Source organism: Dermacentor variabilis, chromosome 3 (genome assembly GCF_050947875.1).
Source record: "Dermacentor variabilis isolate Ectoservices chromosome 3, ASM5094787v1, whole genome shotgun sequence".
Lineage (NCBI taxonomy): Eukaryota > Metazoa > Arthropoda > Arachnida > Ixodida > Ixodidae > Dermacentor > Dermacentor variabilis.
Window position 1 is genome coordinate 94049670 of NC_134570.1, and position 72089 is coordinate 94121758.

A 72089-nucleotide genomic window follows, 5' to 3' on the forward strand; every position below is an offset into this window, starting at 1 on the left:
ACACAGAAAAAAACACAACACTCAACGCTCGACGAAAATATCTCATAGACCAGCGACTCTAAGAAAACACACGAGCTAAAATTGCAGTATATCACTTCGCTAGCACGAAATAACTGACGGCAGTTAGTGAAAACAGAATGGCATATTTTCGGCCAAAAGTCCAAACATTGATAGTGATAGCAAAGTAAGAGACAACTAATCAAAATAAGGGTCGCAGTTTTATGAACTGCATAAGTTGCTGTAGGCATTTCCCTATTAATTACACGAAGAAGCAATGTTTCATGCACTCACAGGATAACATGAACAGATTTCCCTCTATGACCGGCAGCAGTCGCTGTCAAGCACTGACGTGATGAAGAGTGCCGGCCTCGGGGAGGGAACGCTTCGCGGTGTCTCTCGCTTGCACTGGTCTGCGAAACTTGATATTACGCGAACTAAAACACAAGGAGCGCGGGAAGACAGCGCCCCTGAAGCGACCAACCATCTCGACTCGCCAATATTTTGCACCTACCGCAGATTGCCTCCAAGTTAGGTCATGCGTGTCGTACATGTGTTGAGCCGGGCGTCCAGCCATTCGCAAACACGTCCGTACTGGGGAGGAGAGGTGCTCTCACCTCACACCCTAGCGCACGCTTAATCCGGCTAACACGCGCTTGTACCACATTTTACGGGCACTTTGTTACGTGATCTGCAGCGTTGGGCCACCGTCCTTCTCGGTTAACCCTGGACGCTTTTCCTTGCACGCGGACAACGCCATAGAGAATAAATTCTAGCAGCCCGGTGACCGCGCCTCCTTGACTTGACAGGAGAGGGGCCACCTGCAGCGTCTTAGCTGCGAGTGGCCGCTTCCTTATTTGCCAATAGTGTAATATTGGCCTTCTTTTACGGTAGCTGCTCGTATGATCCGGGCAATGAGATTGAGTATATGCAAGGACACAATGTTAAAGAAATTTAACCCTAGAGATTTCTCGAGCCCACCGTGGTTCTGATTTATTGCCACAGTGAAATTGTCACAGTGGTAATATTATCACGCGTAAAAAAATTATTTTACATCCCTGCAGAGAAGAGATGTGTCGATGCCTAAAAAAGAAAGAATATCTCAGGCACGTCTTTTTCTAATTCCTATCTGGCAAATTGGAGCTCTCAGTTAACTTTTTCGAAGTGTCTAAAGCTACGTTAAGGTACGCAAGAGCAATCTAAGTTGTCACGCTAAAGATATTTCGAAATGGCCTACCCTACCAGGACATTGACACTCTTCCGCCACCGTAGTCCTCGAAGCCTCGCACTTACTTCAGAATACAGCGGTTAAATAACGTACAGAGGAGCTGATCCTACATGCTTATCATACACGCTAGGAACGTGCACAAACGAAAGGGAGGAATACCTGCCGTAGCGCATTTTGACGGCAATCCACGCTAGCGCGGCTAAGGGCTCGCTGTTCTAACGAAATGGGCGTCTAGAAGCGGCTCTAGGCGTTAAATACGTTGAAGGATAAGAGCAAGCCCACTGCACCGCAACACGCACAGAATTAGCGCCAGCGCGAGGGAAGCATGTCTTTAGCTGTTCAGCGTGCTTACGTACGACGTATCCTAGCGTGAAACAAGGTAAAAACCACTAGAAACGTCCGACGTGCCTTCATAAAAACACTACCCGATCCGTCTAACCTGCCTGTAAAAAAGTTGGAGGGAGACGTCGGAGGTACCTTTAGCCACAGCCGAAGTTTTTGTCTAGCTTGAAAACCGGTGGAAGTAAAAACAAACAGCGGCAGAAGTCATCTCATCATGACTGTCGACGTTATGCGATTAACAATCGAGCAATATAGCGACGCACCGTGTTCAGGAGGTCGCGTTTGTTAACCCGTGTTGGGGCGTATTTATTAAACCTGGGCCTTTGGGGGCTGAAACCCGCGACATTTTGTGTTAGCTAATGCGAAGTTAATTTAGGCAGAGTCAATTAAGATATAGTTAATTAAGACACTCGAACGCAGGATTCTTGGTGTTAATTGAGGTGGAAGTAAGGTAGAGTTAATTAAGATACGGTTAATTAAGGCACTCGAACCTACATCATTTCATGGGAGTCGAACCAATAACTGTGTGTCCCAAAAAGTAGTTACTCAACCACTAAAACAGCGTCGGCATCGCGCGGGATCTCGCTTGGAAAACTGAGCTTCCCTTTGGGTTATCATAAATCGTTTGTTTCCCGAGTTCGTTGGTTCGTCTTAGGTAGTGACCCACAGTGGGTTTCTTTTCCATTGCGGCCACTCATGAGATTGTCTCGGCCTCTCTGACATTACATCTGACGCTCGTTGTTGCCGTGCTGCTTACTATACTTACTATACTTCCAGGTAAGCTTCCTAGTTCTGTTAGTCCACTGTATAGTGCTGCAAGTGCTACTTTGTTGTGCGGTCACGGTATGCGGTAACAGTGACCGACTGTAATTGTATGTCTATGCCATTTCCTTTTTTTATTTCAGCTTTGCTATCACTTTACCTCCCTCTCCCCTCTCCCCAGTAGCAAACTGAATCTTCCCATCTGGTTAACCTCCCTACCTTTCCTCTTTCTCCTGTATCTCTCCCTCTCTTTTTCTCCGCTGTAAGTCAATGATTTTTCTGTGTTAATACCAGTAGGGCGTGATGCACGAAGGGCCACACTGTCTGCTGACGCTACTAGGTTTGCGTGAAGCCATCGATCACGCCTCTCTCATTGTTGGAAGCTCACATGGCGTCGCGTACTCTTTTGCCAATGAAAGCAGCCTCTGCCGCCACTCTCGCCTCTCTCTCTCGCCTCTTGTACCTCTCTCGCGCTCCTGTCACGCTGCGCATAGCGCCAACGGCGCGAAACTGAAGAACTAAGAAAAGGTAGCACCTTAAATCATTTCAATTGAGACGTCATTTAGTGGGGTGAGTCGAACAGGAGCCCGTTGTGCCTGATGAATAGCACAGACTGTCATGTCCGGGGGGCGACAGGAGTCTTGAAGAAAGCCGTCACAGAGAGCACAGAGCAGGCTTTGAAAACATAGCATGTGGGAAGGCAAGCCACTACAGTCACGAGCTGCGCCATATCGGACGAAGCTTAGCGGTTTAACCGCGTTTCTTTCGGCCTTTACAAAACTCTTGCTACCTTTGAAAAATTTACGGGCCATCTTGCCGAGCATTTATAACGGTATGTTGCAGTAGTCCCCTCAATGACATTATTGTTCGCACTGAAACGCTTTCGCAACACCAGAAAAGGCTGGAACTAGTGTTGCGAGCTCTCCAAAATAGCCACTTCTGTGTCAAGTCCTCCAAGTGTTCGTTTGCTTCCTCTAACCTAGCTTACTTGAGTCTTGCCTTCAGTGTGCAAGACCTCAACCAAAACCTTCTACGCAATTGCTTATAAGTTTACCAGCCACTGCGGTTTGTATTATCGAAAGTGGTTAACCTAATAGCACAGACATCGCGGATTATACCTGTGAATCCTCTTCTGCTAGGTAAAGCTAATTTCATTGCGGCAATGCGGATAGATATTCTTTGCAAAGTCATTGCGTGAAATAAACACCGGCATTCGCAGATATTGAACTTGAGTGCAACTTTGCTTGTTATTGCAAGTCTCAGTCAGTTTTTATTGCAAGTCTCATTTACTAGGTCACATTGTCACGTCCTGATAAAAAATATTTGTTGAGTTAGACAAAAAAATTGGCGCAATGCTATGGCCCTATGCGAAAGATGTAATAAAGTATATTCAATAGGTCATTTTTTTATCCTGTCAGCAGTATTGAAGCCAAAAAAAGAACGTCAAGCTCTATTTTGTGAGTCCAGAATAAGAGTAAGTCTTGCCGTTATAGTGATTTTTCCACAACCATAGATTAGGTTTAACCCATGTATATTTGTTGCCCTGTATTTAAACTATTACGGGGACAGAAACTGTCATTTTATTCTTATTGTTCGGTTTTCAGTATATTTTTCTATTAGCGTTTCCGTATTCTTATTTAGTTATATTGTTATTCTATATAATTTCATTCAAATGGAACTTTTATATTCCCCTTACTATATTTGATAATTTTATCCCATTTGTTCATACAGTTCACTTTTGTACTAGTTTGACATTCTACTTTGTTTGTCTGTGAATATATTTCTTGTCCACTACTGTCTCGCATTGCCTTGCTTCTGAAGACCAGTTCTTCGTCATTCTCCTTTGCGGGTACGTGCTATAGATGAACATCATTATCATCGTGCTAAGAGGTGTCGTCGGTGGCAGCGGTCAGAACCACCTTCGTTCGTCGCCATTCCTTTCCGGTGGAGTGGACCTCCTCACGACATCAGCTTCGAGACCGGATGTGGTCTATCTTCCGGGAGCAGCTCTGGCTACTAACGCCTGCAAGCGTCCGTCTTCCCCTTCTTGACGGCTTGACTCCGAGCCCGGCTCCACAAAGTCCCTTACCCATCTCCACGAAGGCATGCAACATCCGAAGGGCAAGTCGGGAAGGAATGCTGACTGGAGTCCTAGGCCATGGGATCGAGCCAAGCATAACATTGTGAAGACAGGGAAGGACAAATGAGCCGTAAAGGAAGCCGGCCTGCCTTAAACCAGACGTGCCAAGAGGCAGCCGCCTGCTGCCGATGTAAAGACCGGACCTTCGCAAGAGGCCCCCATTTACATTAAAATGTGTAGAACAGCCTTTAAGGTCGCGCCTTAACCAACAACGACGAAGAGGTCGGCGAAGACCACAACGGCTAAGGCTTTCGGCACAGCAGCTGCAGGAACTACGAGAAAGCCCTCAAACGCACCACCATCCGAAAACGATGTGATTGCCCCATCAACGAGCAAGCGAATTGCACATGAAGGAAGCGATGAGAGCGAGCGGCAAGACGCCATCACGGAGCTCCTCCCCGAGCCCTTCACACCCTGCCTTCGCCAAGAGTCCGAAGTGTCGGCGGCACTCGCGGAGTCGGCCCGACGACGCGCAGTAGTCGCCATTCCAAGAGAAGGAGGCGACGAGCATCGAGGCACTCGTCGCGCAGCGGCCACGGTGCGTGCAAGCGCAAAGGCAGTCACAACGGAAGGTCAACCAAGATGTAGGAAGGCAGCCGAATAAAAAAGAGGGGCCAACGCAAATGTCACCACCACTGGTCGAAGACAACCTCCGCGACCACCAACGCAACTTAGAAGCGTGGTGGGAAACGGAGCAGCTACTTCCATAGCAATGCGTCTTCGAGCCGTAGGGGAAAGCGGATCAAATCGAGGGCGGCTTCACGGCCGCTCGTCGTCTGCGACTCGGAGAGGCCAATCTAACTCAGACCAGCAATACTTCTAAAGTTGTTCAAGCGAATTACAAACGATAGATTGCAAATTTCTACCATCCGACGACGAATAAAGCTTTGTTTACTAAGTGATGCAAGTCTTACACATATGCTATTCCCGGCAAAGATCGTGTCTTAGAGCCAAACAACGGCTTCCATCGAGGCTTCTATAGAGCAATACGCCTTCGGTCTAAGGAGAATCGTAAACTATAGCCTCAAAAGTTTCCATGTCAGCTCCGACGTAAATCACGTTAAGCAAACGTCCAGTTATGCAAAATATCTCGCATTCAAGCCATAACGAAACTTCGAAAATATTTTGGGGTTATGTAAGTTCATGACGCGTCTACTCATGCTATTTCGGCTAAACTTGTAAACGGAACAGCCAGAACTCGAACTCAAAAAGGAGTTGCTAAACGCGCACTAAGAAACGAGAACATAACTTGTCACTATACTGTATAACCATTTGACTACATTATATAACTATATCGCTATAACATATACCTATACTATATCACTTGAAACCATAGGGACTATACCATACCATACCATCGACACTCATCGTGAGGTGACTGTGGATGTTATTGTGACTGCCATTCGCGCAATGTAACGGCACACCCCATATGTCAACACACGTTTAACATCTGTAGTGGGAACTCCGCGAATTCCGTTGCTTAGGTACACACGACGTAATCTCGTTTCGTCTCATTTTGCTATGGCACTCGATTTCCCATGAGCATGGCGGCATGACGACAACTGTAATATATCTACGAAGTGACAGCGATGTAATGAGGAAGAAGGAAGGAATAGCGCCAATGGAACGACAAAGGCGGTATGACTTATTTGATCTTGCCGTTGAGTGCGGGAGTTGACCGACGTTGAGCATGATTTTGAGATGAAACGGAAGGTTTATTTACATTATTTACAGTAATAAGACAAAGTAATTAACAGTCATAAAGTCATTGATGGTCTCTGGTTTTTAAACCATTCGGTGTCTCGGGGTCACTTGATTTTCGGCCAGTCGTAGAGCCCGCTCAGGTGTCGTCATTTTCCTCCAATGGCAGGCGACCGTGCAAGTGCAGTCACATTCGGCGGATGGGGATTGCTCCAAGGGCACCACTTTCGGACGGCTGACCTGTCCGCGGCGTTGCCTCATGGCCTGCAAGTGCCGTCACAATCGGCGGATGGGGATTGCTCCAAGGGTTCCACTGTAGGACGGGTGACTTACCATGGCGTTGCCTCCGCGTTTGCAAGCACTCAGCGGGGGGAGACGGGTTGTTTTCGAGCGACCTTTCAGAGCTGTGAAACTACTTCGCTCGGGACCCAGATTACCTGGAACCATGCCAGGCTCCCGTTGCACTTTCAGGCAGAACCAAGCAGTGGGACAATAGCTCCACATGCGGCGGCCGAGGTGGGGGTGTCTGGCCGCGCGGCGCCTCAGGTGGGGGTCGCCAACTTGTCTGACAAGTGTGGGAACGTGTTAGAGGCGCTTCTGCGCACCTTAATTGGGTGCGACGGCGATTGGATGTGGTATAGTGAACTTAAGTGATGCCAGGAAAACGGGATGGTGACGAGTGCATTATGACGATGGCAGGACAACGATGGCATGACGACGACGATATCAAAAGCGAATGCATGATGGTAACTGTCTAAAGATGGTGCAATTACGACGATGGCATGACAACGGTGAAATAATCGCGCCCATAGAATGACGTACCTTGTTGCTGTGAAGGATATTTGAAAGGATATTAGCAAAAGACTGGCTACGAGACGAGGATAGTAGAAACCTGCGAAGAACTAGCTACATGCTAAATGCAATGGCTGTGCTTTACGTTGGCTTGGCTTTTGAGTAACTCTTAATCTGTCAATTTTATATTCTTCGCCTGCATTTGAAGGGAGTGGCTCTTGAGTTTTCAAACACGACACCATAGCAGGGTCACAAAAAAGTTCTTCTGCATGACAGTATATTAGTCATTTTCGCACATTCGAATAAATGTAACCATTCTTGTTCATGTCATGGCGCTGCTGTGAACATAAGAAATGTGCCAGTTGGCTCCATCTTTATCCACTACTTCATATATTGACATCGCACGAACCCGAATCATGTAGTGCAACTCACTGTGTGCTGTGTACACAGCATTCAGGGGGACGGTTTGTGAAAAATTAATGTAGAACCGGAATTTTATGGACACCTTATAAAACTTTCAGTAACAGGCAATAACTGCCGAGACGCATGGAACTCCCGATACTACACACGCAGGAGATAGAACACTGCCCTGGTTCTTCTGCGGAGGCGATTGAAGAAGCCATACAGGCATCGTCATGTATTTGCAGCCAAAAGCACTAGCTAACCTACCGCGCGTGGACCACGCATGCGCACTGCATACAGTGAAAGCATGGCGGTGGCGGCACCGACGGCGCGAAAGCACCTTGGGGGCCCCTATAATTGCTGTCACAAGAAAACAGTTATTGGAATCAGCATGGCGGTCTACGTTGGAGCAAAAATGCAGAGTGCATCTTACGCTCTCTTACGGCAAGAATGTAATGCCAATAAGCCCCGGCGGATGCGCGCGGGGAGAGGAAGGCCAAGCATCCACTGACGTAGGAGACCTTCCAAAAGGCGTTTACATGTAACTGAAGATATACGGTTTTTAAAAATGAATTTGTGTACTTAGGCGCCCGGAAATCAAAATTGAGCTGAAGTTTTCCGTAATGGACGCTCGTTTACAACCCTGCAAATAATATTTTGGCATGCTTTCATCAACAGCAAGAGGGGCTAACCATTCAGTTTATGTGCTTGGCAATGACTTGACAAATGTACGCGGCAATGAGCGGGCGGAACGAGGGGACAAGTCTTCAGTCATGATAACAACTGACGAAACCGTGAAAAGAAGTTTTCCTTGTCGCACGACAAATTCTGCTTGAAAACTGATGGCAACAGGCCTTGCCCAGCCGTTTTGTTATCTTCTTTCTGTTGTCTTCTGCTTGGACTGTTATTCTGTTAACTGTAATTATTTATTTACGCGTAGTGAAATGCACGAGGTTATAGTTGAAATATGTTTCTCAAATCAAGAATTTCAAGAGCGCAGTACACGTTTGTAATAATCCCGTATACTCCAAGCCATATACTCGGTCTTTATTAATAATATTTGGGGTTTTACGTGCCAAAACCACTTTATGATTATGAGGCACGCCGTAGTGGAGGACTCCGGAAATTTTGACCACCTGGGGTTCTTTAACGTGCACCTAAATCTAAGCACACGGGTATTTTCGCATTTCGCCCCCATCGAAATGCGGCCGCCGTGGCCGGGATTCGATCCCGCGACCTCGTGCTCAGCAGCCCAACACCATAGCCACTGAGCAACCACGGCGGGTCTCGGTCTTTAGTGCGGACTGAAGCACAAAAGCACCTTTGATGAATTTTCTATTCTAAACAGCAGGCATGTTTTGGTTGTGTTTTTCCTTGTTATTTTTTTGTGTGTATGTTGGCGTGGCTAATTCTTGCGATCTGCGCGCACTGTAGCAAAATATTTGCTAATTGTCTGTCAATGTAATGGGTACGTTTTATTATTCAAAAATCGGCTGACACTGCGATTTTTCATCAATAATCTCTACGCGATGAGTACCCATTTCGGGGAAATAAAAATAAAATAAAAAAAGAACCATTTTATAGATTATTTTCCAACATCTTCCTTGCTACTTGAGTGGAAAATACTTTGCCTTGTCGCACCACACACGTCGTATTAGCGGCGCTTTACTCTAGGTTGAGATGCAGAGGCTGTGCTAAGTACAACATATTAGTGCGATTAGAATTCTTCGCGAACTTAACGCACTCTCAGAAGAAAAATTTTCTATGTAACCGTCTTTTTCCGCGCACTTTAGGTCACGGGGTAGTCATTAAGTCACTGCAAATAGAACATCAGGCTGCTGTGCTGAAATAACAAAGCTGGAAACTAACCGTCGGATCGACTTAAGTCATTGCAATGTGTCCCTGACCTTGTGCCGTTCTTTAGTGAACCTATCGGTATGTAATATCGGGGATGCGGCGCTGTAACTTCAATGAAAATACACAATTGAAGTTTTCTATGGTGCTGGAGGGAATATAACGCTCGGCCCAAGTAGACAGAAAATCTCGTCTGAATATCTCATTACAATATATTATACGACACACAATATCACTGAATGAGCCAAACCCTTACAGAAATGATATTGAAATAAGTTTCAGTCAACCGTCATTATTGGGATGTTGCCCTACTTTACATCATCTTTGCTCACAACTCTTTCCGTCTCGAAACTGCTCGCTATTCCCCGTCCTACCTCTTGTATGACCGAGAGCTGGGGCTGCATGTAGACACCGGGCTTCCGTCCATCACTGCTTAAACAAGCGAGTATGCCCGCGATGCCATAGCCCGTGCTGACCACTCTCGCTGACTTGCACGCACTCATCCCCAAGTGTCTGAAGAGAACCGGAAGCACCATTACGACCTGCGTTGCCATGATGTCCATTTTTAGTCCGGCCCCCTCGTGTTCATTTGATCCCCATCATTTAAAGTTAGCCTTTGTGAAAATGTACTCTCCTGTGGCCCAGGCAAATATGGCGTACTCCGCCAAATGACCGATGTTGCCTACGAAATCATTCTGACAACGGCCACTACGCTCTCTGCTGTGAAAACCAGTGACATTGTCCGCGTCACCAGGCTCAAGCCCTTCAAATTTTCACGCATCTTAGATATTTAGCAGCACCGGGCCCATGATTTCGCCACCGGGAATAGTATTACGAGAGACCTCGATAGGAAATCGACAGGTTTCGAAACGACGAGCTGCGGTGAGGCAGACGATGAAGTCTCTGAGCTCTTGGCGCGAGCGACGGTCGCCGACCGATTCACGGGCGATTGAATTAAATTACGAGGTTTTACGTGCCAAAACGACAATCCTCTGTTATGAGGCGCACCGTAGTGGGGGCCTGCGGAAGTATTCAAACCACCTCCGCAGTGGGTTGAGCCATACTCATAGGCAGCAAAGCAAACGAAACCAAATCAACCTTGCGCTCTGGCGGCAGTATAAATACAGTGTACATAGTCTTTTTGTCTGTGTTCTTTCACACAACAATATATTTTCACGCGCAACACGTGTGAAGTTCACAGTGCCACCGCTAGATGACGCAGTGTGTTCAGTGGGAAGCGCTACTGAAATCTGGCTACGTACACGTTTCATACGTAACGACCATCTGTGGCAGTAAATATGGTGTGTTGCTGCATCGTTTCAACGATAATCGCCTTAACGCAGGCGTTCACAGAAATATGAGTATTACCTGAATTACTTCCAAATTTGTCATTTGGCACAACATATTTAGCGCTTAAGAAACCCCAGGTGAAATTTATATTCTCGTCTACTTAATGTTTAATGCCGTGCTTAAAGTTAGGGGCAGACGGGGAGAGGGCGGAGGGCCCGGCTTCCCCTCTATTCTCTAAGGAGGGGCTCTGCCCCCCTTCTACACGTCAACTGCAGCACTGTGGCATCCATTCGTCCAGAGTTGGAGGTTATTTTACTACGAGTAATGTCATGTGCAGGGTAATTGTAACTCTTCAATTCTTCGAATAATGATATGTTCGTAAATAATATGTTGATATGGCATCAGCAAGAGCAGGAAAGCATGTATTGTCGTATCGCTTCATACATTTCCCCGAGGCACTGCGTATGATGGTCACAACCCTTGTTCGACTGATTCTCGGCACAGCAATAGCATACTGGTTCTTGAGCAAGATGACCATGAAGCTACCTACTCGTGAATTATTGAAGTTCACGTTGGTTTCTTTAGGTAACCAGCTAATTTTCATTCGTTTAGCTGTGCGTTATGAGTGACGTGTTTTACCAATGACGCATACATTTTGACCACTTTTGTAGGGAAGTAGGTGTGAAACCACAGACATATGGTAGTAGTACAATGAGGTTGCCCGAGTTTATTTCTACATATCAAGTCGAACCCAGCAGCTGATACTATTTATGTTTTCATTGTTGTCAAGCTTGTTGGCATTTTGTGGTCATGATTAACGATATATATATATATATATATATATATATATATATATATATATATATGTATGTATGTATATATTTATATCTTTATATATATATACTTGGTGCCATAGTTTGATACCCTCCCCCCGTCTACTAAAGAACGACTTTACGCCCTAGTGTAATAATAGTCAGAAAGAACATAAGCGTCTACGAAGCATTACCTTACCGAAAACACCTTTATTCTGCACTGTAGAGTAGAAATATACGATCTACGATCAATAACTTATAATCCCTTCACAACGTATAATGTACTATTGTAGCCTTGCCAGCAGTCGTCTTCATGGCCCTCTGATGATTTCGACGAGGATCTGCTTGCCGCCTTCTCCTTAACACGTGATCCTCTGCAGTTCGACGACGCTTGGCTGCGGGCGTAGCGGTGCCGTTTCCGGCCGTGCTTGATGCTCTCACTCGCAGCAGAGGAGCTGTTCTTGAATCGGCAGGCGCCACGACGCTTGCGCCTGCCGTGGCCCCTGCGGGACTACCGCCTGGACCTTACACGGTTCCTTCCCCTCTTGGCATGGCGACTGCTGCTGCCATGGAAGTGACTCCGCAAGCAGTGTCGACGCTTCGGGGACTTGGCAGCGGTAGGGTGGGCAGAACTCGGGGAGGAGCTCCTTGATCGCATCTTCCGGCTCACCCTGTGTACGTGGTGCGAAAAACCCTTGCGTATTCGATGGACCATTCACATCGACGTCCGGTGGTAGTGCCTCTGAAGCTTCCGTTCTCTTTGCAGAAGCCCTCGGTTTTAGTGTGAACGGGCCATTACTGGCTCCAGCAGGTAACCGTATGGAAGTTATCGCCTTTAGTGAAGGTCCAGTAGAGTTGCCGCTAGCAGCCGGCTGCCTGTTGGCCCATCTGGTGTTGCGCGGGGCAGCTTCCTTCTCGGCAGGCTTCACCTTCCCCTTCTTGATGGGGGCCACGCTTGGCACGATACCGTGGCCTCGGGTGCGTTTCCGAATTTGTTCTCGACTTGTACTGTCGTCGTCGTACGCCTTCACGGAGACTGGTAACATGGTCGATTGGACTGGACCTGGATGCGAGCCTTGATGAGCTGGAGGATGGTCGCCTACCAGGGAAGAAAGCCGTAGCCGCACTGGCCAATGGAGCCGCATTTGATATGTTTGCCGATAATGCGATCAGGCTTGATGTACATGGACAGCAACAGCAAACCAAGGAAAGTTGGTTGCTCTGTCGTTGGCTGTACTTCTGAGCAACGTCACAACCCTGTCTAGGAGATCAGCCAGGAGATCAGGCGTTGGCAGGGTTAGAGAATATAGAGATGGCGGCTCACCGCTATCAGCTATGACACGTCTTATTACCATGACGGTGATGATGATCGTCAAGTACGGTAGCTAACCAGTTTTCGAGCTATTTCAACACGTTTGAGGAAAAAGCTCTAAAGTACCCCAATTGACTTTAAAATTATAAAATGCAAAGAAACTGTGACAAGATCTAGAATATTTGGTTGAATAAAAGCAAGCTTCGCTTTCACTCTGGACTTCTTCGTCTTCTTTTCGTCTAAATAAATGGCGCCAATTCACTAAATGGAACTGGTAAGTGAGTAGGTAAAGTTATTTTAGTACTTTTAGCGGTTTCACTTAAACGCGTAAATGCTAAGACACGTGCCTAAGTAGACTTTTTTATTCCTCTCGCTGGCGCGTCTGCGTCAGCAGGCGTTTGGTGCGTTGCAAAACCACGTACCCGAGCACACGAGGGTTGGACCCTTCCGAGTGTAACCGATCGCGGCTTAGCTGTGTCCGGGGAAAAGGGTATTCTGGGGGTTGAGCCAATGGCGGGTGTTCGAACCTTTAAGGCCCCTTGATGGCGACAACACGCCTCTTTGGTTTCCGCTTCATGTAGACGGCACCCCCAGACTGACCCACCCTGGGGAAATCTGTAGCAGCTTCTTCGTGTCCCCCTCTCCAATCTTCGTCTGTCTCTCTCACTTTCAATTTTTCCTGTCTTCTACTCTCTTCATTTTAGTCCTCGTTTTCCGGGCAGCAGGGGTTAACGGTGTGTATCTACCCAGCCTTGGGTACACATATTAGGTTATAGCGGCGTTGTGTAGCTGGCGACTACAGGGATTTCCCTAACCTCGTAGCGTCCCCTTGTGCTCGGTGGTGGGTGGTTACAATCGCCGATGAAAATTCCAAGAATGCCATGGCAAATGCACCACCCCTTCCATATCGCCGTTAGAAAAGAGAGCGCACCGAAGCAATTTTTTATTTCACTTTAACAAGCAACTTCGAAACATTCCCACACTATCATGTGATGCACAATGAAGGATCCACACCAATGATAAAACTATCTCCATTACTAGTGGCGAAATGCCTCGCAGAAAAAATTGGAAAGCAATACAAGGCCTCAAAGATGTCAAGTGGAGACATCCTCCTCGAACTAAATACCAGAGACCAAGTAGAAAAGCTGGCTGATCTCACCAGTGTCGGTGACATCAAAGACACAATATCAGCCCCCTGTTCTCTAAACACAAGCAGGAGCGCGAAGATCAGAATTAGATTTCTTGAACTTGAGCGACGAAGAACTCCTGGAAGGTTTCCAAAAACAAAACGTAATCAAAGTTTAAAGAATACCTTTCCGAAGAAATGCTCAACAAATCCTAACCAAACACGTCATGCTTACCTCTGGTATCAGTATTCAGTCTAGTTCACTTGATGCAGGATATGTGAAAATCAACGTAAGAACGTATTTCCCGAACCCGAGGCGGTGTTTCAAGTGCCATAGGTTCGGACATGCATCGCAGTCATGAAGAGGTAAGTCGACATGTCCGAAGTGTAGTGCCAATGATCACCAATCGGACAACTGCAATGCTCCGCCACACTGTACAACCTGCAAAGGACATCATCCAACATATTCACGATCTTGTTCTGGCTGGAAGAAAGAAAAAGAGACAATTGCGCTCACCGTGAAAGAAAAGATCCCCTTTTATGAGCAAGAAAGAAGGTATCACACTTACCTCAAACAACCTATGCCAGTGTGGAGCGGCGAGGGGCAGCGCCACAGTGGTCTCAGGGGTCTACGGGGACCACAGTTAGTCGCCCAGTAGTTACTTTAACCGCCCCCTTGATGGCAGCAGCCAGTGCTGCTCCATTATCATCAAAGACTGACCTGCAGACCCCGGTTTCACAGTGCCCTAGGCTAAACCGAACTCCAAGCCTGAGACGGCCGTTTCAGCGCCTGGTTCTCGATCATCCAGCGCCTCGGAGAAGGCTATGAAGGTTGATGCAAAAACTCTGGCATCATCGATGCCAAAAGATCAGTGCTCTCAGGAGTGCGCTAAGAAAGATAAGCTCGTAGTAACTGCCCCAAGAAAGGGACGGGTAACCTGAACCGTTACCGCTTCTATAACCTTTAACATATGTCCTTTAGCCCACGTCACCTACAGTTGTTGAGTACATACACATAAATTACCATTATCAATTCCGCCACTTTAGTTTTTATCACACACTGGAATTGTAGAGGACTGATTCACAATTTAGGTAACGTTAAAGACTTAAATAAGTTCTCGCCAGTCGCATTTTGCCTACAGGAAACAAACTTAGGCCCTAAACACATTCAATTGCTTATAGGTTTCACCGTTGTCCGAACGGATCGTGTACACTCCTTCCCCTTGTCAGGAGGAGTCGCTATAGTCGTGCAGGACGGCACTCCCACCCGAAATGTGCAATTGAATACATCTTTCGAGGTCATAGTTACCACCATTCTCTCTCACAAAGCCATCACCATTTGCTCACTATATATTCAACCCCACACCCATTTTACTACTAAACACTTAGAAAATTTATCAGATCAGTTACCGGAGCTATTTGTTTTGGTAGGAGATTTTATGCTCATTGTACTTTTTGCGGCAGTGTAAAAACTCACAAAGAGGGTAACTTGTTGAAGATTTTATTATGTCAAATGACATCTGTCTTTTAAACTCAGGCGCACCAACCTACTTTTCACCGACTTCCCCCACGTTTAGTTGTTTAGTTTAAGCTTTTCGCTCGCCCTCTCTTCTTAGTGATCTTAAATGGGAAGCTGTCGACACGTCATATGGTAGCGATCACTTATACGCAGTCATCACACTCCTATCATCACCACAAACCTTAGTAACTAGGCTACGCCGATGGAACTTACAGCTCGCTAACTGGCCGGCTTTTATGGAGAACGCGAAACTGGAAGATGTTTCTTCGCCAGGACTAACCGTTCACGAGCTGAACAGCTCAGCGGCAGAACAGGCGATACCGCAGTCATCTGGTTTGTGCACGAAGAGCTAAACCCCTGGTGGTCAAAGGAATGTACCGAAGCCAAAAAAGAACAAATTAAGGCCTGAGGAATCCTGCGGAGATGTCCACTACACGATGCTTGCGCACCTAGCTCAAGCATTGGTAGAGGCACTTCTTCAAATTCTCAACAAGGTATGGGAGTCTGGGGTAATACTTACAGATTGGAAAAAGTGCCGTAGTAGTACCTTTTCTGAAATCTGGTAAATATGCAACATCCCCACGCAGCTACAGATTGCACTAACAAGTTGTCAAGGCAAATCCTATAAGAGCATCATAAACATAAGACTAACATTCATCCTTTAAACAAGAAGCCTAATAGACATGCACCAGTGCGGATACAAAATAATTGGAGGACGCCTAATTTCGCCTTCAAGAGTGGAACACGATAGCGTTATCGCACCCCGTTCGCACCACCCACTCATTCGCTCGGCATGATCTTGAGTCACACAAAGACGAAACGTGCGCCTGAGCAAGCGGAACGAACCAAAGAACGCGGTGTCTCGGAGGGAGAAACGACCTATGCACGCCAAACGTCATGATCGACACGGACAGCCGGGCCGCGACGCGCCATGAAGGCGGACGTGAACGTGGGGCTGACGCCTCGATGGGATCGTCCTCTAGAAGCGGGCGAGTGGCGCGCCAGCTGTCGGGGCAGCACCGTACTTTGCGAGGAGGGGGTCTTCTGTGCAAGGTGGCTCTGCGTGCGCCCCAAGCTAAGAGGAAATGTAGCGGAAACGTTCTTCGCTACGCGTTTAACTGCGACTGCTGTAATTTACATGCTCATATTTACCGATATACACCGCACTATAACTTTCTACGGCGCGTTTCTAAGGCAACACCACGTTCACTAGAGACGCTTTTGTCCCGATTTGAAGAATCAAGCTCATGTTTGAGTGGTAGCGTCTCCGTCTCACATTCCGGAGACCCTGGTTCGATTCCCACCAAGCCCATCTTGCAAGTTGTGTTGACTTATGAATTGCCTTGCCGCATTTTTCGCTCACGACCAACGCCGCCGACGCCGACGACACCGGCTTTTCTGCGACACGAGCTCCTTAACGCTATCGTGTTAAAATGGCTGCTCCACCACAGAGCATCTGGTGCGTCTAGAACATGAAATACGTGACGCGTTTTTACACAAACATCACCGGCTCGCGGTTTCTTTCAATTTAGAAAAGGCATATGATACCACGTGGAGATATGGAATTTTGAGAGACCTAGCTGACCTGGGAATTCGAGGCAGAATGCTAAATTGTCTATGTGATTTCATGTCAAATAGAAGACGAAGAAGCACTCGTCCCCAGTCACAGATTGGCTCCGTGAGTCCTAACCAATTACGCAGTGCTAATTACCTCGAACCAGCGTTTTCCTAGCACCAACGTATCCGTGAAGGCGAGCGGGTATCGACCGATACCAGCTGACCCCAGAGATGCATTTTTCTTTGCGAAATTTAGTGACTACTACTACCGCCACCGTGCGAAAGATTGCTAGGCCTAGGCGTGTTCCGCGGACGCTAGGCCCAACACCGTCGCACCGGCACCCGCCTGCCTACTCCTCGGTGGCGGCCGCTCGTCAGCTCCGAGATGGAAGCGTCCGCTCGGACAACAAAGATCGTGGACTAACACATGTGCGTTCAAGTTCAAAGAAAAGAGATATCACCCAAGGAATACCACAACGACGCCGGATGGATGCTCGCGGGGCAACGCATGTCGAGGCTGCGCCAGCGGACCCCCGCCAGCGGCAAGCCTGACGGACCCGGCGGGAGTCAAACAAGCATGAAGTCGAAATTGAACAAAAACGTCAGAGCCTCAGAAGGCAGCACGCACGGCAGCCATGCCACTGGAGGAAAGCAAGATAGTCGCCAGACCCACAGGTGGACTGCAGAGCGCCAAGACCGGCAACACCACCGTCGCTGCGGCCAACTCGCAGCGGCCAAGATCACGAGCGAGGAAAGCGCCGCGGACACCATCTGCCCCAACACGCCACAGAACATCATGGTCGTCAGTACACCGAACGAAGACAATGCCAAGGTACGCTAAAATCTAGGAAATCTCTATACAAGGCAAACCCTACGAGGTCAGCGCATATCGCACGGCACCTCACGACACCGTAAAGGGCGTCATCCGAGGCATCCCCATCGACGCAAAGCGCCGACGAGCTAGATAGAAAGATCGTCAACGAGAGGAACCCGCTAGCAGGGGGCAAAAATAGGATTGGCACCACAACCACCGCGATCATGCTGTTCAAGGTACCCAAGGTACCGAACTTCGTCTGATACGGAGTCACCCTGATACCGTGCCGCCTCTACAGGAAACAGATCGACGTTTGCCAGCAGTGCGGCCGAGTGGACGTGTGCAAGGACGTGTGCCCGGCCCCCACAATCAAGACGGGCCTGGCCTGCGGACTCGCGAACACTACAGAAGACCATCGGTGTACCCCAAAACGTAAGTTGTGCGGGGAGAAACACCCGACCGGAGACCGAACGTGCAAGGCGAAATACAAGATCCCCTACGTGGTGCGCAAGCGACAATGGGAGCGCCGACACACCGAACGCCAGCTGCTGTCGGAGAGTGATTTGCCGCCACTCGACAAGGCGCCAGCTACGCGAAAGGCAAGGACCTCATCGGATAACCATGCTCCTAAATGCAGAGACAGCAGGTGCTTCAAGAGAAGCTGCAGCAGGAAAAGGTCACCATCACATGAGCGAGTGAGCCGAAGGGAGAGGCCGGTCAGGAAGGCAATCAGGTTCGTCGTAAACGAGCTGCAAAGGAATATCTAGATCGAGCGCGCACTCACCGAAATCATGCCGGGCAAGAAGAGAAAAGGAAGCATATTTCTGCTCAACGTCTACAGCAACCCATCGCAGAGAAAACAGATTCAAGACATTACTGCACAGAACCAGCACCGCAGAGGGCAACAACGCGCTGATCGCGTGCGGCGCCTTCAACGCGATGAACTGTGTCTGGGGCTACAACAAGTAGACAGCAAAGGCCCGCGACCTGTACCAAGACGCCACAGAGCTCGACTTCACCCTCATCAAGGACCCGGCGCATCCGACGAGAACCGTTAACTCCGTGTCCCGGGACATCACTCCGCACCTCACGTTCGTCAATAACGACGTGCGGGTAACGTTCACCCCTAGAAACACGGGGACCGACCTCGGCAGCGACCATACCATTGTGGAAATCGGCATAACGGGACACAACGGCACCAGCATCTAAATAAACAGATGGACAGACTGGGATGCCTTCCGAGACGCCAGAAGCCAGAGGAGAGACGGTGATGACGAGATCTAAGACATCGACTAGTGGACTGCCGAAATCACCAAGTTACGCGACGAGACCAAAGAAAATTGGTCTCGTCGCGTAGATCGACAAAGCAGACAGCCGGCTGGCACATCTCATGGAAGCCAAACAGTCGATACTCAATAGCTGGAGGAAACAACGGCTCTACCGCAGACTCAGATAGAAGGTGGAGGAGCTGAACCGAGTGATCGAGGAGCACTGCAGCGCGCTCTGCACGTAACAGCGGAACGAGATCTGCAACGTGGCATACAGGCAGATGCACAGCGGGAAGACGTGGAATCTGCTGCGACCCCTGTTCGACGAAACCAAGACCAAGTCGCACCAAAGGGACAGACTCGCCAAGCTCATACATCGGGCGGTCTCGTTACACGGCGCCGACGAAATCAGGCTCATTAACGACAAATACCTGCCGAATACTCCCACCGAACAACGCCCCCCGTACGGCGGCCTACCCAACGCGAAGCGCGATCGTGACATCGACGTCGAGGAGCTACGCGCGGCCCTGCACGGCCTCAACAGCCGGTTGCCAGCCGGCCCGAGACCTCGTCACGAACAAGGCCCTCAAGAACCTCGCGGTTGATTGAGAACCTCGCAAAATACTTCAACAAGGAGAGCGGGTGCACTGCCAAAGCAGTGGAAGACAGCCAAGACCATCCTGATCCCCAAGCCAGGGCCCATCTCCGGCCCATCTCGCTCACGTCCTTCGTGGGCAAGGTGCTGGAGCCCGTCCTGCTCAACAGGTGCCAAGACTACCTGGAACGGGAAGGGCTGTACCCGGCCATGAGGATCGGCTTCAGACAGCACCTAAGCACTCAAGACGCGATGCTGCAGCTCAAAATACCAAATCATCAACGTTGGCGTTAGCAGCCACGACAAAAAGGCAATCCTGGAGCTCGACCTATAAAGCGGCTTCGATAAGGTGAAATACTCGGCAATTCTTTCCCAAGTCTCCAAGCTCAACATGGGCGAAAGATCCTACAACTACATCAAGGACTTCCTCACGGACAGGACCGCCGAGCTACCAGCAGGCGACCAACAGATGCAAGAGAAGAAGCTCGGGAGAACCGGCACACCTCAGGGATTGGTAATTTCGTCGATGGTGTTCAACCTGGTAATGATCGGAGTGGCCAAGAAGCTCGCGGACATCGAGGGCGTCAGGCACACCCTCTACGCGGCCGATATCACGCTTTGGGTGACCGGCGGCAGCGACGCCCACATCGAGGGCGCGCTGCAAGCCGCCGTCGACTCGATAGAAGACCAGCTCGAAGGCACCGGACTGACATGCTCGCCGGACGAAGCGGACCTTCTCATACTCTCAACTACCAACAAGGGCAGAGGCAAGACCATACAACGCGAATACGAAAAAATCAGAATCGTAACCAAATCCGGCAACGTTGTCCTCGAGGTCGGTAAAATCAGGATTTCAGGCATGGTCATTGAAAAGCACGGAAGAAACAGCGAAACTATCGCCTGTCTCACGGCAAAAGCGACCAACGCGATTCAACTCCTCAAACGAGTTGCTTCCCGGAAGGCTGGCATTAAGTGAGGAAAGCCTAATTAAATTTGAAATTGAAAGTGGTTGTTTGCCATCCTGCACATTTACAGATGGAGGGACTCATCTGTAATCATCAGCCACGTCGCGTACGTTGCAGCCTACCACAGATGGCTGCAACAGGAACGCATCAAAATCAACGTAGTCCTCAGAAGAGCGTAGAAGACGGCGCTGACCTGTTCGAGTCCACGAGCATGATCCGCTTCTGACAACTCAGGATACACAACACGCTAGAAGAAATAGCCGAAGCGCAACAGACTTCTCAGGCGGAGCGGCTGTCCGCGACCAAAGCCGCGAGGAGGATACTGGACGACCTGGGAAGAGGACGCTGGAACGAGACGAAGATGAAGCTCCCCGTCCCCGAAGAGGTCCGACGCCAGACCAGAATCGACCCCATACCCAAGAACATGAATCTCGAGTTCAACGAGGGAAGAAGAACGGCGAGGGCCAAGGCTCTCATCGACCTTCACGCCAACGACGGGAACGCGCGGTACGTAGGCGCGGCGAAATACCTGCGGAATGCCTTTGCAGCGGTCGTCATAGAGGGGTCAATCGGCGCCACGAGGACGGCAGGGAGCGTGAGAAGCGCCGGAGCGGTACAAGTGGAGGAGGTAGCCATTGCCCCGGCCATCGCCGACGCAGACTACCACACGATGCTGAGTGACTCGAGACAGGCGGTGCGAAACTTCGCCAAAGGCCAAATCTGCAGGGAGGCCGAGCGCGTACTGCTAGCGGCCAAACTGCAAGACAGAAAAGCAAGAGTCAAGTGGTTCCCGGCGCACGTGAGCGATGCGTCGGAACGCAGTGAGAACCACAATGAGACGGCATACGCAGCGGCGCGAGCGCTAACCAACCGCGCCCCGGCGACAGACCGTCCGACGTGGTTCGGAGCCAAGGACCGCATGACGGACTACAACGACATCACGAAGGCCTACCGCCTGGCTCGCAGAACTCTCCAACCCCCGCACGCGAGGCTGAGTCGAGCGAAGGCGGTACTACCGATAGAGCTCCAGACCGGACCGCTACCGAGCCCGGGACTGATCCATCGCATGTACCCCGAGGCATACCCGATTGATAAGTGCGGGGTCTGCCGGAGGGAGACGGCAGATTACACGCACATCATGTGGGACTGCATCAAAAATCTAGAAGCAAGATCAAGAAAGATCCCGCCGCGGCTCGAGGCAGCCGCGAAGAGCTACGACCAAGAACAACAGCTCTGGGCCGTCCAGCAGGTCATCGGGGTGCTCGAAAGGCAGGAACGCTGCGAGCAGGAAACGGCGAGGGGAGACCCACGCCGAGTAAAGGCAACCTCGTAGATGACGTAAGCCCTCACCAGGGCGGGCGAGCGCCCAACTGCAGGCACAAAGAAAGTTTGCTCCAATTCAATCCAATCAAACAGAACATTTGAAGTACGTCTCGGCGAAATACTTTCACGCACATTTATACAAGAAAATGGCGTTACAAAAGGTTGCACTCTGAGCACGACACTCTTCATAGTCAAAACGAACTCTGTTAATAAAATCATCCTACGCTCTGTTATGTACTCAATACATTTCGACAGTTGGCAAGTGGCTTGCCGCGCCTCAAATCTACCCACCTGTGAAAGACCACTACAAATACCTATAAATAATCTCACATAACGGGCTGACAAAAAGGGTTTCCGATTTTCAACACATAAACCTCTTACAGTTCTCCTTTCCCAGATGCGAGGTTTACACTGAAATGTAGTCCTCACATTGGATGGTACAACGCAGCTGTTCAAAGATGACTACAGAGTTTTAGACGTAACTTTTGACGCAAAACTGAACTTCCTGGCCAACCTTAACAGAACTAAAATTAAAGCAAATAAAGCACTAAATACCCTCAAGGATTTATCGCACAAGCACTGGGGGTTCGACCGAAAATGTTTACTACGTATATACTGGTCCCTTGTACGTAGCATACTCGACTAGGGTAGTGTAGTTTATGGTACAGCTAGGCAGTTGTACATTAAGCTACTTGATCCAGTTCCTAATCTCGGCCTACGACTGGCAAGCGGTGCCTACAGAACGCCGCCTGTCCAAAGTTTATACATTGACTGTAATGAGCCTTCCTTACAGAACCGCAGAGCACTACTTACACTTTCCTACGTAGTGCGAATTCTCTCGTCACTCCAACATATGTGTTACAACATCATAACACAGTGCAAATCACGGATACATTACACAAATAAGCCGAACATGATGCGGCCACTTATATTACGACACGAAGAATACTGTCCGATTTATGATATTCCTCATGAGGTCCTGTAGGTTGCTGAAACACCTCGAAGATTGCACCCGAGGTACAATTTTAGAAAGCTATGTGACTGGGCACTAACACATCTCAAGAAAAAAGACATTACGCACGAACACATAATGCAAGAGTTCCGAGCTATTCAATAAAAATATAAAAATTGCACGGAACCGCTCTAAAACGCAAGAATATGTAGGTGTCATAATTATAACGAAAAATTGGGAAAATAACCATTCTGATAAATAATTTTTCTTGTCTTTACCGCCGAAGTGTATGTGATTAGAATGGCGGTAAAAAAATGACCGCCCACAAGCAGATAAATGCCATCATACATACCGATTCGTTAAGTGCACTCAGAGCTCTAAACCTTAACTCCGCTTCTGAATCCCTGCATGACGATATCCTAAACATGGTGGCCTGTAATAAATACGGATGAACCATACGATTCTGCTGGGTCTCAAGCCATGTTGGGATACCAAGGAATGAAGGAGGAGATAGATGCGCTTTAATGGCAGCGCACAAAGGGCGTAACGCACACAACACTTCCATACAAAAACAGTATCCGACCGATTCATAAGGCACTGCCATGAAAGTGGCCACTGCAATGGGACTCTTGCATAGATATCAAGTTACACACAACAAAACCCCTGCTTCTCGAGTGGAAGTCGTGCCGTCACTAGCAACGCTTCTATGAAGTGATTTTACGTCGACTTTGAATTGGGCATACACGCCTGACACACAATTTTCTGCTCCAAAACGAAAACCCGCTAACTTGTGAAAAGTGCCACGAACCACTTACATTAATGCACGCTCTTATGACATGTTCACATATTGAAACACAGCGAAGGAAGATTTTGCAGAATCTCTATTACTTACACAAACCTTACTCCCCGCCTAAATACTGGTAAGATGATCCGCTAGTGCCTTTCACTGACTTGTTGAGCTTTTAAGAAGAAACCATTTTTTTTGAAGTCTATAAAGTAACGCAGCTTTCGCTGCTTTAAGATTTGACTTCCTTATATCTTGTGGCTGGCACAGCATGGCCTGAGTCGCTTCTGCGCCATTAAACCCGATTTAACTAACTTCTTTTATTCCAGATAACTTAGAGTACTGAATAAGTGCACTATAGAAGGATTTGTTTCCAGAATTTTGAAAATCGACGTGATGTTTTTCTTCAAGCGCTTACACAGTGATGTCGGCTACCAGAATATTGTTAAATAAGCTGCGTTTAACCTTTCTGTGCAGCCAGACTACATCCTAAATCCTTTCATGTAAAGAAGACGTGTGCTACTATCCTTGAAGCTCGAGTGCAAGTTCTTATCCCTCATGATCCACCACTCGACATGTAGTAGCACTGTTTTTAGACTTGCATTTGTTGATGTACATATATTTTGTTTCCTTATAAAAGAATTACTGAAAGAATAATCCAGTCCTGAATTCTGTGTTCTTGCATAGGCACGACATTGTTTATGAACATGATAAATAATTATAACAAAGGCCCCCTAGCAGTTACCTCGCTTGCTGCGTCGCGTCAACATCTCCCGCCTGCGTTCCTGGACGTTCAGTATAACGCTAAAGCCTTTCTTTCTGTCGCTTGCTATAATTCGGCGTTGGGGTGAAACTGCCTCATTTTAGAATGAAACTATGAAGAGTAGTTCCGCAACAATTTTTGTGCGGTGGCGAAGGCCGCCATGCATCGTCGTCTTGATTATCAATGTCAATAAAAGAACAGGTAGCAGCAAAACCTGTGTCACAGTACCCAATTTTTGGTTTAAATATATTTATCAATTATAATCGAACAGTTACAGTGCCTGTACCTTGCTCAAATAGACAACTTCGTTCAGTGTTCTTTCTTTTCTTTCTTTTTGTAAATAATTGGAGACTTGTTTTTCACGTTGAGTTTCACATGTGCCACGTAGCAGAGAAAGATATAGAAAGCGAGAGATCAACTCTAATAAACAAACAGTTCATTTTCCGTGCCGTCGTGGCTAATAATGTATTAAGCAGTTCCTTGAGGTAGGGAAATTTTCTGAATGGGCTCGATGTGCTGCAGAAGGAGTCGCCAGGGCTTGGGGTGAACGGATTCTGATTGAGTGGTCCAGCTCAGTCACGGGTGAGTAGGCGAAGGGGTTAGAAAAAGGAGTCGAAGAAATAAGATGATCATTTAGCACGCGGACATATCTAGAAGGTGTGGAGGACGTTTGGGTATACCACGCCCGCCTGGACGGACAGGTGACCCAGGCGGCTTTCCATATGGCGTGTTATGGCCTTGTTGGCCAGTGTAAGTGTTTGTGTTTGGCGCATCCCCGTTGAAGGTAATCTGTAGGTTGTAAGGCCAAGAAAGATCCCAAACTTGAGCTACGCGCTCTGCGCAGGAGCCGTCAAGCACGCGTATGGCAATGGCGCCGATGATTAATAATCAATAAACAGAACCCTTCTTCTTCCAAAGCTTCTGAGAATTCGATAGTACAGCTTCGCGCGTCTTTGATGTGTCAGTTGCTCATATTGGCACACATGTGCAATTTTATTTTTAAAGTGGGTAGCTCAGTAACTTGTCAGACAACCACCGGCAGTATGACGACTCTTGAAAGTCAATCATACTCCCCATTATGATTTTGGCGATTGAGCTGCTACACATTGTGACGGCCCATTGGAGGAGCTATTTGTGAGGTACTTCGGGCAGCAAGATATTCTGCAATGTTGAGGTATCGTGAATTTTTCTTGTTTTCCTTTATAATTAATGGTGCTGTAATGCATACTTTACTTATTTCTTCCTAAAATTTATATATCCCGGTTGAGAAAGAAGCTTATTTATTATTGCAGTACTGTTACGCTCTTATTATATTCGCCTTATTGAATTTTTTTCCCTCCCTAACAGTGCAGTTATTGGCCCATACTCCTAATTGACGAGTACCGTTGCATTCAGGGCCAACCAACCAATCAACCTACACAGAAACCAACCAACCAGACTTGACTTAACAACTAAGCCAAACCCACACTTTACGTAGCCATTGACAGGGGCTCGGTGAAGCTGCGGAGCACATGACTGCGTATACAAAATTCAATAATATCCCGAATGAGATTCGGCTAATAGAGCACTCGATAAGGTATGATAATGTAGTAATGAAGATGCTAACCCGCGTACATAGATAGGCTGAAATTATCATACATCTAACTGCCTTAGCAAAAAGGGAAGTCCGACGTCTATACTCCCAACTTTAGACAAGTAGGAGGCCAGTGTAGGTTATCTTTTGACGCAGGCATTTCTTTCGCAAGGAGATGGAGCGCTCTCATATTTACTTATTCTTGAATTGAACGTTTCGCAGGAAAGGATTTTAAAATAACTCATCGTAACTTTTGCGCAATTGCTCCTTTACGAGAGATGAAGCCAAAAGCTAGCAAAAGTTAAGGCCCATAGGCATTAAATTAAACTTTGCCCGACTGAACGAGTCGTCTGGTGTATTGTTGGAAGTATACTCTGTATTATTACGTCAGCATGACAACAGGAGACCTTCATTAGACATAAGGATGTTTGCTTTTTTTCTTCAAATAGGAGTATGTTCGAGTCTCTTCAAGTATCATATTTTTAGTACCACCTTCAGTTACGTTATGTTTTTTTATAAATGTTTCTAATTTCTAATAAACTGCAATGTTTCCCGCTTGCAGTTCTAAAGGGAAAATAAATAGTTTTGGGTGCATATTTAAAGGCACCTCCATGCGTTTTAACTGATATTTGCTGTTTCGTTCATAACAACGTTATTTTAGTGTTTCGTTCATAACAACCAGTGGGACTCCAGCGTCCAAGCTGGAGGCCCACTCCAGCGTCCAAAACGTATGAAATTATTTCATCTACGAAAACACAGCACATCAGCTTGACCACATTGTATGTGAGGTCTAAATCTACAATGGATAATTTCAAGCAAAAAGCGGGAGGGCGGTGGAGATTTACAATCTCAACCGCCCTCCCACTTTTATAAATTATTTAATGACCCTTTCTTCCGTTTTCCCCCTGGTATCGCGCGTCATTACTGTGGCATCCAAGCAGACTGAGGAGTTTACAGCACACAATTTAGCCGACAATTATGGCAAGCGAGCGCACCTTTGTTGTAGCTTATAAAACAATAAACCACAACATACCTCTACCGTGTAAATTTGACCTATTGGTCGACATGTGAAGCGCTCTGAGATCATTGTAAAATAGCCCAGGACATTAAATCACTCTTGATTTTCTCATTTCAATTGCCTATAGTTGGGGCGGAGTTCAATATGAAGACTTCGTAGAGGTGCAAAAAGTGTGCCATACGTTTGCATGATGGGAACAATCCAATCAGGCTCCAGAACATGGGCATTAAAGTTGGTAGTTTCGCCTGAAGGGTGAAACATTGACGGCGATATTAAAGGTTAGCGTTTCAGGGCTCCAAAAGAGCGGACAGCTGCGTCCGCACAGAACGCCGTGGTTTGTTTCGCGTCTTACAGGGGAACGTGGGCGGCACGGACATGTCTCTGATAATGACGGGACTGACCCCAGCCCTGTTGGTCGCGTTGTCATAGATTGAAGACATCCCTTCGCGTGGAGCGAACGGCTGCCGATCTGGCCAATCTCTGCTGTGAACACCGAAGGTCTCGCTCCGACCGCTCCAGAAGTATCTTTTTTACCGAATCCGTGGACACTTCACGTTCTTGGAGAGTTCATGCAACAAGAAGAAAAGGAGCCATGATACCCGGGATTGTCTATGATCTACCACTTTATTTTTTAAATGCTTGATTCGGGCAACGTGAAATGCGCGATATGGGAAGATGTAGGCAAATCTATCCGAAGGAAGGAAGAGGCCGTCTGAAATTGAGAGACTCCACATTCTGGGTAAAGTAGTCCAACACTGCATGTATGGACGAAAAAGATGGACAGAAAATTGAGGTGTTCTTTGGTCTATCTGGGGCGCCTTCTTCCTTGAAATACCTACAGGTTCCAATGAGTGAGTGTGAATTATTTTTGACGACTACGCAGAAGAGTTATAAAGTAAGAGTGAAACGTGCAGAAAGTAAACGGCGTGAATGTAGCGCAAAGCAACGTCTTGGGAAAGAATATGTATGTGCTTAGCGCGATGATGTGCAGGCCTAGGCGGTCACGACCAACTGAATATGACTGCTCGAATAGAGTATACATGGAGAACACACGCATTCGTGAGCATTCGCGCCATGAACCTAGACCAATTCGCACCAAATCGCTGTCACCATTCCTTCCAGAGAGCACAATTCTGGAATGAATGATACTATTATACCTAATGCGACCGTTTACATATTTTAGACATTTAGAGGAATTTAATGCTTCCTCCTTCCTCATGGTTTTTGATGCAACCCCCTCACTCGGGAGTACATGCCTAGCTTGGGGTTCATCATCACCATCGTCAAAGTAAGACATGCATCGGTGGCAACAGGGAGAAGCCATTTTTTATTCTCGATCACTGCTAGTGACTGGTATCTCGGTCAATGCCACAGACGAAGTTGCGTCATTAGAGAATGTCCAAGCAACGGACTTTGCTTGGTCGTCATTGATTTAACTCGAGATCAAGCCTTCTTGAGGCATTTACTGCCAGAGAAAATGCGGCTCGTGCGGCTACTGCGGCAATGGCTCCCTTCTTCGGCAAGCAAACTTCCTCCTGATCATCACAGTTCGTACCCAGGCCTAGCACTGAGCGATATCTGCAAAGGTATACGACGATGGCATTTCAAGTCGCGAACAAGCATGGACGGAGACCGTAGGCGATGGCACTGCACCGACCAGACTCGCCATAAAAAAAGGGGATGGACAAGCCTGCCGAGCCGGAAGCGTGCCCACCCTAGACACACGGGCGAAGAGGCAGCCGGCTACTACCGACGATGTGGCTAGACGTTCGCAAAAGGCGCACACTGCCATGCGGTTACGTGCGAGATCCAGTAAGGGCTCGGTCTCAAGAAAAATGAGGACCAGATCGGCGAATGCGGAACCGGCTTACGCGTTCGCTCCCGCTACTTCTGTGAAGTCGAGAAATTATCAGACGCACAGCCATCCGACAATGATATTGACGTGCCGTCACCCATGTAATGGGCTCCCACACCACCTTGCCCAGGTTGAGCTCGGAGAAGAGATAGGAACCTCCACTCCGAGAACTGCCCACTCTGATTTTGCTATTACTCCGAAGCGTCGACATCACTCGTGGAGTCTCCTCACGAAAGGGCACTGGACATGCCAGGAAGGAGCCCTGGTAGATCGCGGCACCCGTCCTGTAACGGTCGTGGTGATCGAACACGTTCAGGCAGCCGCCGTAGAAGGTCCACCACAGCTTCGGAAACTAGCCGAGGCAGGAAGGTGGGTGGAAACGAAGGCCGCCGCCCTTTCGAGGACATGTCCTCTACCACGAGAGTGAGCATCAAGCGTGGCGGGCAACGGCACCGCCCCGTCCGTGGCAATCTGTCGTCAAGCCGCAGAGGAATGTGTGCCAAGACAAGGAAGGCGGCAAGCAGCTCCTGGTCGAAATTTCAGCAAAGCATGGAGACGGGTGCTGCCAGTGCTATGAATGATACATTATACATTGCTAACTGATTAAAAGTGACAAAATACAGGTTTTAACTTTATTGTACAGCATAAAGCTCTTCTCGTTCAAGCGATGCAACTGTTATGGTAATGTTCTTTGCGACAATCTTCACACCCTCTATAGGCCACAATATAAATTTTTTGACATCACTTCACATCTTCGTTGCTGCAGCCAAACGCACGCCGAGTCTCTGGAGGTCACGTATGTGCCACAGACAGCGTGACACCATGACGGCGACGCCGTCAACAGCACGAATTCGCGTCGTGAATCCGTATAATTTTTGTCAAAAAGAAAGGATCTTCGATATGCTAGCAACCGTAGTACAGCATTCCTTGACTGTTAACCACGAAGCGGAACAACAACGCTTGATGCCCGATAGCAGCTACAGGAGTGTAAGGAACATCGCACCCATTCGCGGGAAGCGCAACAGCGACGCATTGATTCCAGGCAGTGAGGAACTTGAGGGGCATAAATGTGTAAAGCCCGACGAATTTGGACTTAGAGTGACTTGCAACACGTTTTGAGTCAAAACACAGTTTCTCACAATTGTGCCAAATAAACATCAACCTCCACAGAAACAGACTGGAGAACCTGACAGGCAGAAGTTCCTTGAGTGCATCAGCTGCAGCAATGGCATGAAGCCCATGTGAACGCGTCCTATGTCCCTAGCTAAACTGGAATTGCCAATTCCGAACGTTGACGTCGCCGGCAACGCGTAACGTAAAAAATATTACGGCAGAATTCATCTCCCGATGATTTCGGATGCTAAATTCATTACCATTCGAGCAAGGTGGCAAAACCCGGTATTTCTGAGGTCACATTCTGTTAAAATATGTAGTGGTAACTCAGAGACTGCTACTGTATCGGCAATTTGCAACATACTTCTGTACTGTCCTTCTTTGCTATGGGACTCGCTTGCCAAGGTCACCCGTTAGATGGTGGCATGAGAAGGACTACATTACGATGACGCCGTGACAACACTGCAATGACGCAAAATAAATGACGCCAAACGAAAGACAAAGGCAGTATAACGGTGGCTGCATGACGGCAATGGGATGACGTGTCTGAAGTGAACACAATTGTACGAAGATAACATAATGATAGCATACTGACGACATTGGTATTATGGCGAAAACGTGTAACGACGATGGCCAGCCACGAGGGCATGACGAGAGCAACATGTCGAAGTCAGATTGAGAGCGAGTGAACAACTCCAGTGGAATCACGAGGGCGGTATGCCAACGAATTAATGTCGACGATGACATGACAACCGTATGAGAACTACGGGATAAGGCTAGTGTATGGTGATGATGGCGTGACGATGGCGTATCAGGAAGCCTGTATGACGGCGACGGCGTGACGACGACAGCATGGCGAGAGTTGAGTGACGAAGCAGAAGTCACAATGACGGCTGGATCACGACGACATAGCGACGACGGTATGACAATGGATGCATGGTAGTGATAAAACACGCTGTAGTGAGGGACTCCGGAAATTTGCACCGCCTTGGTTCTTTAACGTGTGCCTAAATCTACCTACATGGGTGCTTTTGCATTGCGCTTCTATCGAAATGCACTCGCCCTGGGCGGGATTCGATCCTGCGACCTCATGCTTAGCAGCCGAACAACATAGCAAACACTTTAGGCATTAAGCAGCCACAGCAGGTCTTTTATTCTTGGCCGGCTCATGTACAGTACAGAAGATACGATAAACATTAGGTTGTTGTTGCTGATGAACGGCGTGCCTCGGTTTAAAAACGAAGAAAAGATTCGAAAGTTCAGTAAAGTGGAAAGTTGGGCTAGTTGGTGAGTGATCATCACACCTTGCTGGTGAAGCAGCGCATTGACACGGACACAGTGAAGACAAACAGGAAAAGACGACACTCGCTCGCTGCACTCGCAACTCTTGCGAGTGTGTGAAGAGTGTGCGAGTGTGAAGATGCGAAAGGCTAAGCCAGAGAATGCAGAGTGAGGCTGCGAATCGCTGATTTCATTAGACGCTCTGAACAAATGGTTCCGTGTTAAAAAAATGGTGACGACGCCTTCCAAAAAAAAAAAAACGTCACGCAATCACCCATGCATTGCACGGAATCGGTTGTTGTTCTGCCTATCGATGGGACTGAAATGCGACCTGCGGCGTATGACGTAGGGTGTACGCTCGCCTCAGCTATCTGCACGTTGACTGTACAACCTGGCGTCTTTGAGCATTAAAGGCTTTCGACAGGGCATCCAAGCTCGTTTTCAGTGCGTGTCGCTTCGTGGTAATGCGCGTTGTTATGAAAGCGGCATATTGGCGATGAGCTCCATTTCGTAGGCAAGTTTGTTGATGATAATCTGCGGCAAACACTTGGCGCATAAGGAGACAATGTCGTCCCAGACAACCGCGAAGTCGGACACATATGTCTACTATAATTCTACGACGAGGCCGATATCGCCGCTGTGACCAACAGAGGGCCAGTGCCGTCAGCAACTTCGCAGAGGGAGTGGCATGGTGGCAACGCTGGCATGACGACGACGAACGCACGAGTAGTGGCACGAGCGCGTTGGCGCGGTTACGCCGAGGGACGGTGACGCTGAACACAGGCGTTACAGGAATGGGCGCCCAAGAGTTGCAGCCTAAAATTGGTTAAGCATAAAAAATAAAATTCATATGTCTTAACCTCCAAAACCAGGCCTGATTATGAGGCACACCGTAGTAAGGGTCTCCAGGATAAGCTTGTCCACGTAGGGATGTTTAACGTGCAGCCGATGCACGGTGCACGGGCGTTCTTGCATTTCACCCCCCTATAAATGCGGTAACCGCGGCCGGAATTTGATCCTGCGACCTCGTGTTTAGGAGAGCAACGTCTAATCCAGCAACCATGGTGGGCGCTTCACCATTGCAGCCCAACACACGTGTCTTTCTTACACTTCGTAATGCTCGAATAGGATAGTAGACTTGATGCGTTAACTACCGTGTAAAGAAAATGCAGTTGTGGAGTTGAGTGATTTTATTACTAACCTAGTATAAACGCTCGCATTGCCAGATCTCTGGTATTATTGCCGTGGGGTTCAGGGCTCAACTCCTCAAGAATCGATATAATTTTGTAAGTTTATTCACGTTGCCATGGCGGTCAAGCGTAATGTTAGATACATCCAAATTCTTAGCGAAGTGTTGCTGAGCACGGCCATGACACAAAAAGGAAAATTCTGCAGGTCTCGCACACTGTGAGAATTGGTGTTGCTCGAAGCATTTTGTAGATAGCAGGCTATTCAGCATCGTTTCGGTTTGCCATGCCATTAATCTGATATGGCATGCGTGCATGTCAGGCTTTCAATCATGTCAAGCCCCTGTCATGACATTACATGTTATTCATGCCATGGTGTGCATGTAGTGCATTATATATCCTTATACACAGTGCACTCAGTGCAGTGATTAGGAGAGGAGATGCTTGAGCTGAACAGAAGGCAATAGCTTCAATGGGCGAACTTGTGTCCTAATATGGCAGTGGTGACAGCAACAGAAGCAGTTGTCGGTCGGCGCGTCAGACTGCTGCTGCTCGCAGCCATGCTCTGTTTATACATGGCAGTGAAAATGTTTGTTACCAGGGTGTCGAGCTAGAAAAACAGACAAGCCGATAGCTTAATTCGCTTGACATCTCACGAGACGCATAGCTATGCGCATGCAACGAATTTATCGAGTGCCACGAACTATAAAGTCGCGCGTGCGCGGTTTTCTATAAAGAAGTAGCAAACAAACGACATCACGTAGTAGGTGTTCAATTAAGGAAAAGGCTATGACGGCATCATGACCAGCAACCCATACCTGGTGGAACAAGCTAGTAGACAACTTGGGTAATTGAATCGGTGTTAGAGTTTAGATAATTAGAATCAAAGCTCCTGAACTAAAAAGAAACACTGTTTCCCAATAATATAACGCGGCATGGCAACTCATAATTTTTTCGATAAGATCAGCCAACTCTCACTCAATACGCACGTTGGAAATGTCCATTGCTGCTGAGACCTGGATAATTCATATGTCGCGACTTCTCGGCTGCGTAACTTTGGTATCTTATCTGAACTTACTGAGCGATTATATTGGTGATGTTTTGTTTTATTATGAACACCACAATATTGTACAGCATTTCGCTAAAATTTAAAGACGTTTAAACGAGGCCTTCTCTCTATGATGGCCTACTCAGGATTTTGCCGCCCTTCGAACGTAATAAAATGAAAGAAAAAGATAAAAAAGCTGATGAGGATATATTTTTTTCCGAAAGAAAACCGGAACTATGAATGCCGCAACATCAGCAGGTTTCTTCGGCCAGCTCTGCAGCTTTCAGGTTGTGCTTTTCGAGAACGCAATGGCCTCTTCGCGAATGTCTTTCCAAAGATCAATGAATGCTGCGTTGTGACCTTCCTCTTGTATCTTCTTCTCCAAACGAGCCAGTAGCTCTGACGTGAAGTACTCTTTCCAGCCACCCACGTTGGCTGTTCTCACCATGGCGTATTTGTTATTGTCTCCTTTGTACCCGTGAGAGCATGACAGCGCGTTCCTCTGGAACATTTCTTTGAATGCCGTGTTATGGGTTTTGCCGAAATCCATTATTATTATCTTGCGCATAAATTCAGGCTTCGACCACTCCAATATTTTTGCCAGAAGCTCGGCGTCTTCCTTCAGGGCTCGGTAGTAGCGCTCCCCCAGGAACCGCGCCAAGCTCAGTACTAGCCCTCTGGTGTCCCTCTTGAGGTCCTCGTAAGTGATGAACAGAACGTTCGGTTCGTTTCTCAGGTTGTAACCCGACGAGACGTGATCGAAGTAGCTTCCGTAGCCCAGGTCGGTCTCCAGAAAGGCGTCCACGAACTCCTCGAAGGTGGCACCTTGAAACTGCCAGACGCTGACCTCGGTCATCATGTGGTGGAAGGACACGCAGATGTCCCACGGGTTTCGGGCGACGTAAATGTACTTGGCCTCCTTGCTCATGGTCTCCTTGTTCAGAGGAAGATGCGAGTAGAACAATCTCATTGGGAGACTGGGTTTCCAATCGTTGTGCTTCATGTACTCTAATGCATGAGTGTTACTGGTGAACTCTTCATATGACTCCACCGGTTTCCCTCCCTTTAGGATGAGTTGGACGAGGAACTGTACCCAGTGAGTTCCGCTTTTGGGATACGTGCTCGTTATGACATCATTCAGCATGGGCCTGAACAGGTGGAAGTCGTTGAAGATGTCTGGATCCAGCCAAGCACATCTTGGCACCCCGTCGACCACTCTGTGGAAAGGCCTGCGTGGTGCTTTGCCTTCTGGCCGCGTGTGCGTGGAGAATTCATCAGTCTGAAAGAGATGAGTTGCTAGTATTAATGAAAGGAACATCAAAAAGCATGCTTAGGTAATCCAAGAACATTACATGAAAATTGATACGGAAGCCCACTAAGAGTTATACTCATGTGCTTATGGCTTCTAAATGTTGCCCACTGCTACATTTTTTACATCAGGAGAGCATTCATTAAGCAGACCTACTTGAGCTGACTCATTCTTCTCTTACGATGCGTGTCGTCGTGGCTACGTAGCTCTTGTGATTGCCGTGCAGTTAAGTATCGAATCCCCTGATTCCTGCATAATACAAGGGTATTTCTTAGCGGCATCAAATTGTTTAAACATTGCCTATGGCAGATAGTACAATTTTAACCGCTTATCTTAATTTGCGACGATCCGCCCGGGTTCGTTAACGAGGTAGGACTCCAGGCACCCTACGTGGTGCCTCCGCAGCACCCTCCGCAGCGTGGTGGCGATGAACGATGACTGACCACCGAGAAGCTGTGCTCGTCGGTTTTTACTTTGTGCGCTGACCAATGCTGCCCACACAGCCAGGCAGAACACAGAGCCTGGTGGGCCAACGAGGAATATGCCCAAGTGGGCGTCACCTGCTTGTTACACCCCTTACCACCAGTTTGTTCGTTAAATACAAGAAAATGTGCAAGCTCAAAGCATAAGGCTCTCCCGCCGTCCCAGCCAAGTCAAGGGTGCCTGCTATCCAGGCGAGTAACGGTGCCGTGGCCTCCACGGTCGAGTACTCCGCCTGGGCGCCGCTGTTGACGGGCCGGGTGTTGTAACAGCAGGGGCTGCCTGAACCTGCCTGGATCCGTCCGGAGAATGCGCAGTGGCCGGCGTTGAGAGATGCTGGACTTTACACCGGCCCAACAGGTGCTGCACCACGAGCAACGCTTGTCGTCTCCGAGGAGGGCGTTGCTTCGGTGGAAACGACTGGTGTTGCCGCTTTCCTCCTGAGAGCTGGACTTCTGAAACCGCAGTTGAGAGTGACAGCCAGGTCCAAGGCCAGGCTTAGTATGGTCTGAGTGTCTGTGCCACGTGGCCCTGTCTGGCATGCGGACAAGCAGCGATGAGAAGCTGGCAGGGTGGGCCAAGACGGAAGTTCACCCTGGTCAGCTGCCAAGACGGATGACCAGGGTGGGCCAAGACGGAAGTTCCTGGCGAGGACTGGAGCCCCCGAATATGGCAAAGGGCCGGGACGGCACCCTCAGGCAGCGGCCAGCTTCTGCTTCAGCTGCTTCAGCTGCTTCAGGAGTGCTGTGTATGGGAGCTCCAGTTGCAAGATGTCCAAAGGTGTTTTGACCATCCGACCCAGCAGGGGTTTACATAGGGCAGAGTCAGTGACATCTTGGGCCGTCGTCCGGTGCAGAAACAGTACCCGGGCAAACTGCGTCCGGACATCCCCAGACTGACTCTTCCTGAGCTTGTCCTTGATGGTCTGCACCACACACTCGGCTGCACCGTTTGAAGCTGGGTAGTACAGCGGAGCATACATTCAGCGGATTCTGTTCGTCATCCAGGACAGGGACTCTTCGCTGGCGAAACCCTGACCATTGTAGAATATGATCATTATCATCATCATCATCAGCCTGGTTACACCCACTGCAGGGCCAAGGCCTCTCCCATACTTCTCCAACTACCCCAGTCATGTACTAATTGTGGCCATGTTGTCCCTGCAAACTTCTTAATCTCATCCGCCGGCCTAACTTTCTGCCGCCCTCTGCTACGCTTCCCTTCCCTTCGAATCCATTGCGTAACTCTTAATGACCATCAGTTATCTTCCCTCCTCATTACGTGTCCTACCCATGCCAATTTCTTTTTCTTGATTTCAACTAAGATATCATTCACTCGCGTTTGTTCCCTCACGCAATCTGCTCTTTTCTTATCCCTTAACGTTACACCTATCATTCTTCTTTCCATATCTCGTTGCGTCGTCCTCAATTTAAGTAGAACCCTTTTGGCAAGCCTCCAGGTATCTGCCCCGTACGTGAGTACTGGTAAGACACAGCTGTTATAAACTTTTCAATTGAGGGATAATGGCAACATGATGTTCCTGATCTGAGAATGCCTGCCAAATGCACCCCAGCACATTCTTATTCTTCTTATTATTTCAGTGTCATGATCGGGATCCGCAGTCACTACGTGTGCTAAGTAGATGTATTTCCTTACGACTTCCAGTGCCTCACTACCTATCGTAAACTGCTGTTCTGTTCCGAGACTGTTAAACATTACTTTAGTTTTCTGCAGAATAATTGTTAGACGCACCCTTCGGCTTTGCCTCTCCAGGTCAGTGAGCATGCATTGCAGTTCGTCCCCTGAGTTACTAAGCAAGGCAACATCATTAGTGAATGGCAAGTTACTAAGGTATTCTCAATTAACTTTTGTCCCTAATTCTTCCCAATCCAGGTCTCTGAATACCTCCTGTAAACACGCTGTGAATAGCATTGGAGATATCGTATCTCCCTGCAAGACGCCTTTCTTTATTGGGATTTTGTTGCTTTCTTTATGGAGGACTACGGTGGCTCTGGAGCCGCTATAGATATTTTTCAGTATTTTTACATACGGCTCGTCTACACCCTGATTCCGTAATGCCTTCATGACTGCTGAGGTTTCGACTGAATCAAACGCTTTCTCGTAATCAATGAAAGCTATATATAAACGTTGGTTATATTCCGCACATTTTTCTATGATCTGAATGATAGTGTGAATATGGTCTATTGTTGAGTAGCCTTTACGGAATCCTGCCTGGTCCTTTGGGCCAGGATATGATGACGTCCGACAAACTGTGGGCGGCGAAGACCTGTCGCAGCGCCGCAATAGTCGCGCCTGCTAAAGAAGCGGTGGCAGGTATAACTTCCATTCACTTCGAAAAGGCATCCACCACCACCAGGAAGTAATGTCCTTTGAAGGGCTCCCCAATATCCACCTGCAGGTGGGACCAGGGTCTCGGTTGCAACGGCGAAGGGATGATTTCCACATAGCGTGAGAACCGCTGCTGCTCCGGGCAGATTTGGCAGCTCTGCACCATGTGGGTGATGTCTAGGTGCAGGCCAGGCAACCAAACGTGAGACCGATCCCCAACCTTAGTTTTTTTCAACGTTATGATGTCTCGCGAGCAGCAACTTTAAGACCCTGGACCGGAGACTTTGTGGGATCACCACCATGGAACGCCACAGTAGGCAGCCCTGCTGCAGGCTTAGCTCAACGGCCTTATGTCTATAGGCCCGCTGAATCAATTTCTCCCTGCGGGTCACCTCCTTGACCACCTGATAGAGGAATGGGTCTTGGCTGGTCGCCAGCGATACTGCAGGTCTGGAGAGTACCTCCGGGTACGCGTACTTCAGCACGTACACTTCAGGAGGCTCTGAAACTGCGGCAGACACCTCGGACAGGGACAGGTGGCTCAGGGCGTCAGCCGGTCCCAGGCTAGCTGGTTTCCCGGGCGGTCACCCAGCGAGTAACTGTAGGCTACCAGCCTCAAGGCCCAGCGTACCACTCGAAATGATGTCTGCACGGAAACCGCCTTATGAGGCCCCAGCAACCCAACAGCGGCTTGTGTTCCGTGACCACCTCGAACTTTCGACCCGACAGGTAATGGTGGAAGCGTTCGACCCCGAACATGAGGGCCAGGCCTTCGCTGGCCTGCTGGCTGTAGCGTTGCTCTGCAGCGGGAAGCCGACTAAAGCAAATGACAGAAGGCGTTCATGGCCATCCTTGTCCCGGTGTGCTAGGACGGTGCCACACCATACGGCGAAGAATCTACGGTCAGAAGGACGGGCTTGTCCGGATCAATTAGGAGCACCGGTGCCTTGGTGATTAGCTGCTTGCAGCGCTGGATGGGCCAGTCCTGCTCCTTCTTCCCGACCCATTGCTGGCCATATTGAAGCCGAAGATGGAGCGGTTGTAGGTGGTCCGACAGGTTCGGCAGGAAACTCCTTTGGAAGTTGATGCGCCCGCGTAGCTCTGAAGTTCCTTCTTATTCTGGGCCTTAGGCACTTTGAGATGAGCAACAACATCGCGGGGGGCCGGGACAACGCTGGCCTGGGAAATGTCAAGTCCGCGGTTCTCAACGCTGGGTTCCAGGAAAACGCACTTTTCAAACTGAAGATCGGTGTCCGGCAGTCGTACCAGGACGTTATGCAGGTTAGGCAGGTGGTCCCCGTTATCGCTACCAGTAACCAGGATGTCGCCCCAATACACCAACACAGCCCTCATGCCGCTGAACAAGCTGTCCGTCTCCCTCTGAAGAATGACCGTCTTTGAGGTCACGCCAAACGGTAAGCGTGTTCACTGGAAGAGACCTGAAGATGTCGATATTGTGACATACTTCCTGGAGGCATCCTGAAGCACCAGCTGCTGGTTAGCGTCTGTAAGTTCGGGCTTCGTGAACTTTGGTCCAACGAACAACGCTGACCAGAGATCTTCGATCCGGGGCGGCAAGATACTTCTCGACGGTAGCGACGGGGTTTATGGTAACCTTTATATTGCCGCACATTTTGACACTATTGTCTGGCTTGGGGACTGGCAGAATGGGAGCTGTCCATTGAGACGTCTTGGAGGGCACCAGGATGCCCTCTCGCTGTAACCGTTGCAGCTTCTGGGTGACCCCGTCCTTCAGGGCGAACGGCAATGGTTGAGATTTGAAAAAAAGAACGATTCCGGGCTCTCTGAGGTAGATAGATGCCAGACGTCGTTCCGGCAACTGTGCCTACCCTAGCTGGAACAAGGACTTTAACTTGGTCAGGTGACTCGGCGTGTCTTTCCACATATGCAGGCTGGCTTCCTGGTACTGCGGCAGACGAACGCCCAGTGCATGAATCGAGTTTCGGCGCAGCAGCATCGGCGACGACCCCTGTGAAGTAAAGTGGAAGCATTGCCTCCCTGTTGCCAAAGCGAACGCTGACCTGGGCTTGCCCATGGACCTGGGTGTAGCTGCACCGCATCACGCGGGAAACCTCAACAGACACCCGGGGAAGGTAGGCTTGAACAGTTTCCCGGCATGACTGACACGCTGGCTGCTGTGTCCAGCTCCATGGAAAGCGGTGCGCTCAGAGTTCAATGGTCAGCATGTGCGGCAGTACAGACGACAGAACAAGGTCTGTGTGCCACAGGTCCGAAATCGGTGGTTCCTCGGCCACGACATGGATCCTGGCCGCAGGTGAACTTAAGCTTGCTGCCGCACGCCTCCGCCGCGTACCTTTGCGACGGCTAGCCTGGTCGCCGGCTTGTGTGGAACTTGCACTCGAACCAGGCTGCTGTTGTCCGCTGTTCGTCCTCCACCCTCAGCATGCCCGTGCCAGGTGCTCAGTTTTCGGGCCCGTGAAGCATTTTGCTTGAGAGAACGGGCAGTGTGAGGGGGAATGAGGACCACCGCAGCGACTAGAAGTACTGCCCTTTGTCAACAGCTTGTTGACCGCCGCTTCCCCCAGTGTCCTTAGCGACAGCTTTCATCGCCAGTGTTGCCCTAAAGGCGTCGTCCAGCGAGAGGTCGGGGAGCTCCCGTAGTCACATCTGCATGCTGGGGTTATTGATGCCGCGGACGAAACGATCCCGGAACATCAAAACCAGCTGGTCCCCGAAGACGCAGGCACTCGCTAAGCCTCAACGAACTGCCCAAGAGTCTCTCGTTCCCGGCGGCTCCACTTGTTGAAGCCGAAACGCTCCATTCGTGTGGAAGGTGCAGGGCTGAAATGCAAGGGCAGTATGGTATGCACCTCACTCAGCGTCTTAACGTGCGGTGTGGTTGCCTTGAGAAGGTCGAGCAGTAGACTGAAGACGCGGGTCCCGAAGCTGGCAAGGAAATGTCGCATTATTTAGCTTCGGGTGTGTCGTTTGCCCGGAAGAACATGTGGACTTTCACCTCGTACACTGGCCCGGTGGACCCATCACCCTCGAACGGCTCGAGGTTTCCGTGCAGAGGCATGGCGGCAGCAACGGGGGGCGGTGTTTCAACGCTCGTGACGGTGTGGGATAATGCGTAGGTACTCGTTGCCAGTGTCACGTTCCGCCCAATTTCGTGAACGAGGGAGGACTCGAGGCACCCTTCATTAGACAGACTCTCGGCAGCGTGATGGTGATGAACGATGACTGAGCGCCGAGCAACTGTACTCATCAGTGTTTATTTGGTACTGTGACTAATGTTGCCCACCGAGCCTGGCGGGCCAGCGAGGATTATGCCCGAGGGGGAGTCGCATCTTTGTTACAGAATTACTCGACGAGGCGGCCATTAGTTCTACAAAAAGTCAGAATGATCAATTGAATAATTACCTAATTACGCTAATTAACTTCTAATTGTCTATTTACGCCAGATAGTTCAGTTTACGAACAGACGCTGAGTTTGTACGGCTTATCCACATGGAATAAGTTCTATGGACAGCACCATTTCTGAGATATTAATTTTAAAGGTGTCCGTCGAAATGTATTGGTGTTCCAGTTACTTTTGTCTTCAATGCATAAAACAGCGGTTTCTCAAGAACGAAATAATCAATAATGCACTAATCGCAGCACTAAATTTGAGGGGCACCTGTGTCGTCAGTCAGCGACGCACCCGGCCTCCCCGAAAGTTCATTGTCATGCAAGTCTTCGCAGCTTTTGCGAACTCGCAACACCACCACCTCACACTTCTCTAGGCGGGACACCTTTCCCCATATGTGGGCTGCATTTTGCTGTGGATCTCAATGGGCGTTCATCCCTTGCTTCATATAAAACGAATTACGCTTCGTTGCTCGTGCGCTTTGGACGTGCGAAGCCCAACGGTGATCTACAACTGACAGCAGCGCCGTGCTGCGGGACTACCAGCAAATAAGGCCGGGCCGGTACAAGAAAGGTCCATTGATGGGAATGAATATGCTGATTTCGCATTTACAGCCGTAACTTGTGTAAAAAGATAGGGGAAAATACTTTGTGATTCACCCTCGCAAATAAGGATTGTTCACGCTGGTGAAACAGTCGTGTTAATGTTCCTATTGATTTCAGTGTTTCATGTATACCGCGAGACTTTGCCTTGATATAGAAGATAAAAAGAATACAAGGAAATCTAACATGTGTAATTCCACATTCGACATTGCCTGTGTGCCTTTGTCGCTAACCTGTACTCTGTGACCAAAGGTAAGGCGTGCAAACACGGACACAAGAGAACCAGAAAACACAAACGCCGGCTATCAACTGAAGGGCGCGCTGTGGCGGAAAAGAAAGTGGACACATAGCTTATCTGCAACTGTTCATATGCATGCACAGAAAGGTTTTGTGCCTACTTTCTCTTCTTTTGCGTCCGCGTCTGCACGCCTTACCTTCTGTCACGATGAATGGCTGTCAACTACACTGTAAAATTTTTTCCTCGTTTTACAGCAAATCTGCTCGCAATGTGTGACAGGACGCTGTTCCGTAAATAAAGAATGTTCATTTTCGTAGAATGGAGAGCAGTAAAAAAGAGACCGTAATACGAAATACGAGTGCTTTCGTATCTAAAACAGAAGAGTCTGTTCGCTGAATCTGTACTAAAACCATTAAAGTAGAGGTGCTTCTTGTATTCGGGAAACGGAACACACTGTATGCTGAATCTGTACTATATCCGTTAAAGTACAGGTCCTTCCCGTGTTTCGTCTTGCAGAGCATATGCATTGTTTGAAGAATGTATCATCAGGGACAAAACTGTCCAGGACGCGCGAGCGTCGACCAAATTTTATTGGTGTGCTATCTGCTGCGATTAGCAACGCTAACATCTGCATTCGGAATGGGCATACGTGGCCCACTTTTTCCAGCGGTCTTGAACGCAGAGATGCAATTTGGTCGACACTCGCACTTCCAGGGTCGTTTTGTTCACGATAGTACATATCCTTGAATGCAAACGTCATGAAGGCAGCTCATAGCCAAAGCAGCAGGTCACAATTGAGAAAGTTGTTATGACAACAGACTGACATAGCTGAAAAAAGCCATGTAACTTTGCACTTTGTGATATGAATGCATTGTGCAGCATATATACAAAAAAGCGCAAAATTTCAGTCCTCATGTTGTATAGATCATAGAAGCAACTTTATTTTATTCAATCACTTCGCTTCCACTCTTTCCTGGTGAAAGTTGCTCTTGAACCCCAGCACTTTGGAAGAATAAACTTGCTGTTAGGAGAAACAAACAATATTCGTGAATTTCCACCCTAAAGGAAGTGGCAAAAAAGTATAATCACAGAACACAACAAATCAGTAACTTCTGTGTTAGAAAAACATGTATGTAGACCAGGATTGTTGGAACAAGGAATGTTGCTGTAGCCAACATTTCAACAAATGTGTTTGTCAACAGGGTGGCAAATGTTTTCCTTGGCAGCGCTTTTTGTGCATAGCTCGCTAGCCCTTACACTCATTGCGGAGGAGAAGCTGGTGAACACAATTGGTCAATCGAAGCCAAAGTGTTGAAATAAAGGCAGGAAGGGTGTGCTAAGCAGTGGTGATTGTTGTGCAGCGGGTAGGGGCACTGCTGCCAGTTTTTGCAAAAAGTAGGGATGGCCAAAACAGAAACGATGTAAACATATAAGAAATCATTTTTCAAGATATCTTAGTCTTCCCACAGGTCAAAATAGGAATTAAGATAAGCCGTTTGCTCATTTGGAGAAAAGCAACGAGGAATTAGGGAAAATTAATTCTGTTTCAAGATGCATCTAGTTAAGACCTGCGTAAATGATAAGTGAAGGCACATTATGAGTACACATTTTGTTGAAAGCCGATGAAAAAAATAATACATAGACCAAATATTAGAAAATAAAGACATCAAATTTGAGCTGGGTATGACCATAAGACAGTAAAGAACAGCCTGTGAAAAAAAAAATGGTATGAGCAATATGATAACGAGGTGCAAGATTGCGAAAAATTGAGCGCAGTTTATATTCATGCTGCTCTTAACGGCTTCAAGTTTCTGCCTTCCTGTGGAACCTTTGTCTTACTTGCACAAGGAAATTGGTCATTTTTTAAACATGTTTCAGTTCAGATGCTGTTCAAAGCTTTACCGCTAATATAATGGAAGGAAATGTTATGAACTTTTACCCTGGGCGGGCATCCACTAAGCAATAATAGCCACAGGTGTAAGCTCAAAATTTTGTGGTCTAAATGGAACTTAGCTCCTGGCAAACCATTAGCTGGTCATTTTTTCAACACTGATGCCTACACATTACATATGTTGGCATGAGTGCTAACAAACTACGTTATACTTGTTGCCACAGTCAAAGTGTTGTGTGGTAACAATGAGTGAAAGAAACAGCGTTCCACATTACTGACTCAAGGCATCAGGAAAAGTTCTTAAAATTATTGTACCTCCCCACCCTGACCTACAATTATACATCGCACTGACTCTTACGGTGTCGATCATGCTTTTATAACACTAGGCATCAATGAGGAGAACTAGGGGATCAGAGGGCACAATTCTTTTTCTTATAACATCAAATTCGCTTAACATTAATGCTAGATTCTAACTGACCAAGGAACAGCCGGTTTCTGAGGTGGGGACCAATGCATACGAAAGCTCATGACATTTTGTGCCGCAGAACGTAGCCGATAAGGTGTTAAGTGCACAAGTGCACTCTTTCATGCAAAATGACAAACCTGCAGTCAAAGCTTGTGCAGACGTGCCTACCTCAGAGTCTGAAAAACGTCAAATGGAAAGGCAAAGACTGCTAAATTTGTTTAAGATTACTAAAATTATTTGATTATTCATTATGTTTACGGTTCGTTAAAGATTCGCAGACTGTACTCTACAGGTGCTGCAAGCAGTCACCCTGCTTTTACCGTCGTAGCAACAAGTATCTTTCGCGCAGACAAGCAGAAATGCTTTTGAAGCTTATGCAAGAGAATGTCCTACAAATACACCCCACCTCAGATTCTAATCAGGTAGAGGAGGAGGAGGAGGAGGAAAACATTATTTTCCTGTGGAGGATGCATACTCCAGAGTCGAAGAAGCTACTGTACCCTAAGCATTGCTGTTGCCAATGCATCTGCACTAGCAGTTACAATTGCTTTTCCACAAGCTGTAGTTAGTGCAAGCTACTGCCACTTTACTGGCGGGGCAAGTTAAAACTGTCTTATGAATTTATCTGATATAACACAATTGGAATGCAACATTCTGCAAATAAGTGAAGCGGTATGTGCCATCCCATACAATGAAACACCTTTGAAGAACGTGAATTGCTACCTTGGCCGTGACAAGGTGTAGAGTGTGTTCTTTGTAAACTAGTGCACCTGTGTAGCCTAAAGCTGCGAAGAATGCATTTGGTATGGGTTGTTAAGGTTTCTAATTTAAACTGCACACTATAAAAATCTCCATGCAGTCTTGAAAAATGCAAAACCCCCCGTTGTGTTGTTAATTGGTAATGACACGTAGGGCCATAACATGTACACTATGATCTTCAATCCCATACAATCAAAGCGAATGGGACCACCCTAAGTGTTATGTGTCTTCTGTCTCACATTTTCTGTCAAAAAGTGTTAGTCTGGTATGCTGCGGTTGGCAGACAAGCTGATTTCTGGTGCAATATAATGTATTATGTGCTGTGATATCAGTTTTTTCCCTACTGTTGAAGCTTCCTCAGGTCTTACAGTAAAAAAATGAGGAATAAGTACAACATGTACGCAACCCTCATTACGCGTTTAGTAGTCTAAATTATAAAGGGTCACAAATTTAGATAGGAAGTGAGAGTTTATTCATCTGAAGGAATGGCATCGTGTGAATGATTCTTGCATTTGGTGCTATATCTATTTTTATTTGTTTCAGTTGGAATGCGTATGCATTGTCAGCGATATCGCTTGACATGTGTTAGATTGACTGTTTCCCAAATTTAGGCAAATTCCTATTCGCAAATAATCTTGTCGATGATACCAAGAACTTGCTTAGCAGGAGTATATCTTTAACATTTGCAAGATACGAGGCTCTTGAATGCATATCTAAGCCGGGGTTCATGCCGCCATCTAATGTCATAAGCAAGTTTCAGGAAATCATCTACAAGGTTTCATATGATGAACGTAAATTTGCTTGTACGGAAGAAACAGGGAACTTAAACAGGTGAACTATGCAGCATAAGAATGATGTCAGCTAAAAGCAAGCATCAAGAAGTACTGTATCAGGAAGCACCGGCGCTCGACACACATAGACTATCAAACAAGAATTCTTGGGAAGACCTAAAATATGGCAGTGGAATGAAATCTCTCTTCTAATCTATATGTTAACTCTTTATTTATTTATTTTACTACCAATAACTTCACCAGAAACGTTCATAATCATTGTCCTATCTACGCCAATTCATCCTGTCGAATATTCAAACGTTCATAAGCTGCTTTTTTCACTGCTAATACTCCGCGGGAAATGGGTTTCCATATGAAGACCATATCATCTACTTATTTCCCGTTTTTTATAAATGATCAGGGAAGAATTACACTTAACCTGCATTGAGCCTCAGCAAGTTCAATGTTTGAAGCTGTGGAATAGTTTTCCCTTTCCCATCTTTGACCCACCTGGTTAGCTAAGTAGGTAGAAAAGCTGCAGGAGAAAGATGGTGCCACCGAATTAGACTTATGCCCCAGGAGCCCGTTTCACAATCACTGGAGGAACTGCTTTTGGTTTTGGCTTCTGCAGTCAACCGCAGTGGCCTCGGCATATTTCTTGGCGGCCATGGCCATGTCTAAGAAAGGTTGTCGGCACAGGTTGCATAAAAAAGGATAATTTTCTGAGATAAACCTTTTTCTGAACAGAACCCATTTAAGTTGTATTCCTAGCTTTGCGACACAAAACTGCCGTGTGACCAGCTACTCAACGCACTTTACTTGGATTCCTTGGCTTCTTTCTTGGAAAGACTATTATGTAGCACACAATGAGCACCAGAAATCTGTATCAGGAGGCTTTCATGTTGCTCTACAATGTTCTCATTGACACTTTTGATCTAAATATTTGAGAAGTTTAATGGCTAATTAGGAGTAATTATATAATTAGGCAGAATGCAAAAAATAATCTGAGTGCCTCCAAGCGACGGCAAACAACATTACCTTGTTCTCTCTAGTTACATGACATTTAAATATTTCTAAATATTTGTGCATGATAGTTGGGACACCCTGTAGATCAAAAACAATATTACAATTTTCATAATCATGTCGTGCGTGTTACTGGTGGCTATGGCTGCTTTAAAATGATCCTTTCAGTAAGGTGTGATGGGTTTTGAAGTCAAATGTTTTGTAGCAAGGGCAAGCAACCTAGAAAATCAAGCAAAATGTCAAGTTCAAGTTGTATTCACTCTTCCGATGTTTAAGAAGCGGTAGAAAAATAAAGCAGGGCACAACAGCTAAAGAACAGTGCAAAATTCGAGAATCTCAAATGAAGAAGAAAACAATTTTTGAAAATGCAGCAGAAAGTCACCAGCTCATGTGGAGTACGCCCTTGCTATGTACTCCAAGTGAAGAAGTTGCTACCACATTGCTTGGGCACCATATGAAAGTAACAATAAACAACTTTCAGCAGAATATTAACACCACTAAATGAGTTTGGCTTTGAATATTCTCGATATGAAATCCTCAGCAACTTGTTCTGGCGTTTAATGTGTTGAGCTCATTCTGTACTCTCAAAAGTTGGCTCTCTGAAGGCAAGCTCGCAGCCACAATTTCTCTAAACGCAACATCAGCTTAAGTCTGAAGATAGGCCTGGCCGGCAGATGAAGTGGATAATGCGTTGCAAACATCATGAACACTTTTACATGTTAAGCAGTGGGGTCACTCACGCAGCAATGAAATTATGTGATGCAGACACATGACATATTGAAGCTAGTTTCGTGAAGTGTTTGACCCTTCCAAGGCTTTTTCTCCAGTTGTGAAAGCTGTCTACACTACACAGATTACCGACAATAAAAAATAACTTCAACATGCTAACAATACGTTTGCCATTTGCAAGAAACCACCAGTCTTTTTGGCTCCTAGATTGGCTCGTTCAAATCTACTAGGCCACAGTACTTGCTTTACCCAGCACCAGCCACTTTATATATGCAATGTTTTGCATTTATGCATTGCTTGAGATGCAATGTTTTTAAATGCAGTGCAACAGGCAGGTATGTTAAGGGGAGAAATGCCACAAATCCGTGCAGATGAAGTGCTGCTGCAAAGTCGTGAAGCGCTAACTTCTGGGAGAAGGTTGGCTTCAGTTGAGGGCGTTCGATGTGTTATCCTCTTCCTGTAGTAAAGATCAGTGGTGTGGACCCTTTTATACTGGCTTTCCTTTCTGGTCGGAACCTTAGCAACAGCTCACAGCTTCCTTTTTTGAGCCTGCAACATGTGCAGAGAAAGTCACATCGTTCTGCTTTGAGGCCATGGCTTTATTTTTCTAAGCGAACCACCTACACATTCTATCAAATCATTGAAAAAATACAGTTGGCACATTGGCACTGTATATAGACAAGCTAGTTGCTAGACGTGTGAAGCATGTTACTAGCTCTGACAGAATGCGACGATCGAAGCATACGCTGGAAAGCTACACTACAATTTAAACTTAAGTAAAACTGTATGAGCATACAGTATGGTTAGTGTACAAGCCCTGTGTCAAGTAAAAGTAAATTTTCAATTGTTTATGGTGTATTCATACTTATGCTGAGCCATCAAACTGCATGATAAATGCTCCAAGTGTACACATTCTTGGTTTTTGGTTACCTATGTGATTCGTTTTCTACTTACACAAGAATTAATGGCACAGCAATAAGAAAAATGATTAGAAAAAGAAATGCCGTGATAATCTTCCACATTTTCTGAGGACAGGAGCAATGACCAATAGCACGTGGCTGAAGCTATATAAATTTTCAGTTTTCAAACACCTTAATTCTTTAGCTTGTAATGAAGAGGTACGCAGTGCACCTCCGAACGGCCAATGCAATCTTTGTACTTGAGAGTGCACTGAGACTGCTGCCTTGTACTGTTCGGCAGTTCGGCTTTGGTTTTGTGCTATACAGAATTGTTTATGTACTAGTAGCTTACTCTGCGATAAAATTGGACTTGGAGCACTGGTCATATGCGCATAAATAATGCAACTGAAAATATAACACAAGAGGAGCATTATGGGTCCCTTAGAAAAAGAACATATATATTACGATTATAATGTCATGTGATGCCACAATGAAACAGAAAACAACGTTGATGGCGCTTCCATGCCACGAAAGTTATTGGAGAGGCAGTGCTTCAGAAGTGCCCGCGACACAGTCAAACAAGGCGAAGGCGTGTTTCTTAGTGTGTGTTTGAACACAGCTCCACAAGCAGGAGCGATTCCGTGTGTTGCTTCCCAGTGGTTTAGCTCGCCGCAGTTTGAAGTGCCAGAAGATATATAGAGAAAACGGCATTATAGTCTTGTGCGAACAAGAATATATTGGGAAGTGCATTCAGAGACCAGAAACTATCAAAAAAAATCTTCTATATATTCATGCAAATTGGTAAGCTGCATGACTGTTTCAAATAATAAATTTTCATGATGCACCACTGTGCAGGGTTTTACAGACAAAGTCACATACATTTAGTGCAGATATCACACTATCATGGTACGAAATAATGATCATCTCTAATAATATAAAAGGTGTTGCCTAAATGTAACGACAGAATTTGACATTATTCAATCAGAGGCCTGAAAATTTTAGCATGCGGTGGCACCACTTGGTTAAACAATAGCGATGCAATGTTTGCATACAAAGATTACCCATGCATTCCTGCCATTGTTCAAAAGGAATCAATTTTGCCTCAAGATTACAACTAAAGCACAAATTGTTTACAGTTATCCTAACAGAAACAAACCTCATTTGAACTTCAGTGTATACGACCTCTGTTGATGCCAGCCTCTTACAAAGCTAAAGCTTCCTGTATGCTTTACAGAGAAAATATCGTCGTATGACTTAGCTCCAAAGCTATTCAGGACTGCAGCACTGTAGAACAGGATTACAAATGCCCCATTTCATGCGTAACAGCTTAATTGATTTGCTTGCAGAACTTGTCAAGTGCAAATTAAAATTACTTTTCCCTGTTCAGCATTTTTGCCCGCTGGACCACAATCGGATGACATCGAATATGTATATATATATATATATATATATATATATAAATATATATATCTATATATTTCAGATAACGTAATTCGGCCTATATATTAACACCTTCGCATACTGCCACAGCTGCACTCTGACAGATGTGTTGCAATAATGCAGGGGTGCTTGTCCACTAGCACTTCAATGTCACTAACAGTGATTACCTATGCTGCTAAGTAGATGGTAGTGATGCAAGTAGCAAAAAGCTGAAAGAAAGAACCACTTACTTTGAGAGCAACAACACTGCAATAACTTTACAGAGATGGACCCATTACAGGCAGCAGACCTCTTCTCAGCTCCAGCAGGACAACAGCAACTAGTTTTTCAATAAAAGAAAATGATTAATTAGTAATGATAAGTTACCTAGTTCCTGCTAAGTAACAATACAATCTGATTTCCATGAATATATACTCTCTGCTTTAGTAATACAACTGAATTATTCTTAAAATACAGTCTATGATGATTGCATTCGCTTCTCTTGTCGGTCCACATTTTTCTGCAACTGATACATTTACAGCTCGCTTACTGAGACGAATGCCTTTACTGCCCCGACATCATTCGGAGCAAAACGTCTTGCTGCACCACAAGCACTTGCACCAAGGAAACACAGCAGAGCAGCCAGAGCGCAGAACTTTTTTTGTCGCTACAATAAAAACATGCATGCAAGCAAGAAAGTTACGATCACACGTAGTGAACCACTGGTATTATTTTGAACATTCAGTTCCGTATTAAAACAGAAGTTTTTGCCGTATCGGATAAAGTGTGCTCTTAAGCTGCTACAAGCGTCAATAGAAGTAGGCAACTGAATGCAGTTTTATTGTACACTTTCAACGCAGTTGAGGAAAACGGTATTCGTGTCACACCGAAAATTGCGATCGCCATCGAGCCGATTGCGCTACCATTGAAATCGATCTGAAAAGACAGGTGATCCTTTTCCTTATTCGTGCGTCATTTTCGCCCCGAAGACTCTGCTCACTGACCTTTTGAAACAATAGTTCTGTTCGCGACGCATGCTTACCAAGCATTATTTTAACACGTAAGTTAAGCAAACACAATAAAATTAAAATGGACTTACCTCATCAGCAAATTACGAGCGTGCGTAGAATGTTGAACATCTATTGAGAGCAGGCTACCGGGTGTCCAAGTGCATACGTGCACACGAACACAGGGCAACTTCTTCGATGCCACAGCGTGCAGAGTTTTGTAGATGAAGTGAAACACATGCAAATATCCCCTCGTTGTGGCGGCACATAACGAGCACACAAGCGTTCACCACACAGCGAAAAAGTCAGAACTTTGCCAATTGAACCATGCCGAGATTCAAGCAGCCTAATAATGCATCGCTTCTGTTCATCACTCCCGATGAGTCAATCTATCTACCGTACGGCCTTGCTCCACTAACTTGAATATAAATCAAACCATACTGTAATCTAACCATTTTTACAACATGAAAGGGTAAAAGCCGGCTGACTACACATGTGCAGCTTTGTCTACCGCTCCTTAGATCGGAAGCGCAGCGCACGCTGCCCCCTGGGGCCGCACTCTGTGAGCACGCAGAACAAAACACAATCAGTTTGCTTTTCGCACGTGTGCTCTAGTTGCTGGAACAGTAAAATAATTGTTTGACAAATAACTGAATATTGCAAGAGAAGAACGCTTTCTCTCCCACAAGGTAGTGCTTTTTATACAAAGAGTTAGAGAATACAAGAAGAAGAAAGGCAGGGAGGTTAGCACGGGTCAGTGTTGCAATGAAGTACGAAGTAGTGCACTGCGATGAGTCAATAACCTCTAGTATAGCGCTAATTTGGGCTGGTTGGTGCATGTAATGAACGGGTAAATAATGTGTTTTGTCATAACATTTACATATGAATAAAGCTCATGGAAGAAATGGTATTAGACGCTGGCTTAAAAAGAAATAAAGCTCGAATCGTTAGGCCTACTCGGCACTGGTCATTCTTTCTTTCCTTCTTTTATTTTGACAGTACACACAGTACTGGCACGGTACTAGGTCCTTTATCTTCAGCCAGCTTCCCGTAGTTTGCACATGCGTCGGTTCGTGCATGTTCGCGATCTTTATTCTGCCATACGAGAACGTGCGCGTACACCGGTGTTGCTTCAAGATGAAGCGCCAAATGTTTGCGAGAACATCTTACCGCAAGAACTGACAACGCATGAACAGCGAAGATTATGCGTAATCGCGGTGTGTCAATGAATACACACTTTAGAATTCAGCGCGACACAGCACGAGCGAGTAAATATGAGTACGTGACAGAGCGCTGGCCAGCAATCTAATGCTTTATTTTCAGAAGCAGCATATAAATACATCAATGAAGGCACCATGCTCAGCGACTCGAGGAATGCCGTGCGCAATTTTGCCAAGGGGCGAATATGCGCGCCGGCGGCCGCCATCATCGGCAAGCTCCAATTTCAAGACCGCGGCAGCACCGTCCGTATCAAGTGGTTCCCGGCGCACGCGGGCGAGTGTGCATCCTCACCGAACCACAACGAGACGGACCATTCGGCGGCGCGAGCGCTTACCTTCCGCGCCCCCGAGAGTGACCGTTCCGTGTGGTGGTTCGAAACCAAGGACAGATTGACTAGTTATGCCGAAGTAACCAAGTGTTACCGCTTAGCTCGACGGACAATGCCGCCTCCCCACCCGGCACTCAGTCGGGAGGAGGCCGTAATCCTAAGACAAATACAGACCGCGTCACTCCTCGCCCCCGCAATGCTGCACGTGCTTCACCCAGAGCTCTATCCGAGTGGGCTGTGTGGCGTTTGTGCAGCGGGTCCGGCGGACCAATGGCACATCATGTGGGACTGTGCCAGGTTCCCGACGGCAGCTACCTCCAGGACATACCCGCCAGAACTTCAAAGTGCACTGCAGTCTACAGACAAGGACTCACAACTATGGGCCGACCAGCAGGCCCGGGGTGCGCTCGAAAAGCACAAGACTCGTGACCCACTACAAACGGGCCCAACGGGGCTAGTGCAGAGTAGAGTATAACCCCGGGTCGACGCTTGGCCAGCGTCACGACTCGGTAAATCGTCGTTTGCCGGCACTTTATTAAAGTTATTCCTATCCTATCCTGAAGGCAACATGAAGAGCATAAATATGCTGCTGCTGCAAATAAAGCGTTTGGTTGCTAGTCAGCCCTCTGTACTGCGCTCTTTACTCGCTCGTCCAACGTAGCACTTTTATGTGGCACTAACCAGCCTCTTTGAACACACTGCTAATGAATAGACAGTGACTTGCAAATATGAGATATTTCGAAAATATCGTGATAATTAATTAAACCAACTACAATATAGTTCAGCAAAGCCCTTTTACGATTGAGTTATTTGCTTCCCGCATTCGAAAATTTTATCTGGCCACTGTACTTGCATCTATAGGCCGCCACTTCCCATCGGGGCCATTTGTTGCTAAATGTAAACGCAGTTACGGGAATTGTACCACGCCCTGCGTTTCAGTACTGGTTTATAGTGTGCACAACTTTAGGCGCAGAGCACCATGTCATTCCCAGTGCACCAGCACCTCAGTGCCGCAAGTTTGTTTATACTGGCACTTATGGCCACGGCTATTCGTTCACTTAAACATATATACTGTACAAACTGCAAATCACTTAATTTGAGAACACTGTAAACACACGCATATATTAGCGCATAGATGAGCGTTATACAAGGCCCGTATGGGCGGCAAACTGCAACCGGAACGGAGGACGCGTATAAATATTAATACCATCTGTTATTGCAGCTTTTGGTAGAAGGCTGGCTCTCACATTTTGTACGTATTTTCATTATGTGTACAGCTCGCGTGTTCAATAACATATTGTTAGATTAAACTTTGTGAGTTCAATCACTCATTCCGACAGCGTGTATAGTTTTCTGCGCGAAAGTACAGATGTTCGCTTAACAAAAATACGGAATTCTGTCTATGTCGTGCAAAACAGCGTAGCCACCGTATTATTACAGTGAAATGTCCGCAAAATTTGACACAGTGAGCACCTTGTTTATATTCACGGAATATTTGCGGTATTTTTGAAATACGGCATACTTTCCGCATTTTTACCTGCACTTCCTCCGTAGAATGACGGAAATCCTCCGCATAGTGATGGAATTATTTACAGTGCAGTATAACTTCATTTGATTCTGTTCACTCTTAGACGCTACGGAGTACAGCGCGTCTAGCCGTGATGTTCCATAGACGAGCCTTCATCGCCAGAACTAATAAATTTAGAACAATTCAAGCTCTTCTTAAACTAAAAGGCAGGTGAAGGAGGCGTCGCACTCAGACGTGATGCCAGCTATACCTTCTCTTCTAGTAATGCCAGCAAAAAAAAGAAGACGAAATGAAAATTTGTGCAGTAGGAAATAAAACATCTAAACCTCTAATATTCCGAGTAAAGTACCTACAGACGAAGGACGAAGTGACTAAGGGAAGCAGCGGCACTACTTCACTTTACCCACTGTCTGTTGTCACTTTATATCACTTTTTATTGTATATGACTAAATTTCATTGTTTTGTGCGAATGTTTGAATTCCTTTATGCATCGGGATCTTTTTACCGATTGTGTCTTGTGATAAACTGCACCATATGCCGCCCTCATGTTATGCATCTTCGTAGGACTCTGATGTCTTTCTAAATCAACTAAAATAAAAATTGAACGTGCGCTAGCTTTTTCCTTTTTTAGTACACCTTAGTTGCAACGTGGATTATTCTCCTGCTGGTTTGTCAAGATTTCGGTTCTTAAAAAGAAATTTAAATGCTTTCTTTATGCATGCTTCGCAGAAACTACAAATCCATACGTTGCCTAAAATAAAAGGTACAAATTAAACCTGGCGGGGATTCAAAACGCCATCACGTACACGTTGCTCCAAATTGCGCACCCAGCCTCATGTACTTACCCCCTCTTTTCCGGCCATCGCCAAGGCTGTCAACACAGTCCAGTCCACTCAATGTAATGTACCACAGCACGCAAAATCCCTATATATATAGGAGCGCTATCACAGATAGCATGCAAGCTTCACGAGTAAAGCGACAGAGGTGAGCTTATCGAACAATATTATCCGCAGCGTTCCGAACGCCTTTGACGCGACTGCCGCCTCGCCCACCGTGCGAGGTTTTAGAGTCTAGACGATGACGGGGAATCACGTCATGTTTATTCAAGTGGCGAGTGAACGCGCAACTAAACGTGACTCATGTCGCCGCCTTACAGAAACACTACAACGATGTATGTTTTCCGACAAATGAATTAGGACATTTACAAGCGATAACGATTAAATCGTGCGTCAGTTTGCCGGCACCGATATCAACACTACCTTTGCCTGTACGGAGCCTGCCTCCCGAGATTCATGACAAGTCACGAAGCGGAAGCGCACGATGCTTGCCTGCGTGTGAGCGTCGTCGTCTGCTATTGTCTATGGATAGTCTACAGATATTCTATAGACTTCAGTCTACAAAAACAGAACTTTATAATCCGATACACTTTTTTCTATGACATTCTGCAGGCATTTGTCAACAAACATGTATTTTCATAAATCTATAGACAGTCTATAGACACAGACATTTTATAGAAAAGTCTACAAAGAGTGTATAAGGCCATAACTTTATAGCTATCGGCTATCTACAAGTTAGTTTACATATTGGTTTACATGCGGTAGCAAAAAATTTCGAATATATTTATGCATGTGCACCTGTTGCTTTTCATCTGCACTTATGCATTAACTTTAGTAGATTAATAATGCTCCTGAAGCAGCTCTACTTTGATATATGTTGCATAAACTGAAAGAATTTAGCTGTGAATGATGCAGTGCAAAAAATAAAACAAATGCGCCGCCAATGAATTAACTGTTTTTATTGCACGATATACTGGATGAATTCCTTAATATGCATGTCTTATGCTAATATGGATACAGACTAAATATTTACACTACTTTACCTTGGTAAGCATGGTCGCCAGGCTGGCCTTGACCTTTCTGTAATTAGTCCCAAAGGTGCTGCAGGTTTATGCCGAAAATAAGTACATGCAGCAATATGAGGCAAAAATAACACGTGTATATTCTTTGTATGTTCATTAAGCAGCTTAATCTATTTGCTCAAACCATCTAAGTCAATACTTAATGCGGTTTAACTATGACTAAGGGCTGCTTGTCAATACAAATCTGCACCTTTATGCAATGTTTTATCTTATGGTATGGTAAACAATTAAACCGTCACAACTGCTGCTCGTGCCAGCAACAGTATGTTTCTTTTCATGACAAGTTCATATATGATGCATTAATGTACTAATCCAAAATTATATCTATATTTATTCCTGAAACGTTACCCAGTTGGACTGTCTGTACATTTTTTTGGCTGGTAGTTAAGTATGCCCGTGCAGCGGTATATGCTCAGAAGACGTGACTGGAGTATTTACAGTATCATGCCGAAGATTGTAATTTATATTGCTTAATACACATTCAAATGCCTTTCTCATACTCTTAAATGAATGGGTCATTGGCTATAACTTCAATAGAAGGCAGATGGATTGATTGTATTGATATGGTCACTTAGTTTCTTACAGGTAATGAGGCCTCTTGGGCATGCTAACAAGTTTCCAAGTTTAGTATACCACATGAGCACCCGAAATACCACACGAGCACTTTGTGTCATGGCACGACAGATACGCATCTCCTAAGAAACAGAACTGATAGTATAGTTCGAATGAATTCTGTCACAGTATATAATTTAAGGTGCTTTCAAAGATGAAAATTTTTTCTAGGGTTTCGAGGTTCAGAAATTTTAGTTAAAGCAAAAAAGAAATAAAACAAATTGAGTAAGAAATGCTTTGTCAGTATGCTCGACATTCTTCTTTTTTTCAATAAATGGAACCAATTTCCCTCAACTTTTTATGAAGTGAAACGTTTTAAAAATATATTTAACAAAGAGATTCTCTGGAAACGTTGTACGACATATAAGAAGACAGTATGCCTATGTGGGGATTTTAAAATTTCCCGATCTTTTTCCAAGCATTCCCTGGCTGTTCTCATATGAAAATTTTTTGGCAATCTATGACACCTGCAACTTAAGTGCCATAAAAAAATGTGGTGTAATGCTTGCCAAGTACTGCCAGTCCATAATGTTTAGATAAAACCAATAACACGTCAGTCATTTGACATGCAGTATTAGATTCAACTGACTCGAATCCCTTGATTAATAAAGCAGAGAAGAGCTTGGGCAAGTTCGTAATTGATGGCCACACGAGTGCAGCACGGAAGGCAAGGACACAGAGTCAGACACGTAAAGCAAATGCAACTATGTGAGGGAAAACTATCCTATGAGTTATCTTTACGGTTCAATAGTAGTTTTCTATATCATTTGCTCTCATCACTTATGCCTCTAGTTACCTTTGTTTACATCTGACGAAAGGTTACATGGCAATATGAATCAGTACCATTATAATGCTTCGTTATATTACAGTATGATAAGCAGTTAGACAGCCATAATGGTCGCCGGTGCCAGCAATGGTACGTTTCGTTTCATTGTCTCTTTTCTCATACTTCGAGATGAATACATTTGCCCCACTTTCAGTAGAATGCACATGAATGGGGGCGTACGATTATGTTACTTATCAACTAAAACATACTATCTCTTAGTTGTGTTGATAAGGGTAGAACAGATGCAATGTCCACTAAATTATTTGAATAATGTCTGCGTAATTTCTAAGAAAAGACCACCAAATGGATAATCTGCCTCTTTTTTCTTTTGTACAGCGCATACAGTATACAGTCTGTCCAAGACGACGGCACTACATGCAACAGTAATGAAAAACGGAACACGTATTACGCACGACAAGGGCTTCATACCATGCACGACTGGCACAATGCGAATCTGCGCCAGCAGCTGCCTAGTAATTAACAGCACGTAAACTGCATAACGGCGAAGCATCGAAAGGCGCTTAACGCTTTCCATATAGCCCGAAAGATAACTTCTGCTGCTAAACTGTTTATAAATGAGACAAAAAACAAATCTTCCAACTACCGTCATACGCAATGCCTTCAGTTTGAAACGTGTAAAGGTGCTTCCCGGAGCGGCTAAGTTATTGTTCTGTAATTTTTTTCGGCTAAGTTGCGAAGCTGCATGTGACTGAGCTTGTCGCAGGTTTTATACTCCAAATGCGCTTGTGGTTGCATATAAATGGATTGTCTGAATCTAGATATTTCTGCTAGATATTTCTTCAAGTCTCGTATTTTCCTTGGGGTAACTTCCCAAAATTATTTAATTGGTTGCCAGGAACCTTAAAAACACTGCTACTTTTAATCTATACGAAAGTGGCTGCGCACGCACTGCTGATGCACGCCCCGCAAACACGGCCTTTCATCCGAGTACGCTAGCAGTTAGTCAACTATACGTGCCTGTTTGAAAATTCTTCATGCTAACACAATTTAGAGATATATACATAAAGCGTGTCGCGAGAAATTCACTACACATGTGGCGCACCATTCATCGCGGCCGGATCTAGCCCCACGAAATGAGATCTACCACACTGGCTACCCAACACAAAATCCGCTTAGTGGCAGCTCAGTATCAAGTTAAAATATGGTGTACTTTTTTTTAGGCACCTAAACGATAACGCTAAAATCAACAAGTCCGAGCGATCGCTCGCCGTAAAACATTTCGTATAGTGGAAGCGAGAACAAGAGCGCGTTATCAAATCATGTCAACGATAAACCGACACTATTCCCGAGTCGCATGTGCTACATGCAGCCGGTTCGCGTTACGAAATCCGCTCACATAATCATGAGCCATTGACGCAAAACAACTTTGCTAAAGCTTACCGTTCAGTGTAGTGGACGTGGGATGCCACAAGTAAGTCCCGCATACACAGACACCAACGTTCAGGCAGGCACGGCACACAGCTACAAGCGTTTACGTGCCTTGGGCACTCGTTGAAAATTCAAATTGACGTGGACAGACGGCGCACCGCCACGCATGCGCAAGAGCTCCGCGCGCCAGGGCGTGTGCGCTCCGAGGAGTCTGAGCTCCTTTTCTTTCTTCTTTTTTTGTCTCTTTCTCCCTCTCTCTGCGCGCCATGTGCACCGGAACGGGTTGCTTTTCTTTTAATTTTTCATCTTTTTTTCATGGACAAAGGAAATGCGCTGACCGGTTGCACTGCAAACGCTGTGGGCTATCGTATGAGACTTGAATGCACACATGGATGAATGCGCTGTTTGTAAAAGCCGTTACAGGGCCCTTCAGACGCTTCAGACGCTTCAGACGCCTTATCGCCAGCGACGATGTGTAATACAGTGCATTTGTAGCATATCTACCAGCGTACCGCTAAATGTGATGCCTGCACGTAAGTTAGTGCTAATTTTCCGCTCCGATGATAGGTCAAAGCAATCAGTACATCATTGATGTACTCATATGCGTGGCTGCGCTGGCATACAGCCGGTTAAATACTGTGTGGGCTCAGAGGATTCGACACATATTTTAAGTAAATGAGAAACGTTTATGAGTTTATGGTGCAGGATATCAGTCAACAAAACACCGCCCGGTGTTAGTGATGCAGCCGAGATATGAAGGCAATGTGAAAAACATCTGAGAATCGGGCGACACACAACGCACACACCACATGCGCGACATCGGTTCATTGCACACTCAGAAAGTCCGCGTTGTCAGCTACAAACACTACGAGTCTCTGTGCTGTTAGCTTGATGGCTGTTTGGAATCTACTCGTAGCTAAGGTTGGCGTTCATAACATCTATTATCTTACTTGGATCGGCGTTTTCGTTTCTTTATTTTACTGCCGCAAAAGTGATGCTACGACAACTGTGAAGACTGTCTTGGGATTGCCGTGAGAGACTGCGTAGATCATATCATGTGGTCAACAAATGCGGAGGTATAAACTATGTGTATACTAAAGTCTACAAATAGGCTCTACAGCAGTCTCAGCTGTATACAACTTCAGTGGCTTATATCAAACGCAGCTCCGTATTATCCACCGGTACCTGCAGGCACTTGGTTACAGCGTACCCGGGTTGGGCCCGGATTAACGATGTTTGTCTATTGTCAATCTATAGACGCCTATACATATATATATATATCTCGCGAGACAGCTGTTAAGCCTCAACGGTTTATTGCACCGGACGCGCGCTGAAAACGATGACGCTGGCCATGATGATGAATATATACAGATGAAGAGGATGATGTGGTAATATAATGCTCACACAATTTCCCCCGCGCGTTGAAGTGGCCATCCTGGCTGCTGGTTATGGCGTGAAACGCTGTATGAAAGGCTTTAAACAAGAAGCATGCACAATCTCCGTGGCACGGCAGCGGCCGTGCAAAGGCGGAACAGGTGTAGTAACAGGATAGTTAATTGGCGAAGTCTGTTCCCGAACAATGTAGGGCCCAATAAAACGGGACTGAAATTTCTCGCATAATCCAGGAGCGCGAACTGGGGTCCACAGTAACGCTTCGTCTCCAGGGTGGAAGGAAACAACGTGGTGAGATGGATCACAGCGAATTTTGCGGTCGTGTTGACTGGCTGGACAATTATGACCGCGTAAGTGAGTCTAACCGGTGGGACGACATGCACAAGCTTCGCAACGTCGTATTTTTCCTCACTGACGTTGCCAGGACTTGGTTTCTCAACCACGAGAGCACCTTGGCTGACTGGGCGACATTCAAACACCAGCTTCTCCAGATTTTGGCGCTCTCAACGTCCGCTCTGAGATCGCCAAGAAAAAGCTTGACGGACGCGCGCAACTTCCCGGAGAAACACACCTCTTATATCAAGGACGTCCTCGCCCTTTGTCGCCGTGTTGGCGCCAGCATGACGGAATCTGATCGTGTTCGTCATATCCTAAAGGACATTGCCCACGTCGCGTTCAACGCAATGGCGATCAAAAATCCAAATACTGTTCAGGATGTCATCGCGGCTTGTCAACACCTGGACGCACTGCAGGCTATCCGTTTACAACCTGTCGTCGGTGACGCGCCTCCTTCGTCGGATACCGACCTGCGTATGCTGATTCGGACTGTCATACGCGAAGAACTCCAAGCGGGTGGCCTGCTCAGTCGTCCCGTTCTCCAGCCTCAGCCTTCGGTTCCTGGCCTGCACGACATCATCAAAGAGGAGCTGTCCTCCATGACCTGCACTTCGAGCTGTGGCCCTCTTTCACCATCCACCTCGTATGCTCAGGTTGCGGCTATGCAGCCAGCGTTCGTTCTGACACCGCCTCCTGCTCCTACTACTGTCCCCAACCATCTGGGGACAACCAATGTGGCCGGATTCGAGACCCTCGCTGGCTGCATTGATGCCTTCAGGTAGCATATGTGGGTGCATTGACCAGTTGCCGTCACCCAAGAAGATCACGCTTTCGTGATGCCTGGGGCAGAAAGGACGTTCCACGTCCGCCGCCAAGGTCTGTGAGTGGGTTCTACTAGGACACAGAAATGCCCAAGAAAGTGGATGGGAAAAGAGCGCCGCGGTAGCTCAGTTGGTAGAGCATCGCGCGCGAAATGCGAAGGTTGTGGGTTCGGTTCCCACCTGCGGGAAGTTGTTTTTTCATCCACTTTAATTTTCATTTTTTAACGTTTCTTTATTTCATTTATTAAGAACAAGTAATTTCCCCTATGCTGTCCTTGGTGTCAGTGTTTGTTGGCTTCTTATGATATGGCTAATAAAAATCGGGCCCGTCGGTTAACCCCTTTCTTCACGTTTATATATATATATATATATATATATATATATATATATATATATGTGTGTGTGTGTGTGTGTGTGTGTGTGTGTGCGTGATTACGTGAATGTATGCATGTGCGTGTTTGAAGAACTACGTAGAGTGGGAATAGACAAAAAGAAATGTACACCTTGTCGACTCTCGTCTATAGACCGTCTATAGAGTGCAAATAGACAAAAAGAAATAGAAATCTTATCGACTTTCGTCTACAGAAAGTCTGTAGACAAACAATAGACAAAAATAAATAGAGAGTGCATCAACTTTCGTCTATCGGTGTCCGTTGTGGGGAAGTAGACGAAAAAGAAACAAACACCATATCTACTTTTTTTTCTATAGACTGCGAATAAACAAAAAGAAATAGAACTCTTATCGACTTCGGTCTATAAAATGTCTATAGACAAATATTAGACAAAAATAGACTTTATCGACTTTCGTCTGTAGGTAGCCTATAGAGGGGAAGTAGAGAAAAATGAAACAAACACTTTATCGACTTTTTTTCTATAAACCGTCTATAGACTGCGAATAGACAAAAAGAAATAGAAATCTTATCAACTTTAGTCTATAGCAAGTCTATAGACATATAATAGAGAAGAATAAATAGAGGCTGTATAGATTTTCGTCTATATGTAGTGTATAGAGAGGAAGTAGAAAAAAAGAAACAAGCACCGTATCAACTTTTTTCTATAGACTGTCTAGAGACTGCGAATATACAAAAAGAAATAGAAATCTTATCGACTTTTGTCTATAGAAAGCATATATACAAATAATAGAGAAAAATAAGTAGAGGCAGTACCGACTTTTGTCTGTATGTAGTTTATAGAGGGAAGTAGACAAAAAAGAAACAAGCACCCTATCGGCTTTTTTCTATAGACCGTCTATGACTGCAAATAGACAAAAAGAAATAGAAATCTTATCGACTTTCGTTTATAGAAAGCCTACAGACAAACAATAGACAAAAATAGAAGCTGTATCGATTGTCGTCTATAGGTGTCTGTTGTGGGAAAATAGAGAAAACAGAAACGAACACCATATCAACTTTTTTATATAGAGTGTCTATAGACTGCGAATAGACAAAAAGAAATAGAAACTTTATCGACTTTTGTCTATAGACAGTCTATAGACTTTGTATCAACAAAAGTGGAAATCTATAGAAAGGCAAGGTCGTCTATAAAAAAGTCTATCGACTTTCTACTGACACTCTAAAGTCATTTGAGTAAAGGGAAGAAGGTAAACGCAACTTGCTGTTTGCACCAGTTTGCCGCGTGCGCATGTTAGTGGCGCCGGCCTACGCTGTATCGTTGAAATCACGGCACGGCGATATTCGCTTGATAGAAATTTCCTTTGTGGCGTCAGGGAAGATACAACGGCAGCGTGTTCTTGAAACTAAAATAAAACCCACGCAGTGTCTATTTAGAGTTGTAGTGATACTTCATGCCGATATCTTTTTACTGGAAATTTTGTACTCTTTGCTGGTTGATACAGAATGCAGTTAGCCTACAAACGTGTGTGGTTGCTCGAGCTACGCTTACTTTCCATACTTTGCGAATGATGTCGCGCACACATGTTGCTTCTGCATTGCTTGAAGGTGCAGCCAAGTTTTGCTGTGTACTGGAAGTTTGGGTGTGCCATTAGCGAGGTATTTTGATCTTTAATTCTTTTTTCAACTATCATCAAGAGAATTAACACTGCATTTCTTTATGAACACAGGCATCAACAAAACGAGAAAGTTCAAATAGACAGAAGCAAATAGAAAGGGTTACAAAAACAATTTTAAGTGCAACATTGTTTCGAAAATAAAACAATAAAATAGTGAACATAGACAAGTTACCGAAAGCATTACACGACAGGAAGGCATGACAAAATACTGCAAAACTCTAAATAGGTGTGCCCCTTGAAAGAAACGCCAACATGCTAATCTTCGAAGGGAGCAGATTCTATTGCAGTACAGGGTCGGCAAAGTGCAAGCTGATATTTCATTATAGCGCAAAATTGGCTTAACATTGTAACCATGATAGATTCAGCTTATGTGAACAGGCAGTTAGCATGTTACGATGGCAATGTCTGCAGCGTTCTTCCTATTTTGCAAATTGTGTTTATATTCATCATTTGCTTCAAAGAGAAAGCTGCCTTAATGTTACGAGTTTAAGATGAACTCTGTTGGTTTGTTGTGGATCTCTCTGAGCAAATTAGCTAATGTAATCAGGCTGCGAAATGAACAAGCTATCTTAGAACCGAAAAGCGCTAAATTGTACAGTGGGACAAGGGACAGAGGAAAGAAGCATGGCCACCATTGGGCGGAGCGCTGGAAGCAGGTTATATCTCACCGTCCTCATAGGTGTTATAGTCGTGTGTGCTTTGAGCGCTGGGGAAGAGGTCAGTATTTTTAATGCTTAAATTGTTCTGTGGCCACTAAGCGTATATATTAAATCAGATGGTGCTGAGGTGAATCTCTGAATAAACCTAACCTTTTTCAAGATGAGTTATTGGTGTTAATATTGCTCTTGCCCTATTGCTGTGTGCATTTTAACCTGTCCTGCTATTCGGAGTGAGTTTTAGAATACTAAAAATTGTGCCACCATTTATGTTGTCAACACAGGTTGTTCAAGAAAATAGGCAGCTGCACTCTAAAGAGACGCCGGCAGAAGGCTACGGTGGATAGCACACAAAAGGAAAATGAAGATGACAGTGAGACTGCAGAAGCCATGGACATCACACCTGATGACGTGTGTGCACCAGCACACAAAGACACCAGTTATGGTGGGGAGGTGGAACCTCCTAGCACTGCTCAATATGAAGACATCGCTACTTTCAATGTTACGGTCGCAGAACCGGCAAACAATACAAATATTGACCTTTTGTGTGAGACTATGAGCGCAGTTGAAGTGTCAAGCACGCCAAACGTTCCACCACCATATACAGCACTCCAATTAACACCCAGCCATAAATCACCAGAATTGGAACACATTGAACATGGCCACGGTGACACAGCGCACCAAGTAATTACAAGCTACATAGGCACCCAAGCACATTTTTACATGGTTCTGGTACTACCACCAGTCCAGTACCATTTCTATACAGGCCTAAGTTACGACACTTTCTGTAATCTTGTATCAATTGTAGTAACGAAGCCAAAATTCCAGAACACCCTTACGGTCACTGATACTGTTCTGTTAACGCATCAAGCTTGGGCTCCTGTATGCAGACCTGGCATGCTGTCTCAGTGTGTCTGTGGCTTTTGCAGGAAATGTTTTTCGCGAGACAGTGGCCATGTTAGCTGACAGATGCAGAATTTACTTGACTGCATGGCTCCCTCGTGAAACAATTCAATGGTCTCTTCCACACACATTCGCACAGAGTCCATGCAAGGGCACAACATGTATCATTGATTGTACACAAGGAGCACCCAAAGAAGTTGTATGCACGGTCTCAAACGTACAGCCACTACAAAGGGGCAAATACAGGAAAATTTGTTGTTGCGATTGCGCCCTGTGAATTCATTATGTTTGTTTCTCATGTGTAGGGTGGAACTGCTGCAGACAGGTTTATTTTGCAGCATTCTGCCTTCTGAAAGTACCTTGAGAGTGGTGACGGGCTTATGGCAGATCGGGACTTTGTCCTAAGCGATGAAATGAAAGCCAAACACATTCGCCTGAGCATCCCCGCTTTAACACTTGGGAGGAAGGGGCTTCACCAAAAAGAGGCCACCTAAACACGGCGAATTGCAGCCCTAAGGATCCACGTTGAAAGGGCCATAAACCACATAAACACATTCCGAACACTGAAACGGAGAGTGCCGATTCGCCAGAGGAAACTATGCTGGGCTTTGTAACTTGAAGTCTCCTCTCATTCAGAGCAAAATGTAAATGCCCGATGTAAGATCTATCTTCTCATCTATTAAAAGTTTCAACTGAGGTTCTTTATCTAGCTAACCAGCTTTAATGCAATATATTACTACGTCTTTAGACACGAAAGGCTAGAGTGGGTAAAGTCAACGACGGCTTTTTGTGCCTGCTGGTACCACTCCACATTGAGATGTTGTAATGGGCTGAGAAGTGTTCAGCTTTTACCTTTAGTCTTTCTGTATTTCAACATACTTCTGTATTGTCCTTCTTTGCTATGGCACTCGCTTGACAAGGTCACCCATGAGGATGGTGGCATGCCAAGGTCTACGTTACGACAACACTACAATGAAGAAGAATAAATGACGCGAAAAGAAAGACAAAGGCAATATAACGACGGTGGAATGACGGCAACGGGATGACGTGTCTGAAGTGAAGACAATTGTACAAAGAAAGCATCGTGACGGCAGACTCACGACATTGGTATTATGGCGACTGCGTATTACGACGATGACCAGCCACGAGGGCATGACGAGAGTAAGATGTCCAAGTTAGATTGACAGCGAGTGCACAACCCCAGTGGAATCCGGACGACGGTGTGCCAAGGAATGAATGACGACGATGACATGACAACCGTATGACGACAACGGGATAAGGCGAGTACATGATGATGATGGCATGACGACGGTTTATCAGGAAGCGTGTATGCCGACGATGGCGTGGCGATGACAGCATAGCGAGAGCCGGATGACGAAGCTGGACTGACAATGACGGCCCGACCACGACGTCAAAGCGACGATGGTATGACAATGGATGCATGGTACTGATAAGGCACGCCGTAGGGAGGGACTCCGTAAATTTCGACCCCCTAAGTTCTTTAACGTGTACCTAAAAAAAATGCTTTCACATTGCGCCTCTATCGAAATGCTCCCGCCGTGGGCGGGATTTCATCCTGCGACCAACAACATAGCCACTAAGGAAACAGCTTTGGCCCTAAGCAGCCATGGCGGGTCATTTAAGCTTGGTCGCCTAATGTACAGTACAGAAGATAGGATAAACATTAGGTTGTTGTTACTGATGAAAGGCAGTTGCCTCCTTTAAAAAAGAAGATAAAGATACGAAAAGCTAAGCCAGAGAATGCGGAGCGGAGCTGCGAATCGCTCTTGGCGTTAGACGGTTTGAAAAAATGGTTCCATGTTAAAAAGCAGGTGACCGCGCTTAAAAAAAAGAAAGGTCTTGCAATCACCCATGCATTGCACGGCATCGGCTGATGCTCTGCCTATCGATTGGACTGAAATGCGACCTGCGGGGCATAACTTAGGGTGCACGCTCGCCTCAGCTATCTGCATGTTGACAGTACAACCTGGCATCTGTGAGCATTAAAGGTTTTTGACAGGGCATCCCAGCTCGTTTTCAGTGCCTCTTAATATTGCTTTGTGGTAATGGGCGTTGTAATGAAAACGGCATATTGGTGATGAGCTCCATTTCGTAGACAATCTTGTCAATGTTAATCTGCGGCAAACAATTGGCGCGTAAGGAGACAATGTCGTCTCAGACAACCGTGAAGTCGGACCACATATGTCTACTATAATTTTCCGAGGAGACAGATATCGCCGCAGTGACCGACAGAGGGCCAGTGCCGTCAGCATCTTCGCAGAGGGATTGGCAGGGTGGGAACGCTGGCATGACGACGACGACGAACGCGCGAACAGTGGCAGAGCGCGTTGGCGCGGTTACGCCGAGGGACGGCGACGCTGAACACAGGCTTTACAGGAACGGGCGCTTAAGAGCTGCGGCCTAAAATTGGTGGAGCACAAAAAATTTAATTCAGATGTCTTACCCTCCAAAACTAGGTCTAATTATGAGTAACGCCGTAGAGTTGATGCTTTAACTACCGTGTATAGCAGATGCTGTTGTGGACTAAAGTTATTTTATTACTGACCTACTATAAGCGCTCGCATTGCCAGATTGCCGGTATAATTGCCGTGGGTTTCACGGCTTAACTCCTCAAGAATCGGTATAACGTTTTTAGTTTCTTCACGTTGCCGTGGCTGTCAAGCGTAATGTTTGATATATCCAAATTCTTAGCTCAGTGTGGCTGAACACGTCAAGAACAAAAAAAAAGCAAAATTCTACAGGTCTCGCGCACTGTGGGAACTCATGTTACTCCAAAAATTTTGCAGATAGCGGGCTATTCCGCGTCATTTCGCTTTGCCATGCCATTATTCTGGTATGGCATGCATGTATTATTTTTTTATTCATGTCGTGCCACTGTCACGACATGACATGGCATTCATGCTATGGTGTCCATGTAATGTATATCCTGTTACATATTGCACCTATTGCAGGGTTCAGAATAGGGGAAACTCGAGTAGAACATAAGGCAGTGATGACGGGATACGGCAGTGGTGACAGCGACCGGCGCAGCTGTCGGTCGGCGGGTCAGTCTGTTGCTGCTCGCTGCCGTGATCTAATACTTGGCAGTAAACATGTTTGTTTCCATGGTGTCGAATTAGAAAAACAGACACGGCGATAGCTTAATTCGCTTGACATCACATTAGACGCATAGTTGCGCGTATGCAAGGAATTTATCCAGTGCCACAAAAGATAAAGTAACGCGTACGCGGTTTCTGATAAAAAATCAGCAAACGAACGACATCACGTAGCAGGTGTCCAATTAACGAAACGGCCATGACGGCATGCCTTTATGAAAATGACTGTTGAAATGTTGTTGGCATATTGTTGATGAATTGTTTACTCAATTGCCTTTCAACAATACCTCAACAATTATTGAAGCCACAGAGCAATAATTCAACAGTAAAGTTGTTGGGTAGTTCACAAAAAAAAGTCGTTGACTAAATTTTGTTGATATATTATTGTGTAGTAGTGAGTATTATTGAGCCATTATTGAGTAGTTTCCAGCAATAAAGTCGTTGACTAAATTCTCTTGATATATTGTTGAATAGTATTGAGTAATACTGAGCCATTGTTGAGCAGTTTCCAACAATAAAGTCGTTGACGAAATTCTGTTGATATGTTGTTGATTACTACTGACAATTATTGAGCCATTGTTGAGTAGTTTCCAACAATAAAGTCGTTTACTAAATTCTGTTGATATATTGTTTAATTGTATTGACTATTATTGAACCATTTTTGAGTAGTTTTCAACAATAAAGTCGTTGACTAAATGCTGTTAACTTATTGCTGAATAACATTAAGTCTCGAGCAATATTGAGTTTCGAAGTATATGTGAAAAACAGACGCACATATGTGTATATGCGTCTTTTTCACATATATGTTACTGATCAGTTGATCACCATTGCATATATACAGGGTGTTGTTTCACGTTACTTGAACCATAGACGTATCTATCGAGTGGGCAGGGAGGCAGTGATGACCATCAGCAAATACCTGGTGGCACAAGCTAGTAGACAACTTGGATAACTGGATCGCTGTTAGAGTCTAGATAATTAGACGCAAAGGTCGTACTGTAGAAAAACAATCCTTCCCGTTAAATATACACGGCATGGGAGCTCGTCATTCTTTCTCGATAAGATCAGTCAACTCTCACTTAACACGCACGTAAGAAATCGTCATTGCTGCTTAGACCTAGATAAGGCATCTGTCTCGACTTCTCGGTTGCGTCCCCTTGGGATCTTACCTAAACTTACTGAGCAATTATAGTGGTGATATTTTCTTTTATTATAAACATCACAAAATTTTACAGCATTTCGGTAAAGTTTAAAGACGTTCAAATGAGGCCTTCTCTATATGATGGCCTACTCAGGATTTAGCAGCAAGGCACTTACTTCGAACGCAAAAAAATGAAAAAAAAGAAAGAAAAAGCTCGAGTATTTTTTTTCCGAAAGAAAACTGAAACGATGAATGCCACTACATCAGCAGGTTTCTTCAGCCAGCTCTGCAAGTTTCAGGCTGCGGTCTTCGATAATGCAATGGCCTCTTCGCGAATGTCTTTCCAAGGATGAATGAATGCTGCGTTGTCACCTTCCTCTTGTATCTTCTGCTCCAAGCGAGCCAGTAGTACCAACGTAAAGTGCTTTTTCCAGCCACCCAAGTTGGCTGTTCTCACCATGGCGTATTTGTTCTTGTCTCTTTCGTACCCGTGAGGGGATGACAGCGTGTTCCTCTCGAAGATATCATTGAACACCGGGTTCTGGTTTTTTCCAAAATCCAATATTACTACCTTGCGCATAAATTCAGCCATCGGCCGCTGCAATATCATTTGCAGGAGCTCGGCGTGTTCCTTCAGGGCCCGGTAGCAGCGTTCCCACAGGAACCGCGCTAAGCTCAGTACTACACCTCGGGTGTCCCTCTTGAGGTCCTTGTAAGAAATCAACAGCACGTTCGGCTCATCTCTGACGTTATAGCCCGACAAGACGTGGTCAAAGTAGCTTCTGTTGCCCAGGTCGGTCTCCAGAAAGGCGTCCACGAACTCCTCAAAGGTGGCATCTTGAAACTCATAGACGATGACTTCGGTGATCACGTGGTGGAAAGAGACGCAGATATCCCACGGGTTTCGGGTGATGTAAATGTACTTGGCCTCTTTACTCATGGTATCTTTGTTCTGCGGAAGATGCGAGAAGAACAGTCTCATTGGGGGACGGGTTTGCAATCGTCCTGCTTCCGGTATTCCAACCCGTGAGTATGGCTCATGAACTTTTCGAACGAGTCCACCGGTTCCCCTCCCTTCAGGGTGAGTTGCGCGAGGAACTGTACCCAGTGAGTTCTACTTTTGGGATACGTGCTGGTTATGACGTCACACAGCGAGGGTCTGCACAGGTGGAATTCGCGGAAGACTTCCGGATCCTGCCAAGCGCATCTTGGCACCCCGTCGACCACTCTGTCGGAAGGCCTGCGTGGTGCTTTGCCTTCTGCCGTCGTGTGCATAGAGAATTCTACGGTCTGAAAGATGTGAGTAGCTAGTATTAATGAAAGGATCATCAAACAGTAAGTTATGGTAATCTGATAACATTATGAGAAAATCGATGCGGAATCCCGCAAAGAGTTATACTCATGTGCTTATGGACTCTAAATTTTGACCACTGCTACAGTTTTTACCTCAGGAGAGCCTCCGCCACTTCAATAAACCAACCTGATTGAGCTAACTTATTCTTCTCTTACGATGCGTGTAATCGTGGCTACGTAGCCCTTGTGAGTGCCGTGCAGTTCAGTATGGAATCCATATGGTTCCTGCATAATACAAGGGTATTTTCTTAGCTGCACCAAATTGTATAAACATTGCCTACGACAGACAGTACAATTTTAACCATTTATCTGAATTTGCGATGATCCGCCCGGGTTCCGTAACCAGGCAGGACTCCAGGCACCCTCCGTGAGACAGACGTTGCGCAGCGTGGTGGTGATGAACGATGACTGACCGCCAAGCATCTATGCTCGTCGGTGTTCATTTGGTGCGGTGACCAAGGCTTTACACAGAGCCTATCGGGCCACCGAGCCTGGCAGGCCAACAAGGATTATGCCCGAGGGTGTGTCACATGCTTGTTACATCTAGTACCCACAGTATGTTTGTTAAATACGAAAAATGTCCAGGCTCAATGCATAAGCCTCTGCCGGCTTCCCAGCCGAGTCGACGGTGCCTGCTAACTCCGCCTGGGCGAAGGTGTTGACGGGCCGGGTGTGGTAACCCCGGGGGCTGCCTGAACCAGCCTTGCTCCATCCGGAGAATCCGCAGTGGCCAGTCTTGAGAGTTGTGCCGGCCCAACGGGTCCGCACCGCTGGCAACGCTTGTCGCCTCTCAGGTGGGCAGGGCTTCGCTGGCAGCGACTGGTGTTGCCGATGGTCCTCCTGCGGGCGTGGCTTCTGAAGCGACAATTGAGGGTTATAGTCAGGTCCCTAGGCCAGGCCTAGTATGATGGGAATGTCAGTGCCACGTGGCCCCCTCTGGCATGTGGACGAGAAGCGATGAGGAGCTGGCAGGAGACAACACCTGTCCGTATCACCAGGGTGGGCCAGGACGGAAGTTCCTGGTGAAGACTGGAGCTGCCGACTCTGGCAAAGTGCCGTGACGGCACCCTCGGTCAGCAGCCAGCTTCTGCTTCAGCTGCTTCAGGAGCGCTGTGTATCGGAGCTCCGGTTGCAAGACGTCCAAAAGTGTTTTGACCATCCGACCCAGCAAGAGCTTACAGGGGGCACGGTCATTGACATCGTGGGGCGTCGTCCGGTACTCAAAATACACCCGGGCAACCTGCGTCCGGAAATCCCCAGACTGGCTCTTCCTGAGCTTGCCCTTGATGGTCTGCACCACCCGCTCGGCAGCGCCGTTTGAAGCAGGGTAGTACGGCGGAACCATCTTTCGGTGGATTCAGTTCTTCGTCAGCCAGAACAGGGACTCGTTACTGGCGAAAGCACGACCATTGTCGGACATGATGGCGTCCGACAAACGCTGGGCGGCGAAGACATGTCGCAGCGCCACAATCGTCATGCCTGCTGATGGAGTGGTGACAGGTAGAACTTCCACCCACTTCAAAAAAACGTCCACCACTACTAAGAAGTAATGACCCGTGAAGGACCTCCCAAAATTGACATTCAAGAGGGAACAGGATCTCTGTGCGAATGGCAAGGAAGTGAATTCCACATGACGTAGGGCCTGCTGATGCTCCTGCCAGGTTTGGCACTCTGCACCACGTGAGCATTGTCCTGGTCCAGGCCAGGCCACCAAACGTAGGACCATGCCACAAGCTTGGTCTTTTAAATGCCAGAAGAACCCGTGAGCAGCAACTGCCGGACCCTGGACCGGAGAACTGGTTGCATCGCCACCCT

General features: G+C 46.5%; 1 protein-coding gene across 4 annotated transcripts; it reads right to left on the reverse strand.

Moving 5' to 3' along the window:
- Nucleotides 1–33575: 33575 nt before the first annotated feature.
- On the reverse strand, nt 33576–58637 carry LOC142576059 (3-alpha-hydroxysteroid sulfotransferase-like). Of its 4 annotated transcripts, none has more exons than XR_012826770.1 (3): nt 54628–55052; nt 49950–50038; nt 43076–47929 (listed from the first exon to the last, which is right to left on the reverse strand). XR_012826770.1 is itself a non-coding variant. In XM_075685983.1 (2 exons), exon 2 carries the CDS (start codon nt 34515–34517, stop codon nt 33657–33659), a length of 861 nt encoding a protein of 286 aa, XP_075542098.1. In that variant the 5' UTR covers nt 34518–34652; nt 58540–58637; the 3' UTR covers nt 33576–33656. The 4 variants fall into 4 exon arrangements, 2 of the variants coding, with proteins under 2 accessions (XP_075542098.1, XP_075542097.1); XR_012826771.1 differs by lacking the exon at nt 43076–47929 and adding an exon at nt 48634–48684 and having other exon boundaries at nt 54628–55057; XM_075685983.1 differs by lacking the exons at nt 43076–47929; nt 49950–50038; nt 54628–55052 and adding exons at nt 33576–34652; nt 58540–58637.
- Between the last annotated feature and the right edge of the window lie 13452 nt (nt 58638–72089).